The sequence below is a fragment of the Heterodontus francisci genome, chromosome 3, assembly GCF_036365525.1.
Source record: "Heterodontus francisci isolate sHetFra1 chromosome 3, sHetFra1.hap1, whole genome shotgun sequence".
NCBI classification, from domain to species: Eukaryota; Metazoa; Chordata; class Chondrichthyes; order Heterodontiformes; family Heterodontidae; genus Heterodontus; species Heterodontus francisci.
The window spans coordinates 169,372,251-169,444,339 of record NC_090373.1 but is presented as its reverse complement, the minus strand read 5'-3'; the positions used below and the strand labels follow the sequence as shown (position 1 = coordinate 169,444,339).

Genomic DNA, 72,089 nt, shown 5'->3' with positions numbered 1-72,089 from the left:
GACCATTAACTTTCAAAAAGAGGAAGACGAACTCACAGTTATTACTGAAAGAATTTCACGCCACAAATTTCACATTTTAAACAAAAAAACTTTACAAGAATTAAGCAAAGCAAAACACTACTAACTTACTACAATTTGGAAGCACTTATATTTCCAACTTAACATTTTACCGAAACATGAAAATGCATACTTGAAAGTCCAAATCTCAACAGAACATTCCTGTTTGACTGTTATTTCCACCCCAAGAGAGACCGAGAGAGAGAGAGAGAGACACACACACACACAGAGCGAGAGAGAGCGATCGAGCAAGAGACAGACTGACAGAGAGAGAGAGCGAGAGAAAGACCGACCGAGAGAACGAACAAGAGAAAGACCGACCGAGAGAGACAGACCGAAAGAGAGAGAGAGAGCGACAGACCTCGACCGGGAATGAGAGAGAGAGACTGACTGAGACAGAGACAGACTGAGCGAGAGAGGCAGAGAGAGACCAACCGAGAGACACCGAAAGAGAGAGAGACCGACCGAGAGAGAGAGACCGACCGAGAGTGAGAAAGACCGACTGAGAGAGAGACTGACCGAGAGGGAGGGAGAGAGAGAGCGAGAGACCCCGACCGAGACACAGAGAGAGACCGACCGAGAGAGAGACTGACCGACTGGACTTTACACTGAAATCTCTGGGATGGGACTTGAATCCATAATGTTATGTCTCAGCGGTAAGAGTGCGACTACTGAGCCACAACTAACACTATATGGCCCATTTCTCAAATACAAACTAAATATGACAAGGAGTCCCATGAATTTATCTATAGCTATAAATAGGGTTCAGGGATTGAAACCGATGCTTCAGTCAGTGGTGGAATATTTTATGGAAGAACGTGATAAATAATTTCTCTCAAAAATGGATCTATTACTAGCAGGCCATTAAAAAGGCAATGCAAAGTGTTGAGAAACAGATCTGGTGGACAGATAGTGACAACAGAATCAGGGTGGTGGGGGCAGGTTGGGGTACCTGGAGCACAGCACATATTTGAGGTAGGGAAATAAAAGAAAATGAATTTAACACAAAATACTGTTTTTTTACCAACCGCCCCACCTGCTTACCAGAACAGATGAATGTTGGAGATATGGGGGCTGGATGAGATATCTATGTATGTTCTGTGGGGATGGCAAGCTATAAAGTGTCAAATGGAATGGAATGTCTTGCATATTCAAAGTGATCCCAACAGATTTCAGTTTGATTGCTGAGCAATGCAAACTGTCCAGAGGCTAGAAAAATAAGATGCCAGTGTTATTTTAATGTTGCTGTTTCTTGTCAAATGAGGCATATCAAGACACTAAGCAAAGCAGGCACCATTCATGCCTAAGGGGCTGTCGCAGACAAGAAAATGATATACCAAAGAGAAGGAAGAATAGACATCTGCCATGCAACATCAAAGAATTTGGCAGCACATGTGCAGGCAAAGGTTAAGAAGGACAGAACTCCACATTCCATAACACCATTGTTTGCATACCTAAGTAATATATTTAAATTAATTACAGTGATTAATTTGGCTAATACTTTTTTAAAATCCCTTTTACCTGAAGCCTCTGTATCTAATTTAAAAGGAATAAGCATAAGATGCCGCATCAGTTTGTCCTATCTATAGATAGCAGGCCAGGGTCAGCATACCAGTAAGCTTTTAATTTAATCTAAGTTAATCAAATATAAAATAAGACTTGATCGATTCATTAGTATAAAAACTGAAAACTCAGGCGGATTTTATAATTTACCATATATGGAGAGAGAGAGACCAGCAGGGAGGGTATTGGTTCAAATTAAGAGCTGGGTAATTGAAATTTTTTCAATCATGGGAGTTAACAGTGAGTGTTATAATAAGAATATAAACACAGAGCAGGACTAGACATATTAACTACAATTGATTGTTTAAACATATACTTTTAATTTAATTTAATTTAATTTAAACATAACATCAACCATACAAATATTTAACATCCAAATTAATTAATTAAATTGAATAGAGATGGCTGGGCAGGCGATGTGTTGCAGCTGCAGTATGTGGCAGCTGGTGGACGCCGGTGCAATCCATGGTGACCACATCTGCAGCAGATGTTGGCTGCTCGATGACCTTCGGCTCAGAGTTGAGCGGGAGTCCAAGCTGCGGACACTGCGACACATCAGGGAGGGGGAGAGTTACCTGGACACTGTGTTTCAGGAGACAGTCACACCCCTTTGATTAATTACATCAAATTTGGCCCAGAGTCAGGGGCAGGAGGATGTGACTGCGAGTGAGGCAGGTATGGGGATACAGAATTTAGCTTTGGAGGAGCCTCAGTTAGTGCCCTTATCCAATAGGTACATGTTCTTGCTCCCAGTGTGGACGAGGGCACAGACTGCAGGGAGGATGAGCGAACTGACCACAGCACTGTGGTTCAGAGTGCCATTCAAGTGCGGGGGGAAAAGAGAAATGTAGCAGTAATAGGGGATGGCATAGCTGGGGAATAGATACTGTTCTCTGCAGAAAAGATAGAGAGTCCCAAAGACTGTGTTGCCTACCTGGTGCCAAGGTTAAGGACATCTCTTATCGGCTAGAGAGGAACTTGGAGTGGGAGGGGAAGGATCCAGTTGTCGTGGTCCACGTAGGTACTGACGACATAGGTAGGACTAGGAAAGAGGTTCTGCTGAGGGACTATGAGCAGCTCGAGGCCAAATTAAAAAGCAGAACCTCAAAGGTAATAATCTCCGGAATACTACCTGAGCCACATGCAAATTGGCATAGGGTAAATAAGATTAGAGAGGTAAATGCGTGACTCAAAGATTGGTGTGGGAGAAATGGGTTCCAATTCATGGGACACTGGCACCAGTACTGGGGAAGGAGAGAGATGGTCCGTTGGGATGGGCTGCATTTGAACCATGCTGGGACCAGTGTCCTGGCGAATCGTATAACTAGGGTTGTAGATAGGACTTTAAACTAATTAGTGGGGGGAGGGTTCAATTGAAGGGAAGTTTAAAAAATCAAAAAGAAATGAGAGAGCAGAGGTTCAGCGTAGTGAAGTGGCGAACGGTAATCAAAGTGTGATAGGATGGGGCAGAAAATATAAGCAGAAGAATGCAGCATAAATTAGAACCAGAATGAATAATAATGGTAAAAAGTCAAAGCTTTAGGCTCTTTATCTGAATGCACACAGCATTTGTAACAAGATAGATGAGTTGACGGCACAAATAGAAATAAATGAATATGACTTGATAGCTATTACAGAGATGTGGTTGCAGGGTGATCAAGACTGGGAACTCAATATTCAAGGGTATTCGACGTTCCGGAAAAATAGGCAAAAAGGAAAAGGAGGTGGGGTAGCTTTGTTAATAAGGGAAGGTATCAGTGCGGTGGTGAGTAGTGATATAGGTGTAATAGATTGTGATGTGGAATCAGTTTGGGTGGAAATAAGGAATAGCAAAGGGAAGAAGGCATGAGTGAGAGTCGCCTATAGGCCCCCGATGAGTTGCCTCACTGTAGGACAAAGTATAAATCAGGAAACAATAGATGCATGTAAGAAGGGTGCTACAATTCCCATGGGTGATTTTAATCTGCATATTGACTGGACAAATCAGATTGGCAGAGGTAACATGGAAGACGAATTTATAGAGTGCATCAGGGATTGTTACTTAGAGCAATACATTGCAGAACTACCCGGCAACTGGCTATTTTAGATCTAGTAATGTGTAATGAGGTAGGATTAATAAGAGATATCGTAGTTAAGGATCCTCTAGGGGGTAGCGATCACAACATGGTAGAATTTCAAATTCAATTTGAGGGTGAGCAACTCGGGTTTCAAACAAGTGTCCTCAACTTAAACAAGGGTAATTACAGAGGTATGAAGAAAGAGTTGTCTAAAGCGGGCTGGGAAAATAGGCTAAGGGGAAGGTCAGTGGATGAGCAATGGGAGACATTTAAGCAGATATTTCATAATGTCAGCAAAAATTTATCCCAGTCAAAAAGAAGGACTCGATGAGAAGGATGAACCACCCGCGGTTAACAAAGGCGATGGAGAGTATCCAATCAAAAATTAAGGCATACAAAGCGGCGAAAACTAGTGGTAGGCCAGAGGATTGGGAATTTTTCAGGAACCAGCAGCGGATGACTAAAAAGCTAAATAAAGAGGGAGAAAGTTGATTATGAAAGTAAATTGGCAAGAAATATAAAAACAAACAGCATGAATTTCTACAGGTATATAAAAAGAAAGAGAGTAGCTAAAGTGAGCGTGAGACTCTTGGAGGATGCGACTGGAGATTTGATAACAGGGAACAGGGAAATAGCAGATAATTTAAACCAATATTTTGCATCGGTCTTCACAGTGGAGGACTATAAGCATCCCACAGATATCAGATAAGCAAGGAGCTAATATGAGGAAAGATCTTGTAACAGTCTCTATCACGAGGGGGAAAGTATTTGACAAACTAATGGGACTAAAGGCAGACAAGGCGCCAGGACCTAATGGCCTCCATTTAAAGGTTTTAAAGAAAGTGGCTGCAGAGATAGTGAAGGCATTGGTCGAAATATTCCAGAACTCACTGGATTCTGGGAGGGTCCCAGCGTATTGGAAAACCGTTAATGTGATTCCTCTGTTCAAAAAGGGAGGGAGACAAAAAGCAGGAAACTATAGGCCAGTCAGCCTAACTTTGGCCATTGGGAAAATGCCAGAGTCCATTATTAAGGAAGAAATAGGACATTTAGAAAAGTTTAACGCAATCAAACAGGGTCAACGTATTTGACAAATTTGCTCGCGTTCTTTGAGGATATAACAAGCAGAGTTGATAAAAGGGAACAGGTAGATGTAGTGTATTTGGATTTTCAGAATGCATTCGATAAGGTGCCACATAAACGATTATTGCACAAGACAGGAACTCACAGTATTGAGGGTAATGTATTAGCATGGTTTGAGGATTGGTTAACTCACAGAAGTCAGAGAGTTGGGATTAATGGGTCTTTTTCAGGTTGGAAAGACGTAACTAGTGGAGTGCCACAAGGATCAGTCCTAGAGCCTCAATTATTTACTGTCTATATTAATGACTTGGAGGAGGGGGCAGAGTGTAATATATCCAAATTTGCTGACGATACAAAAATAGGTAGGAAGGCATGTTGTGATGAGGACATAAAGAATCTGCAAGGGGATATAGATAGGTTGAGTGAATGGGCAAAAACTTGGCAGATGGAGTTTAATGTAGGAAAGTGTGAGGTCATGCACTTTGGTAGGAAGAATCAAAAGGCAGGCTATTTAAATGGAGAGAGACTCCAAAAAATTGCAGCACAGAGGGATCTGGGTGTTCTTGTGCATGAAACACAATGTTAGCATGCAGATGCAGCAAGTAATTAAGAAGGCAAATGGAATTTTGGCCTTTATTGCTAGGAGGTTAGAGTTTAAAAATAGGGAAATCTTTTTACAACTGTACAGGGTGTTGGTGAGGCCGCACCTGGAGTACTGTGTACAGTTTTGGTCCCTGTATTTAAGAAAGTATATACTGGCAGTGGAGACAGTTCAAAAGAGATTCACTAGGCTCATTCCTGTGATGAAGGGGTTGACTTATCAAGAATGGCTAAACAGGTTAGACCTTTATTCATTAGCTTTTAAAAGAATGAAGGGTGATCTTATTGAAAAGTACCAGATTCTGAGGGGGCTTGACAGGGTGGATGTTGAGAAGATGTTTCTACTAGTGTGGGAATCTTGAACTAGGGGACATTGTTGCAGAATAAGGGGACGCTCATTTAAAACTGAGTGTGAAGGAATTTCTTCTCTCAGAGGGTAATGAATGTCTGGATTTCTGTACCCCAGAGAGTTGTGGAGGCTAGATTACAAAATATTTAAAGAGGAGGTAGATAGATTTTTGAAATATCAGGGAGTTGAGGGCTATGAGGAGCTGGCACAAAAGAGGAATTGAGATCTGGGGCAGATCAGCCATGATCTTATTGGATGGCGGGCATGATTGAGTGGCCGAATGGCCTACTCCTGCTCCTATTTCTTATGTTCTTATAAGCAGAGACATAATATGCTTCACCTTCATTCTTGTATAGTTCTGACCACAGGAGAATGATGTCCATGCTATCACTCCTTCCATTTAAAAATATTTCCCTTACCACAGTGCCTGAATAGTACACTCATTGCAAAGGCTCCATGAACCAGTACAAAGAGTCATAGAGTCATAGATTTATATAGCACAGAAACAGGCCCTTCGGCCCATCATTTCAGTGCCAGCCATCAAGCACCTATCTATTCTAATCCCATTTTCCAGCACTAGGCCCATAGCTTTGTATGCTATGGTTATGGACAAAGCAGCCTGCTTGATTGGCACCCCATCCACAAACATTCACTCCCTCCACCACCAACACACAGTGGTAGCAGTGTGTACCATCTACAAGATGCACTGCAGCAACACACCAAGGCTACTTAGACAGCACCTTCCAAACCCACGACCTCTACCACCTAGAAGTACAAGGGCAGTAGATGCGTGGGAATGCCAACACCTGCAAGTTCCCATCCAAGCCACACACCATCCTAACCAGATCTATATCGCTGTTCCTTCACTGTCGCTGGGTCAAAATCCTGGAACTCCCTTCCTAACAGCACTCTGGGTGTCCCTACCCCACATGGACTGCAGTGGTTCAAGAAGGCAGCTCACCACTACCTTCTCGTGGGCAATTAGGGATGGGCAAAAAATGCTGGCCGAGCCAGCGACTCCCACATCCCATGAATGAATAAAAAAAAATTGCAAGGCTTATGCAAGTAATGATATTTGAATGAGATATCAATGGTGATTGGTGCCTGTAAAACTGTACTCCAGCAAGGAATCAATGCCTTCAAGAAAGAAGGAAACTGTATTTTGTTTCAAATATATTTTTCATTATGTTGCTTGAGAGCTGTCAGCTGCATGACTTGCTTTTTCTTAATGTTGTAATTTAACTTTTTTATTGCAACCTATTTATCCCCTTCCCTCCCCACCCCTCCTTCCTCTCGAGGTTGTGATTCCTGCTCCAGTACCATTCCATTGGTACTGGCAACCCTCTGGTCCCATGTGCTCCTTCTTTATCGTGAGGCAGTTGGAATTGGCAGGTTATTCTATTGCAAATTGTCCACATACACTATCCCTGGATAGCAATCAGGAACCTTGCTGATTTTTATCCACCCTCTAACCTAAGGCTATTGAGGCCAATAATAGCATCTCAACTGCTGCCCTACTGAGATTAACTAGCTCAGCATAGAACTGTCTTTTCTCTTTACAGATGCTATATGTACCAGTGCTTTCTGTTTTTATTTTACAATTCCATCATTTGCAGTTTTTCTTGTTTAAGTCAGTATTTCCAAATTGTCACATAAACACTCCCAGTAATGCAAACCTTAGCAAATCCAGATGCCACTCCCATACACAACCAACTGGAACAAAGATAGTGAAATACTTTTATCCACTTTGCTATTGAAGAGCTCTCAGCTTTGTTGTTTCAACAAAAACTTTTTTTTACAACGCATATTAGGACAGTGAGAAATGATTGAGTACAGAAACAGAGGAACAAGATTAAACTCATTATGAGCAACTCAAACTGTGGCTAAATAGGTTCATCATGTTAGAATTCATTTTACCCTTTTGAGGAGCTTTCATTAAATCAGTATTATTTGATTCCCTGATGAATAGTGGCCACAGAAGTTTTTGACATAGGTTTGTCGTCTTCTTCTTAGGCAGTCCCTCGGAAATGAGGATGACTTTCTTCCACTGTAGGGTTGTAAATCCTTAGGTGACTGAATAGTCCAATTCTGTATCTGCACACTCTTCCACAGGTGGGGCAGGTGGTGTTTGATGAGTGAATCGGATGATTGAATTTTTGAACGCTCCGTTCTCTGTTTGCATTTGGTCGCTGCCTGGGCATGTCAACGTTGTTCGAACTGGCTGGCACTTTCATGGATCCTTCTTCTCCATTTAGGGTGGTCTCGGGCAAGAGATTCCCACGAATCAGTGGAGATGTCACATTTTTTCAGGGAAACTTTAAGGACAATTTTGCAGTGTTTCCTTTGGTGCCCTCCTTGTAGCCTCTTGCCGTGATGGAGCTGGCAGTGGAAAGTTTGTTTTGGGACTCTTGTGTCAGGCATGTGGAGATGTGGCCAGCCCAGCGTAACTAACTAGCCATGACCAGTGTCTTGATACTCTGGATGTTGGCTGGAGAGATGACACTAATATTGGAGCACCTGTCCTGCCTCCGAATTTGCAGGATCTTGTGGAGGCACCACTGGTAAAATCTCTCCAGGGCTTTGAGGTGTCTGATGTACAGATAGGATCATACAGCGCACAAGAAGGCCATTTGGCCCATTGTGCCTGTTCCAGCTCTTTGAAAGAGCTATTCAATTAGTCCCACTCCCCTGCTCTTTTCCCATTGGTCTGCAAAAAAGTCCTGTTCAAGTATGTATCCAATTTTGTTTTGAAAGTTATTATAGAATCTGCTTCCACCATTCCTTCAGGCAGTGCATTCCAGAACATAACAATATAGTGCATAAAAAGAATTCTTTATCGCCCTGGATCTTTTGACAGTTATCTTTGTTGATTGACCCTACTGCCAGTGGAAACAGTTCCTCCCTATCAACTCTATCAAAACCCTTTACGATCTTGAACACCTCTATTAAATCTCCTTTTAACCTGTGCTTTAATGAAAACAATTTCACCTTCTCTAGTCTCTCCACATAACTGAAATTCCACAAATTTCCTCTGCACCCTCTGCAAAGCCTTCACATACTTCATAAATTGCAGTGCCCAAAATTGGACACAATACTCAAGTTGAGGCATTGAGTTGTCTGCTCTGACTAGCTGGTTTGCTGTGGTTTTCATCATTTTCTTTATTGTTTTGTTTTAGATTTGCCACATTTGCTTTTATTTGTATTTTGTAAGTTGTTGCTCTGTTGAACTAAACACCTCAGAGCTCTTTAATACCTCTCTAGAAGAGACTAACATTGCATTGCGAGCCTGGCAGGAGCCAATGCCTAAAAATTGAAGGACGAAGTAGATTTGATGGTACCTGATGTTTACTGACTGGATGTGGTCTGGAGATTATAGCCTCTTTGTTAAAACCTCAGTTGTCTTAGGCAATGGGTGGCACTGTGGCGCAGTGGTTAGCACCGAGCCTCACAGCTCTAGGGACCCGGGTTCGATTCTGGGTACTGCCTGTGCGGAGTTTGCAAGTTCTCCCTGTGACTGCGTGGGTTTTCCCCGGGTGCTCCGGTTTCCTCCCACAAGCCAAAAGACTTGCAGGTTGATAGGTAAATTGGCCATTATAAATTGTCACTAGTATAGGTAGGTGGTAGGGAAATATAGGGATAGGTGGGGATGTTTGTTGGGAATATGGGATTAGTGTAGGATTAGAAGAAAATGGGTGGTTGATGTTCGGCACAGACTCGGTGGGCCGAAGGGCCTGTTTCAGTGCTGTATATCTAATCTAATCAAAAAAAAATCATAATAAGTGCTTATCTGGACAATCCCACCGCAATTGGACACCATCCTGCCTGACTCTTCCAGTCTTGCAGATGGTAGGTAAATTGGCCATTATAAATTGCCCCTAGTGTAGGTAGCTGGTAGGGAATATGGGATTACTGTAGGATTAGTATAAATGGGTGGTTGTTGGTCGGCACAGACTCAGTGGGCCGAAGGGCCTGTTTCAGTGCTGTATCTCTAAATAAAAATAAATGCTTACTGTAATTTGCAGCAGCTCTGCCTCATATGGCACAACTTACTGGGGGTGAAATTTAGGTTTTTCAGTCCGGAAAGGGCATACCTTGTTGCTATACAAGACAGCTAAGGGAATGGAGAAGTTAGTTCTAGAATATTACTTTAAATTAAATAGTGAGAGTAGGATTTATATGAAGTAATTCATTTAGTGATCAACAGCACAACTTGTATTTATGCAGTGCCTTTAACATAGTTTAAAAAAGGCCCAAAGAACTTCACAGGAGCATTATCAAACAACATTTGACACTGGACCACATAGGGAAATATTAAGGCAGCTGACCAGAAGCTTGATCAAAAAGATAAGATTGCTTTAAAGGAGGAATGATGCCAAATACCAGCACTTTGCACTGTCGCCAGAACGCTTACTCCCTACTAAAGCCTTAACGGGAAGCACCGATGCTGGCATCGATGAAGCTTGGAAGTCACTAAGTTCAATCATCGATGAAGCAGCAGAAGCATCATTTGGTAAAGTCAGAACCCACAATAAGGGCTGGCTTGAGACCTACTCAGCTGAAATGATATCTGTCATTGATGCACAACATAAACCCAACAGCTAAGATACTGCATGACTTGAAAAAAGCCAAGACGGCAGTGCAAAGGACAGGGAGATACTGCGCAAACAAACACTGGATCAGCTTATGTCAAGAAATCCAAACTGCATCTGACAAAGGAAATCTACGAGCTATGTACAAACGAATCAAGGAGGTGATTGGCCCTGCCATCACCAAAGTTACTCCCCTGAAATCAGCAGATGGTGAAGTCCTCACTGACGGAAGTAAACTGATGTCCTGCTGGGCTGAACACTACTGTGAGCTGTACTCCTGCGAGCTGGACATCTCCCCGTCTGCATTTGACGCTCTCCCACAACTTCCTGTCATGGATGAGCATCACAAAAATGTGCTTTATGTCAAATGATGATTTTTAATCCACTGGCTGGAAACCCAAATTGAATTTTAAAAAACAGAGACTGAAGGTGACTTGAGTTAGCAGCTAAAGATGGCTACTCCAATTTGCAACATTGTACCTTCCACATTCCAATCCATTGAGATGGAGACATCATGTCTGCAAAGACCCATCAAGGACAATGACCTGGAGAATATGAGTGGATCACATATCCTGTCCGCATTAGCAAGGCATCAAGGCAATCACCTAAGATATTCAAATGGTAGAGATGAGCCTTAATCAAGTGGACAATGGGACCCTAGCCAAGAGCAGAGTTCCCAGACATACAAACATACGAATTAGGAGCAGAAGTAGGTCATTCGGCCCCTTGAGCCTGCTCCGCCATTCAATAAGATCCTAGCTGATCTGTTTGTGCCTCGAATTTCACACTCCCATCTACCCCCAATACCCCTTGATTTCCTTGCCTAACAAAAATCTATCTACCTCCACCTTAAAAATATTCAATGTTCCCGCCTCCACCACCTTCTGAGGCAGAGAATTCCAAATTCACACAACCTTCTGAGAGAAAAAATTTCTCCTCATCTCTGTCCTAAAAGGGTGACCCCTAATTTTAAAACAGTGACCCCTAGTTCTGGACTCACCCACAAGAGGAAACATACTTTCCACATCCACCTTGTCAACGCCATTGAGGATTTTATAAACTTCAACCAAGTCTCCCCTCACTCTTCTAAACTCCAGTGAAAAAAAGCCCAGTCTGTCCAACCTTTACTCAAAAGACAACCCGCGCATTCCAGGTATCAATCTAGTAAACCTCCTCTGAACCGCCTCCAATGTATTTACATCCTTCCTTAAATAAGGAGACTAAAACTGAACACAGTATTGGAGGTGTGGTCTCACCAATGCCCTGTATAACTCAGAATCACAGAATAACAGAATAATACAGTGCAGAAGAGGCCCTTCGGCCCATCGAGTCTGCACCGATGCATTAAAACACCTGGCCTGTCTACCTAATCCCATTTGCCAGCACTTGGCCCATAGCCTTGAATGTTATGACGTGCCAAGTGCTCATCCAGGTACTTTTTAAAGGATGTGAGGCAACCTGCCTCTACCACCCTCCCAGGCAGGGCATTCCAGACCGTCACCACCCTCTGGGTAAGAAAGTTCTTCCTCAAATCTCCCTTAAACCTCCCACCCCTCACCTTAAACTTGTGACCCCTCGTAACTGACCCTTCAACTAAGGGGAACAGCTGCTCCCTATCCACCCTGTCCATGCCCCTCATAATCTTGTACACCGCGATCAGGTCACCCCTCAGTCTTCTCTGCTCCAGCGAAAACAACCCAAGCCTATCCAACCTCTCTTCATAGCTTAAATGTTCCATCCCAGGCAACATCCTGGTGAATCGCCTCTGCACCCCCTCCAATGCAATCACATCCTTCCTATAATGTGGCGACCAGAATTGCACACAGTTCTGCACAACTCCAACATGACCTCCCTGCTTTTGTAATCTATGCCTCGATTGATAAAGGCAAGTGTCCCATATGCCTTTTTCACCACCCTATTAACCTGCCCTTCTGCCTTCAGAGATCTATGGACAAACAAGGTCCCTTTGTTCCTCGGAACTTCCCAGTGTCAGGCCATTCATTGAATACTTCCGTGTCACATTACTCCTTCCAAAGTGTATCACCTCCCACTTTTCAGTGTTAAATTCCATCTGCCACTTTTCTGCCCATTTGACCATCCCGTCTATATCTTCCTGTAACCTAAGACACTCCCCCTCACTGTTAACCGCTCGGCCAATCTTTGTGTCATCCGCGAACTTACTGATCCTTACCCCCCACATAGTCATCTATGTCGTTTATATAAATGACAAACAATAGGGGACCCAGCACAGATCCCTGTGGTACGCGACTGGACACAGGCTTCCAGTCACTAAAACAGCCGTCTGTCATCACTCTCGTCTCCTCCAGCTAAGCCAATTTTGAATCCACTTTATCAAGTTACCTTGTATCCCATGTGCATTTGCTTTCATGATAAGTCTCCCATGTGGGACCTTGTCAAAGGCTTTGCTGAAATCCATGTAAACTACATCAACTGCACTACCCTCATCTATACACCTGGTCACATGCTCAAAAAATTCAATCAAATTTGTTAGGCATGACCTCCCTCTGACAAAGCCATGCTGACTATTCCTAACCAAATTTTGCCTCTCCAAGTGGAGACAGATTCTCTCCTTCATAATTTTCTCCAATAGTTTCCAGACCACTGACGTGAGACTCACTGGTCTGTAGTTCCCTGGCTTATCTCTACAACCTTTCTTAAATAGTGGGACCACATTAGCTGTTCTCCAGTCCTCTGGCACCTCCCCCGTGACCAGAGAGGAATTAAAAATTAGGGTCAGAGCCCCTGCAATCTCCACCCTCGCCTCCCACAGCATCCTGGGACACAAATCGTCTGGACCTGGAGATCTGTCCACTTTTCAGCCTTCCAAAACCTCCAATACCTTGTCACTCCCTATGACAATTTGCTCAAGAACCTCACAGTCTCTCTCTCTAATTTCCATATTTACATCCTCATTCTCTTGTGTGAATCATTCATTTTTCACCCTACCAATGTCCTCTGGCTCCACCCACAAATTTGCCCCTTGGTCCCTAATGGGTCCTACTCTTTCCATGGTTATCCTCTTCCCATTGATATACTTATAGAATATCTTGGGATTTTCCCTACTTTTATCAGCCAGAGCTTTCTCATATCCCCTCTTTGCTCTCCTAATTGCTTTCTTAAGCTCCATCCTACACTTTCTGTACTCCACTAATGCTTCCATTGATTTTCTCTCCTTGTATTTGCTAAAAGCCTCTCTTTTCCTTCTCATCATACCTTGAATGTTTCTGGTCATCCATGGTTCTCTGGGCTTGTTGCTCCTACCTATTACCCTAGAGGGAACATGTTGGGCCTGTACCCTCCCCATTTCCTTTTTGAATGCCCCCCACTGCTCTTCTGTAGATTTCCCGACAAGTCACTCTTTCCAGTCTACCTTGGCCAGATCCTGCCTTATTTTACTAAAATTCGCTCTCCCCCAATCCAAAACCTTTTTTTGCAACTTGTCTATTTCTTTCTCCATAACAAGCTTAAATTGTACCATGTTGTGGTCGCTATCACCAAAATGGTCCCCCACCAACACATCAACCACCTGTCCGGCTTTATTCCCCAGAATTAGGTCCAGCACTGCACCCTCCCTTGTTGGATCCTCTACATATTAAGCTAAAAAGTTCTCCTGTATACATTTTAAGAACTCCACTCCATCTAACCCCGTAACACGATGATTATCCCAATTAATGTTGGGAAAGTTGAAATCACCTAATATAATTACCCTATTATTTTTAAACACCTCTGCAAATTGCGCACATATTTGCTCCTCAATTTCTGGCTGACTATCTGGGGGTCTATAATAAACACCTAGCAATTTGGCTGTCCCTTTTTTTATTCCTAAACTCTACCCATCAAGCTTCATTTGATGCCCCCTCCAAGATATCATCTCTCCTTACTGCAGTAACTGACTCCTTAACTAATATTGCAATGCCCCCTCCTCTTTTACTCCCTCCTCTGTCTCGCCTGAAGATTCTGTATCCCGGGATATTGAGCTGCCAATCCTGCCCCTCCCTCAACCATGTCTCCGTGATGGTTACTATATCACAATTCCACGTGTCAATCATTGCCCTTAACTCATCCGTTTTACCTGCAATACTCCTGGCATTAAAGTACAGGCCTTCCATCCTGGTCTTACTCCCTTGAAACTTACTTCCGCTGTATTCCCTCTGACTTGTTTGCTTTCCTGTGTTTAGCTGTGTCCCTATTCTGCTAGGAGTCTGCGTCCCCTCCCCCTGCCAAATTAGTTTAAACTCCTCCCAACAGCACTAGCAGACCCACCAGCAAGGATGTTAGTCCCCCTCTGGTTCAGATGTAGACCATCCCGCTTGTACAGGTCCCACCTTCCCCAGAAACGGTCCCAGTGGTCCAGGAATCTAAAACCCTCCCTCCTGCACCAACTCTTAAGCCACTCATTAATCTGTGCTATTCTCCTATTTCTATTCCAAGTGGGCCCACATCAGAGACGCCATCTATGAGTCAGCTTTGACCACCTACGGCAAAAGTGCGAAGAGAAATGCAGACTGGTTTCAATCTCATAATGAAGAGCTGGAACCTGTCATAGCCGCTAAGCGCATTGCACTTTTGAACTACAAGAAAGCCCCCAGCGATTTAACATCCGCAGCACTTAAAGCAGCCAGAAGTACTGCACAAAGAACAGCTAGGCGTTGCGCAAACGACTACTGGCAACACCTATGCAGTCATATTCAGCTGGCCTCAGACACCGGAAACATCAGAGGAATGTATGATGGCATGAAGAGAGCTCTTGGGCCAACTATCAAGAAGATCACCCCCCTCAAATCTAAATCGGGGGACATAATCACTGACCAACGCAAACAGATGGACCGCTGGGTTGAGCACTACCTAGAACTGTACTCCAGGGAGAATGCTGTCACTGAGACTGCCCTCAATGCAGCCCAGCCTCTACCAGTCATGGATGAGCTGGACATACAGCCAACCAAATCGGAACTCAGTGATGCCATTGATTCCCTAGCCAGCGGAAAAGCCCCTGGGAAGGACAGCATTACCCCTGAAATAATCAAGAGTGCCAAGCCTGCTATACTCTCAGCACTACATGAACTGCTATGCCTGTGCTGGGACGAGGGAGCAGTACCCCAGGACATGCGCGATGCCAACATCATCACCCTCTATAAAAACAAAGGTGACCGCGGTGACTGCAACAACTACCGTGGAATCTCCCTGCTCAGCATAGTGGGGAAAGTCTTTGCTCGAGTCGCTCTGAACAGGCTCCAGAAGCTGGCCGAGCGCGTCTACCCTGAGGCACAGTGTGGCTTTCGTGCAGAGAGATCGACTATTGACATGCTGTTCTCCCTTCGTCAGATACAGGAGAAATGCCGTGAACAGCGGATGCCCCTCTACATTGCTTTCATTGATCTCACCAAAGCCTTTGACCTCGTCAGCAGACGTGGTCTCTTCAGACTACTAGAAAAGATCGGATGTCCACCAAAGCTACTAAGTATCATCACCTCATTCCATGACAATATGAAAGGCACAATTCAACATGGTGGCTCCTCATCAGAGCCCTTTCCTATCCTGAGTGGTGTGAAACAGGGCTGTGTTCTCGCACCCACACTTTTTGGGATTTTCTTCCCCCTGCTGCTTTCACATGCGTTCAAATCCTCTGAAGAAGGAATTTTCCTCCACACAAGATCAGGGGGCAGGTTGTTCAACCTTGCCCGTCTAAGAGCGAAGTCCAAAGTACGGAAAGTCCTCATCAGAGAACTCCTCTTTGCTGACGATGCTGCTTTAACATCTCACACTGAAGAATGCCTGCAGAGTCTCATCGACAGGTTTGCGTCTGCCTGCAATGAATTTGGCCTAACCATCAGCCTCAAGAAAACGAACATCATGGGGCAGGATGTCAGAAATGCTCCATCCATCAATATTGGCGACCACGCTCTGGAAGTGGTTCAAGAGTTCACCTACCTAGGCTCAACTATCACCAGTAACCTGTCTCTAGATGCAGAAATCAACAAGTGCATGGGTAAGGCTTCCACTGCTATGTTCAGACTGGCCAAGAGAGTGTGGGAAAATGGCGCACTGACACGGAACACAAAAGTCCGAGTGTATCAGGCCTGTGTCCTCAGTACCTTGCTCTACGGCAGCGAGGCCTGGACAACGTATGCCAGCCAAGAGCGACGTCTCAATTCATTCCATCTTCGCTGCCTTCGGAGAATACTTGGCATCAGGTGGCAGGACTATATCTCCAACACAGAAGTCCTTGAAGCGGCCAACATCCCCAGCTTATACAAACTACTGAGTCAGCGGCGCTTGAGATGGCTTGGCCATGTGAGCCGCATGGAAGATGGCAGGATCCCCAAGGACACATTGTACAGCGAGCTCGCCACTGGTATCAGACCCACCGGCCGTCCATGTCTCCGTTATAAAGACGTCTGCAAACGCGACATGAAATCGTGTGACATTGATCACAAGTCGTGGGAGTCAGTTGCCAGCATTCGCCAGAGCTGGCGGGCAGCCATAAAGACAGGGCTAAATTGTGGCGAGTCGAAGAGACTTAGTAGTTGGCAGGAAAAAAGACAGAGGCGCAAGGGGAGAGCCAACTGTCCAACAGCCCCAACAAACAAATTTCTCTGCAGCACCTGTGGAAGAGCCTGTTACTCCAGAATTGGCCTTTATAGCCACTCCAGGCGCTGCTTCACAAACCACTGACCACCTCCAGGCGCGTATCCATTGTCTCTCGAGATAAGGAGGCCCAAAGAATACTCGCTAGCACGTGGCACTGAGAGTAATCCAGAGATTACAACCCGAGAGGTCCTGCTTTTTAGTCTACTGCCTAACTCCCTGAATTCTTGATGCAAGACCTCATCCCTCTTTCTACCTATGTCATTGGTACCAACATGTAGCATGACCTCTGCCTTATCACCCTCCCCCTTCAGGATGCCCTGCAGCCGTTCAGTGACATCCCGGACCCTGGCACCAGGGAGGCAACATACCATCCTGGAGTCATGTTGACGGCCACAGTAGCGCCTATCTGTTCCCCTGATTATAGAATCCCCTATTACTATTGCTCTTCCTCTCTTTCCCCCTTCCTGTGCAGACAGGCTGCTTGCGGTGCCAGAAGCTTGGCTCTGTCCGCACTCCCTGGAGGAACCAGCCTCATCAGCCTCCAAAATGGAATCCCGATTTGCAAGCGGGACCCCAGGGGACTCCTGAACTACCTGCCTGTTTCTCTTGGACTGCCTGATGGTCAACCATTCCCTTCCTTCCTCAAGTCCCTTCAGCTGCGGTGTGACCACCTCTCGATACGTGCTATCCACAATGCTCTCAGACTCGCGGATACTCCACAGTGTTTCCAGCCGCCGTTCCAGCTCTGAAACCCAAGCTTCCAGGAGCTGCAGCTGGACACACTTCCTGCACACATGCTGGTCCCGGGAACTGGAAATGTTCCCGGATTCCCACATGCAGCAAGAGGAGCAAACCACGGCTTCAAGCTCTCCTGCCATAACTAAACCCTTTAAATTTAAAACTATAGAAGATTATAATTAAAAAAACAATTAAGTCTTGCTAAAACAATGACTTACAATTCAATCCACTATGAAAAATACCCACCAGGACTTATTCACCAGTCAGCTGTGTTCTTTGGAAGCTCTCGGCTCCCCTCACTCTGAGGACAGGTAGGAAATGAAAGGAGCTCCTCGCTCCCTCCTCACCGAACTTCTTCAGTCACCAAATGTCCACTGTAGCACTCTAATACAACCCAAGTCAGCACTCCAGTGCAAAAAAAAAAGCATAATATCCTTACTTTTATTTTCAATTCCTCTCATAATAAAGGATAGTATTCCTTTAGCCTTCTTTATTACTTGCTGTACCTGCATACTAACTTTTTGTGACTCAAGCACTAGAACACCTAGATCCCTCTGCACCTCGGAATTCTGCAGTCGTTTCCAGTTTAAGAAATACTCTGCTTTTTTATTCTTCCTGCCAAAGTGAACAACTTCACATTTTCCCACATTATACTCCATCTGCCAGATTTTTGCCCACTCACTCGAACTATTTATAATCGGTCTGCAAACTCCTTATGTCCTCTTCACAACATACTTTCCTACCTATCTTGATGTCATCTTCAAACTTACCTACCATGCCATTGCTCCCCTCATCTAAGTCATTGATATAAATTGTAAAACGTTGAGGCCTCAGCACAGACTCCTGGGGGACTCCACTCGTCACATCCTGCCAATCGGAATAGGACCCATTTATGCATACTCTGTTTTCTGCCAGCCAGCCAATCTTCTATCCATGCTAATATATTAACCCCTACACCATGAGCTTCTACTTTGTGCAATGTGGTCATGCAACTTACCTTTTATGTGGCACCTTGTCAAAATGCCTTCTGGAAATCCAAGTACAGTACGTCAATGGGCTCCCTTTATCCACAGCACATGTCAACCCTTCAAAGAACTCCAACAAATTGGTTCATCAAGCTATATAATCAAGCCTTAAACCCAATCACTTGAACAATGGGACCCTAGCTGTGAAGGGGGGATTCCCAGACATGAACTGATTAAGTTGTAAGGGGAATATACCAGTAATGACCATGTTTGAATCACTGGGTGACGGTCATGTGACAGGCCCATCCTTCATGTGCTTAGGCTTCTGTTTTCTCTGCAGTAGAGAGATAAGCAACTGAGATGCTGTCGAGAGTAGACCCAAGTGGGGCCCCTACTTCTTCTCTCTCCAACCCACCATGCAAGCTTCGAACACTGTTTGCTGTCTGTGACCACCGAGGGATGCCCTTGCTGCACACAGAGACTCCTTGAAGGAAATCAACTCCACATTATTGTCTCCAGGAGAATGGTCAAATCAGCTGTCCACATCTTTAAATCGGAAGCCTCAGGACCAGCAAGGATAAGTTGCATGACTACCAAATTCAGCTTGAAGCCAGCAATTCACCAAACTCCATCGACTGTATCCCCCTTTTATTTCTCTGGACTCTAATTTGACCAATCTGCCCTTCCCCACTTTGTAATGTACTTGTGTGTGTTTGTGAACTTCAAGTGTGTGTGTAAGTTGGAGCATTTTTTTTTTACTTAGATCGCTTTAAGTAGTTAACCTCTTTGCTAAACTCAAGAAAACCTGTTTGATTGGTTCTTTTTTGATCACAGCATGTAAACAGTTAAACACTCACCGAATTGGCAAGTATATCCTCTTCAAAGGTAGCAAAACCATGGCTTATAAGGGAAATTAGAGATAGCATCAGATCCACGGAAGAGGCATATAAATTCACCAGAAAACACAACAGACCTGAAGATTGGGAGCGGTTTAGAATTCAGCAAAGGAGGACCAAGGGATTGATTAAAAAGGGGAAAATAGAGTATGAGAGTAAGCTTGTGGGGAACATAAAAACTGATTGTAAAAGTTTCTATAGGTATGTGAAGAGAAAAAGATTGGTGAAGACAAATGTAGATCCCTTACAGTCAGAAACAGGGGAATTTATTATGGGGAATAAAGAAATGGCTGACCAACTAAATGCATACTTTGGTTCTGTCTTCACAAAGGAGGACACAAATAACATACCAGAAATGTTGGGGAACACAGGGTTTAGTGAGAGAGAGGAACTGAAAGAAATCAGTATTAGTAGAGAAATGGTATTGGGGAAATTGATGGGATTGAAGGCTGATAAATCCCCGGGGCCTGATAATCTACATCCTAGAGTACTTAAGGAAGTGACCCAAGAAAAAGTGGTCATCTTTCAAGATTCTATAGACTCTGGAACAGTTCCTACAGATTGGAGGGTAGCTAATGTAACCCCACTATTTAAAAAAGGGAGGTAGAGAGAAAGCAGGGAATTATAGACCAGTCAGCCTGACGTCGGTAGTGGGGAAAATTCTAGAGTCCATTATTAAAGATTTTCTAGCAGAGTACTTGGAGAACAGTGGTAGAATCGGACAGAGTCAGCATGGATTTACGAAAGGGAAATCATGCTTGACAAATCTACTAGGATTCTTTGAGGATATAACTAGTAGAGTTGATGAGGGGAAGCCAGTGGATGTGGTTTATTTGGACTTTCAGAAGGCTTTCGACAAAGTCCCACATAAGAGATTAGCATGTAAAATTAAAGCACATGGGATTGGGGGTAGTGTATTGCGTTGGATAGAAAATTGGTTGGCAGACGGGAAACAAAGAGTAGGACTAAACAAGTCTTTTTCCGAATGGCAGGCAGTGACTAGTGGGGTACCGGAGGGATCGCGCTAGGACCCCAGCTATTCACAATATATATTAATAATTTAGATGAGGGAACTAAATGTAATATCTCCAAATTTGCAGATGACACAAAACTGGGTGGGAGGGTGAGTTGTGAGGAGGATGCAGAGAGGCTTCAGGGTGATTTGGACAAGTTGAGTGAGTGGGCAAATGCATGACAGATGCAGTATAATGTGGATAAATGTGAGGTTATCCACTTTGGTAGCAAAAACAGGAAGGCAGGTTATTATCTGAATGGCTATATACTGAGAGAGGGGAATATGCAACGAGATCTGGGTGTTCTCGTACACCAGTCGCTGAAGGTAAGCATGCAGGTCCAACAGGCGGTAAAGAAGGCAAATGGTATGTTGGTCTTCATAGCGACAGGATTCGAGTACAGGAGCAGGGATGTCTTGCTGCAATTATACAGGGCCTTGGTGAGGCCACACCTGGAATATTGAGTGCAGTTTTGGTGTCCTTATCTGAGGAAGGATGTTCTTGCTGTAGAGGGAGTACAGCGAAGGTTTACCAGACTGATTCCTGGGATGGCAGGACTGACGTATAAGGAGAGATTGAGTCGGTTAGGATTATATTTGCTGGAGTTCAGAAGAGTGAGGGGGGATCTCATAGAAACCTATAAAATTCTAACAGGACTTGACAGGGTAGATGCAGGAAGGATGTTCCTGATGTTGGGGGAGTCCAGAACCAGGGGTCATAGTCTAAGGATACTGGGTAAACCTTTCAGGACTGAGATGAGGAGAAATTTCTTCACCCAGAGAGTGGTGAACCTGTGGAATTCGCTATCTCAGAAAGCAGTTGAGGCCAAAACATTGTATGTTTTCAAGAAGGAGTTCAATATAGCTCATGGGTCTAAAGGGATCAAAGGGTATGGGGCGAAAGCAGGAACAGGTTACTGAGTTGAATGATCAGCCATGATCATAATGAATGGCGGAGCAGGCTCGAAGGGCCGAATGGCCTACTCCCACTCCTATTTTCTATGTTTCAAAAAAGAAGTAAATCTGTTGTGGTCAAACAAGGAGAGGGAAAAGAGGGGAACCATTCAACTTCCTCACCTGATCGTAACAGAAATTTGGGGGCTCTGCAACCGGGATAAAACACACAGACCAATGAGAAATTGGAAGTGGGAAAACAAATTAATCCCTAGCAATAATTTTAAAACTTCAATACAGATTTTCTTGTGGTTTTCTGTGCTAGAGTACTAAACATGTCCACATTCGAGGTCAGTATCTTCCTAGAATAGATGAAATAACTTGGGACAGCTTAAAAGCCCGATCCGTTGAAGTATTAAGGAGTATAGCTAGGCATTTAGAGAAAAATATCCATCCAAAAGCTGGAACCTAAAACTTGTGGCCAACCATTTTGAAATTGAACTTAAGGAACCGGATACCGCATAAAATCTGAAATAGACAGGCTAGCATTAGCCAAGATACAACTGGAACAGCGGAGACTAGAGCTAGAATTCCAAGGAATAGAAAAGGAAAGGGAGAGACAGGAACAGAAGGAGGAGAGAGGATTCCAGGAAAAGGAGAGACAAGAACGGAAGGAAGAGAGAAAATTTCAGGAAATTGAGAGAAATAGTTTTCCAGAAGGAGAGGGAGGAAAGAGACTTAAGGCAGCTCGAACTGAATGGGGAAGACCCACTGTACCCAGTGAAGGCACCACTAGCGAGGGAACTACCCCTAGCTCAGGACCGAATGCTGAGCTCTTAAAGTTCTCCCAATTGATACCAATATTTGGTGAGGGGGGTCTGGAGACATTTTTCCGTCTCATTTGAAAAGCTTGTAAAACAGTTGAAATGGCCAGCGGAGGGATAGACCCTGCTAATGCAAAGCAAATTAACAGGAAAAGCTCATGAAGTTTATTCCCTACTCTCCGATGAGAGTTTGTCAAACTATGAGATGACCAAACATGCTATCCTGAGCGCATATGAGCTGGTACTGGTACTGCCAAAAAATCTGAACTCTCTAAAAGCGGCCTGAACAAACTTACATTGAGTTCAACACGGTTAAGCAACTTGCTTTCGACCAATGGATAAAAGTGCTTAAGATAGAGTCCACCTATGAAAACCTCAGAGAGGGAATCCTTTCCATAAGAAACCACGTGGAGGAACAAAAGGTTCCAAGAACCAGGCAGGCAACAACTCTGGCTGATGATTATGAGCTTGTCCACAAACCCTTGCCCCAAAGGAAACCCATCCCTAGTCACCTCCAAAAACCTGAAAAGGATAGAAGGTGGGAGAGTAATAGGAGGATGAACAGCCATGGGTGAGAAGAGAAAGTTGGAAAGACAGGGAGCCCTCCTCAGGCCAAAAAGGAAGGTGCTGAGAACAGGAGTGATGCCGGAAAGTCTGTATGTTTCCATTGCAACGAGGCAGGTCACCTTCGAGCTGACTGCTGGAAGTTACAGGGAAAATCCATAGAATTAGTTGGGGTATACCAGACCAATGCAGGAACAGGGGCCCTGTCAGAAAACACAGCAGACCAGGCTGTGGCTCTAACTGTGGCAGTAAGTCCCTGTAAATGTATTGCTGCAAGTATGAGAGGACTTAACAAAATCCCTGAGCATTACCAGCATTTTGTATCTGAAGGAAAAGCAACCCTATACCAATCAAATGAGGCAAGTAAGCCTATAGTCATACTTAGGGATTCAGGAGCCACCCAATCCCTTCTGCTTGGAATAGTCATGACCTTTCCCCCAGAGGGCGCATTCAATGACGAAGTATCAGTGAACAGTATTAGGGGAAGGTACATACCCATACCTTTATATCGATTGCACCTGGAGTGCGACCTTATTTCAGGACCGGTAACCATGGGGTTTGTCCCTAGTTTATCTGTGGACGGGGTTGACCTGCTCCTTGGTAATGACCTGACGAGGGCAGAGGTGGTAGCTTTCCCAGTGGTCTTAGAGAGGCCAAATGAGGTCAGGGAGACAGAGCAGTTGCAGGAAAAGGTTCCTGGCATTTTCCCTGACTGTGTGACTCAGTCCATGGCCAAACAAGCTCCGTCAGCAGAGGCTGAACCAGCACTACAGACAGATGTCCCTGCTATCTGGTTATCTGAAACCATCTTCGGAAAGTTAGATGAGCCAAAGGAAATGTTAAGCAGCTCTTCCTTGGTAGAGGCTCAGCAAGCTGAGCTGATGTTAACAAAATGTACGTGTGAAAGTTGGAGTATTTTTTATTATTTCACTTAGATCAGTTTAAGAATAAAGCCAATTTCTTTCTTTGTTAAACTCAAGAAACCTGTCCGATTGGTTCTTTTATGATCACAGCATGCAAACAGCTAAACACTCACTGAATTGGTAATTATATCTTTTCAAAAAAGAAGTAAACCTGTTCATAGAATCATAGAAAGTTTAAGGCACAGACAGAGGCCACTTGGCCCATCCTGTCTGTGCCGGCCGAAAAACGATCCACCTATTCTAATCCCAGCTTCCAGCATTTGGTCCGTAGCCCTGCACCTTATGGCACTTGAGGTGCAGATCCAGACTCCTTTTGAATGAGTTGAGGGTCTCTGCCTCAACTACTCTTTCAAGCAGTGAGTTCCAGACCCCCACCACCCTCTGGGTGAAAACGTTTTTCTTCATTTCCCCTCTAATTTTTCTACCAATCACTTTAAATCTATGTTCCCTATTCACTGACCTCTCTGCTAAGGTGAATAAACCCTTCACCTCCACTCTATCCAGGCCCCTCAAAATTTTGTACATTTCAATCAGATCTCCCCACAGCCTTCTCTGTTCCAAGGAGAACAACCCCAGCCTATCCAATCATTCCCCATAGCTGCATTTTTCCAGTCCTGGCAACATCCTCGTAAATCTGCTCTGTACCCTCTCAAATGCAATTACATCCTTTCTGTAATGAGGTGACCAGAACTGCAAACAGTACTCAAGTTGTGGCCTAACCAGTGAGTTATACAGTTCCAGCATAACCTCCCTGCTCTTGTATTCTATATCTCGGCTAATAAAGGAAAGGAGTCCGTATGCCTTCTTAACCACATTATCAATATGTCCTGGAACCTTTAGGGACCTGTGGACATTCACTCCAAGATCTCTTACTTCCTCTACATTTCTCTGTATTTTCCCAATAATTGTGTATTCCTTTGCCTTGTTTGACCTCCCCAAATGCATCATCTCACACTTCTCCAAGTTGAATTTCATTTGCCACTTTTCTTCCCATCTGACCAGACCATCAATATCTTCCTGCAGCCTACAGCTATCCTCCTCGCTATCTTTCACACGGCCAATCTTTGTGTCGTCAGCAAACCTCTTGATCATGCCCTCTACATTTACATCCAAATCGTTAATATATACCATAAAAAGCAGCAGACCCAGTACTGAACCCTGTGGAACGTCACTGGAAACAGCCCTCCAGTCGCTAAAACAACCGTCAACAATTACCCTTTGTTTCCTGCCATTGAGCCAATTTTGTATCCACCTTGCTGCATTTCCCTGGATCCCATGTTGCGGTCAAACAGCAATAGGGAAAAGAGAGGAACCATACGACCCCTCTTCATCTGATTGTAACAATGAGTTAGATGAAGAGCCCTCATTACTAGAGTTCAAGAAGGCCAAAGACCGCCTAACAAACAGAAGGGCACCCAGCAAGGATGGAATCCCAGCTGAAGTGCTCAAGTACAGTAAGTCTCATCTATTGCCACACCTTTATAACCTTCTCCTTCTCTGTTAGAAAGCAGTCTCCGTTCCACAGGAGATGTGTGACACCAAAATCATCCCATGATACAAAAGCAAAGGCAACAGAGGAGACTGCAACAACTACAGGGGCATCTCACTCCTTAGCATCATGGGGAAGGCCTTTGCAAGAGTCATACTTAAAAGACTTCATTTACTTACAAACCAAGTGTACTTGGAAGCATATTGCATTTTCTGTATCAGCAGATCTGCTGTGGACATGATCTCTATATGCCAGCTACAAGAAAAGTGTAGGGAACAGAGTATACCCCTTTATCTTACTTTCATAGATCTCACTAAGGCATTCGACACTGTCAGTAGAACAGGGCTCTACAAGCGTTTTTGAAAAATTGGCTGTCCACCGAAGCTCCTCAGTCTCATCCACTCCTTCCATGACAACATGCACTGCACTGTACAGTTTGATGGCTCCACTTCCGACAGTTTCAAAGTGAAGAATGGAGTGAAACAGGGTTGTGTCCTTGGCCCCCCCACTCTATTTGACATCTTCTCCTCCATGCTCCTGACTTTCGCCTTCCCTAAAAATATAGAAGGAGTCTACTTGCACACTAGGTCAGACGGCAAGCCCTACAATCTATCAAGTCTGGCAGCATCTGTGGAGAGAGAAGCAGAGTTAATGTTTCAGGTCAGTGACCCTTCTCCAGTTGATGCTGCCAGACCTGCTGAGTATTTCCAGCATTTCTTGTTTATATTTCAGATTTCCAGCATCCACAGTATTTTGCTTTTACTACAATATATCAAAGCTGAAAGTGAAGACAAAAACACATTGTGTCCTGATCAGAGCTCCCAAGCGTATTGACACCACTCAGATGGAGGCCGCTTCAGTGGATTGGACATGTCAGAAGGATAGAAGATGGTTGCATACCCAAAGACCTTCTGTATGGCGAGGTAGCCAGGACCAGATGACCAGTGGGGCGCCCAAAGCTCCACTTCAAAGATGCTTGCAAGCGTGACATGAAGGCCCTAAATGTCAACTATTGCACCTGGGAGTTACTAGCTGGTGAAGGAAGGAAGGAAATGGCGACACATCCTGTGGACTGGTGTGCACTACCACGGTGACCAGTTGCTACAGCAGATTGGCAACAGGCACCAATGTCAAAAATAACAACTCACAGCGTCACTTGGCAGCTTCACGTGCAGCACTTGTGGCAGAACCTGCCTCTCAAGGATTGGCCTTCACAGCCTTCAGCAAAGGTGCACCAAGAGAAGACACCTCACCTAAATGGATTGTTTGCTGCGTGTCCATCATCTTTCATAGATGGAAGGATACCAACCAACCTGACCAGAAGCTTTGTCAAAGAGATAAGATTGCTTTAAAGGAGGAATGTGAGGTAGAGAGTTGAAGAGGTTTAGGGAGGAAATTCCAGAGCTTAGGGCCTTGGTGAATGTGGTAGATTTCAGGAAGAGTAGGGGAAACAGAAAAGTTGGCATGTTATAAGAAACAATTGGATATTGAAATGGGGAGACTAGGATTTTTCTGGGCGGATGAGTTAAGATGGGCCAAATGACCCATTTCTTGCTATTGCTTACTGGAGTACTAACTGCACGTTTTAGGTTTCTGCTGAAATATGCAGCAGCTAACTAAGTGAAGACATCAGGTTGTTTAAAAGCCACCTGTGCTCGAGGCCACCTGTAATTTGGGCTCAGAAAACAGCAGAGCCCTTGGTGACTTGGGGAAAAAATGGTTACAGAAAAGCCACATATCAAGGTTTATGGAGGTCGGGAGGTCGACCCTATGTTTGAGGTTTGGGCATTGTTTTCAGTTTTAGTTGTGGTATGAACTATTTGAAGACAGTTGGTGCTGTCCTGCCAAGGAGAAAAGAAATCAGCCGGCTCACCTCCTTCTCTATCTTTCTGAAGAAATCCTACCAAGATCCAGTGTGGGAAAAAATCCTTGGGGCTATATAGCTCCTGAGGAGCTGGAAAAAGATCCTGAGCTTCAAATAATTGTTTAGTAGTACAGAACGTGAGTATTGCTGAAAATTGAGACATGCGGTCGAAGCTTTTCGTCTTGCACTCATCAGGACAATCGCAAGGATAACCAATGTAAGGGCAAACAACAACTTATACTGCATGAGAAGAGAGTGCTGATTGGTTTGCAAGTGAACTCTGATTGGTAGAGGCATTGCCATGGCGAATGCACCACTTTACGGTGACTGACAATTAACTGCCATGCTTTGTTTAAAATTTAAACCAGGTTGACTCAGGTATTGCCCTGAGGAATGAACCAGCGAATGGCTGTCATTTATTTTGTTCAGCTGAAACAGGCGCAATGCTTGTACATATTCTTTCTGTCTGCAAAGAACAGGGCCCTGTATATTAATATAAGTAACTTCCAGTACACGCAAATGCACCACACTGCGAGCCCTACTGACAATCTTAAATTGGGTGTCAGCATAATTCTTAGCACACTGAGGATTATTTAGCAAATGTTGTCCAATCGCGGAATCACATCTAATGTTGGATACTGTGTTTTGAGTTTTGCAAGCATGGGCTGGTTGGGTACAGCCTGTACCTTGCCATTGCGAACAGCAGAAGGGACATAAAAACAAGAAATGCTGCAACCACTCAGCATGTCTGGCAGCACCTGTGAAAAGAGAAGCAGAGTTAACGTTTCGGGTCAGTGACCCTTCTTCGGAACTGACAAATATTAGAAAAGTCACAGGTTATAAGCAAGTGAGGTGGGGGTGGGGCAAGAGATAACAAAGGAGGTCTAGATTGGACCAGGCCACATAGCTGACCAAAAGGTCACGGAGCAAAGGCAAACAATATGTTAATGGTGTATTGAAAGACAAAGCATTAGTACAGATTAGGTGTTAATATACTGAATATTGAACAGCAGCAAGTGCTAACCTTACATTGCCCTTACATTGGTTATTCTTGCGATTGTCCTGATGAGTGCAAGACGAAAAGCTTCGACCGCATGTCTCAATTTTCAGCAATACTCACGTTCTGTACTACTAAACAATTATTTGAAGCAGAAGGGACATGTTGTTTGAGCAACAGGTAAAGCTAGCAAATATGCAGTAGCAACACGTGAGGTGTTCGCCACTAACAGGATGCTGCCGTCAAGCCAAAAAGACGTCATTCCTATCACACAAATGAGTAATGTGATGTATGAATTTCAATGCCAGTGTGATGCTCGGTATATAGTCCATACGTCCCAGAGACTGACTTCCCATATCCTTTGAATCCTTAGAGTCCAAAAATCTATCGCTCTCAGCCTTGAATATACTCAACGACTGCACATCCACAACCCTCTGCGATAGAGAATTCCGAAGATTCGCAACCCTCTCAGACCAACCCTTGTGTTGCAATATGGTTAAAATAATGCTGGTGAGCCCATTGTATGGTTTCATGCTGCATGTCTGAGACAGATCTGGGGTGCTCTGCTGCATTTTCAGAGGATTTTGTCGAACAGGTAGCAAGTGAAGTAAACTAGTGTTTGGTAAGTTGTTTTGTAATACCCCATTACCACATTAGGCTCAATGCCAACACCAATTTCCATACAATTCAGGGATTCAGATTTAAAGGAAACTCAAGCTGAACTGGGTTTAAACCCCCTCCAGACATTAATTTAACAGGACAGTAAGATTACAGCCTGTTGACCAGGATGATTGATTGGTTCGTAGTACATTTTACAAGCAAACTAACATAAATTCACTCAATTTAAAAAATAATGAATAATTTTCCAACTGTGAAGTAAATAAGTGTTCTAAAAATAGAGTGCACCATTTGTAATTCAAAATTGTAATTTTTTTCAGGGAACGTGACCCCTGTCCATTCTAAGGATGCTCTCCTTCCATCTTCTATAAACTCAACTTAACCAAAATTATGCCACTGTATCCTACTTCACCTATAATGTTGCTGACCTACATTATCTCCTAGTCTTTCAATGGATCAAAATTAAAATTCTCATGTTTGATTTTAAATCCTTCTGAGGCCACACCTCTCCTTATTTCTCTAGCCTCTTCCAGTGCTACAACCCCCTCTTTAAGGCCCTAATAAGACCCAGGTCTTTGACCAAGTGTTTGGCCAACCCCACTCTCAATCTCTCCCTCTTGGTTTGGTGCCTGTTTTCTTAATATATTTTTCTAAGCTAAAGATGCTATTTAAATGCAAGCTGGTGTTCTTATTCTTGTGCTATGAATTCCAGTCACTTAGTGATGGTGATCTATAGCTATGTTATTTGAGGAGTTGCAAACTGGTTCCACTCCCTTATGGCAGTGTTGTAAACACAGAAGCAGGAAATTATGACATCATTTTGATGGACTACAGTTTGACTCACTAACACTTGTAGAGGTGTGTAAATCTCAGAAATCCTTGTAAAATGTATAATTAACTCCATTTTGCCTGTCATGGGAGCTAATGGTGATATAAAATTCAGGAAAACAAAGCAACTTGAAAGTGCTTTGGCTAGCACTGCACTAACTGTTACATTTTATCAACAACTTGCATTTATAGTGCACTTTTAATGTAGTAAATGCGCCAGTTCTTTCATAGGAGCATAATCAATCAAAATTTGACACTGTGCAATTTAAGGAGATGTAAGCTTGGTCAAAGAATTAGGTTTTAAGGAATGTCATAAAGGAGGAGCGACAGGCGCAGAGGTTTGGGGTGGGAATGCCTGAGCCTAGGGCCTATGCAGCTGAAAGCATGGTTGCTAATGATGGGACGAAAGAAATTGCGGATGCACAAGAAGCCAGACACTGAGGAATGCAGAGTTCTCAGAGGGTTGTAGGGCTGGAGGAGGTTACAGATAGGCAGGGCAAGGATATGGCAGGATTTCAACACAGTGTTGAGAATTGCAAAATCAAAGTGTTGTTGCATTGGGAGCCAAAGTAGGCCAGCAAACACAGGGACGAGGGGTGAATGGGATTTGGTGGGAGTTGCATTACAGGCAGCAGAGTCTTGGATGTGCTTAAGATTACAGAGGGTAGAAGATGGGAGGCAGGTTAGGAGAGCATTGGAATACAAACGCAAAATATCGCTGATGTCAGAAATCTGAAATAAAAACAGAAAATGCTGGAAATGCTCAGCAGGTCTGGCAGCATCTGTAGCGAGAGAAGCAGAGGTAATATTTCCTTTCATCGTAGCTGGAAAAAGTTAGAGATGTAATGGGTTTTAAGCAAGTACAGAGGTAGGGAAAGTGGGGAGGGAAGGAAAGAATGAAAGGGAAGATCTGTGATAGGGTGGAAGGTAGTGGTAATGGGACAAGTAAAGAAACAAAAGATGGGTCCAGAGGAGGTGTAAATGGCAGTAACAGAATCATTACCAACAGCTGCTATCTGAAAATATGGGAGCAGTGGTTACGATTTGAAATTGTTGAAGTCAGGAATATTCAAGTCTGGAAGTAACAGAAGCATGGATAAGAATGGGCATTGGACGGAGATGGGTGATATTATGGAAGTAGGCGGTCTTGATAATGGAGAATATATGGCGTCAGAAGCTCAGATCAGGGTTAAACAGGATGCTGTAGCTGAAGACAGATTAGTCCAGCATCAGACAATGATCAGGAAAAGGGATGGAATTCATGGCTAGGGGGATGGATTTTGTGGCAGTCGCTGGAGACTATGGTTTCAATCTTTCCAATTGGAGGAAAGTTCTGGTCAACCAAAATTGGATTTCATAGTGAATTCCATTGATTATCTTTCTCACATTGTCCCTGTCCCGAGCCCTTGCTATCGATGTTGTATGATATCTACATTCTCCGGAAGTAGTCTGCTACTTCAAGTGGAAAATGTCAATTCAAATCAAATACAAAGTGCTTCCTTATATAAGCTATCTTATCATTCAAGTGTTTAGACTCGATTTTCGAAAAGAACCGATAAAGGTATTACAGATGTATATCCTTCTAATGTTGAAGATATTTATAATGGGGAAGATCATTCAGCCAATCTTACTTCATCCATCCAGAAGTGTCTATTTCAGTCACAACTGTTTCTTAACTTTGGTTCAACACCCCCACCCCACCCCCCTACACACTATCTGGGTCTTTATTCCATACATTCCTTCAATCATAAGGTCAGAAGTGGGGATGTTCGCTGATGATTGCACAATGTTCAGCACCATTCACAACTCCTCAGATACTGAAGCAGTCCGTGTAGAAATGCAGCAAGACCTGGACAATATACAGGCTTGGGCTGATAAGTGGCAAGTAACATTCGCGCCACACAAGTGCCAGGCAATGACCATCTCCAACAAAAAAGAATCTAACCATCTCCCCTTGACATTCAACGGCATTACCATCACTGAATCCCCCACTATCAACATCCTAGGGGCTACCATTGACCGAAAACTGAACTGGAGTAGCCATATAAATACCGTGGCTACAAGAGCAGGTCAGAGGCTAGGAATCCTGAGGCGAGTAACTCACCTTCTGACTCCCCAAAGCCTGTCCACCATCTACAAGGCACAAGTCAGGAGTGTGATGGAATACTCTCCACTTGCCTGGATGGGTGCAGCTCCAACAACACTCAAGAAGCTCAACACCATCCATGACAAAGCAGCCCGCTTGATTGGCACCCCATCTACAAACATTCACTCCCTCCACCACCGACGCACAGTGGCAGCAGTGTGTACCATCTACAAGATGCACTGCAGCAATGCACCAAGGCTCCTTAGACAGCACCTTCCAAACCCATGACCTCTACCACCTAGAAGGACAAGGGCAGCAAATACATGGGAACACCACCACCTACAAGTTCCCCTCCAAGTCACACACCATCCTGACTTGGAACTATATCGCCGTTCCTTCACTGTCGCTGGGTCAAAATCCTGGAACTCCCTTCCTAACAGCACTGTGGGTGTACCTACCCCACATGGACTGTAGCGGTTCAAGAAGGCAGCTCACCACCGCTTTCACAAGGGCAATTAGGGATGGGCAATAAATGCTGGCCTGGCCAGCGACGCCCACATCCTGTGAATGAATAAAAAAAAACAAAGAAACATTGATCACCTGGAAGGATGCAAGGTGCCTAATTTGTTTTTCTATCCACAGATGCTGCCTGACCTGCTGAGTATTCCCAGCATTTTCTACTTTTATTTCAGATTTCTGGCATTCCCTAGCATTTTGCTTTTGTATGATTAAAAACGAGTTATGGCACTAAATGGAAAAAGTGGGCAGTGCCTGTGCAGCTGGCCTGTATCCATAGGTTATTATTTGTTGCTCTGCATATGTAGGCTAATTCCACAATGAAGTCCTTTGATTAGCTTTTTTTCAAAGTCTGTTCCCACCCACAACCTACAAATTCCGTAACCTCCCCGATCATGTTTATTATTTATAACCAAGGAGCTGTTTTACTGAAAGAAGCAATTTGGTGCACTTACTTTAGCTGTGTGATTTCTGTATTTCTGGAACATTATGCTTCACTTGCAATCTGGTACTTCAGGAAGGAAACAAAAACAGAAAATCAATTGAAAGACACTACTCTATGTAGCCACCTTCATCAATAAAATGTTTCAACTGGATTTTGAAAAAGAGCCAATAAACTTTTAAAAATTGAATAAATGCCTTCAATTAAAGAATGTGACTATCTCTCCCCAAGAAAATATATCCGCTTGTATAGTTACAGTTAAGCTTTTGCTGCTTAATACTAAGCTAATTGTTTTAGGTTCTTTTATAGTTTGGTCATTTGGAGAATACACATTGAAGCAGTGCAAGACAGTGGTATTTTAGGAGTGCCAGGGATAAGAAGCAAAACCAGTTTTTCCAGTGAAAAGATGGGGAGAGGTGTGTCCAAATCTGTGCTCATTTCGCCATGCTGTGATCGCTCCTTGCTGTAAACAATAGCAAAGCCATTGGGAATTGACAGAAGTTTTCTTTGGGAGAGAAAAAAAACCATGGCATCACCGGAGACCAGCAACGTTGACCCTCCATCTGACTGTATAATTCCTGCAGGGACCAAATTACTAACCAGCATCCCAGATCTCTTAATGATTCCTGAACTTGTGAGTACAACAAAAATGCTTCAGTTAGAAAAAATGCAGGAAATACCTTTGCTTTGGCTTGCTAATATGTAGTAGAATGTTTTGTGATAGATGATTTTTACACCAATGCACAGTTTCAATAGTATTTGCTTTCTGTTTAAAACAACAGCAATGACTTGTATTTTTTGAAGTGACTTTAACATTAAAATCACAAGGTACAGGTGTGTCATAAAGCAAAATTTGACACCGAGCCGCATAAGGAGATATTGGGGCAGATGATAACATGCTTTCTCAAAGATATGGGTTTTAAGGAGTGTCTTAAAGGAGGAAAGAGAGGTGGAGAGGTTTAGGGAGGGGATTCCTGAGCTTAGAGCCTTGGCAGCTGAAGGCTCAGCCACCAATGGAGGAGTAATTAACATCAGGATGCTGAAAAGGCCAGAGTTAGCAAATCACAATTATCTTGGATTTATGGGGCTAGAGGAGATTAGAGAGAGGGGCGAAGCCATGGAGGAATTTGTAAACAAGGTTGAGAATTTTAAAATCACGGCTTTGGCTTGACTGTGAACCAACGTAGGTCAGCGAGCACAGCAATGAAGGGTGAATGGGACTTGGTGCGAGTTACAACATGGGCAGCAGAGTTTGGGATGACTTCAGGTTTGCAGAGGGTAGAATGTGGGAGGCCAGCAGGAGTGTATTGGTATAGTCAAGTCTAAAGGCAACAAAGGCACGAATGAGGGTTTCAGCAGGGAATAAACTGAGGCCGGGACGCAGTCTGGTGATTTTATGGATGTGGAAATAAGTCGTCTTGGTGGTGGTATGGATACGTGGTCAGGAGCTCATCTCAGGGTCAGATATGACACCAAGGTTGCAAAAAGTCTCAATTTTGTTTGAAAAGGAGAAAAAACCCTCAGTTTTAATCACCTGACTCAATCCAAGTCATTGTACAAATTGAAAGCAAGAAGCCAGGCATATCATATTGAATTTAGAGCAGGGCAGATTACTTGTGCTGACTAATTAATTTCAATCATTGCCCATCTTATGCAACTGCACAAAAACCAATAGCTGCCATAGGCACCGATACATGGGCTCCAGGTGTTGCTGGATTATTTAGAGCAGATTTAAGAGTGTCCTTGTTTTCTTCAGTCAGACAGAATGAGAAGTTTAATCTACTGCAGTAACTGCTATCACAGAGGTCATGACAGATAGTAGCAGGATATTATTATGTTTTATGAAATGCATTGGATCTAAAAGTAGACCATTAATTATGGACAAAACACACTGGATACTGATTTTTTTATTATTTTGGTGTATTTTGAATCAGCTAACTGTTTAAGTGTTAGTAGCTGTACACATTATCATAGAATGTTACAGCACAGAAAGAGACCATTTGGCCCATCAAGTGCATACTGCTTTTTCCTCCACTCAGTGCTTGATATCTGTAGGCTTTCAATATTCCCCTTTCTCATGCAATTCATTTCCTTTAAGATAATTTATGTATTCAGTTTTAACATTGAAAGGAAAGGTATGCTTAGAGTCCTGTGGCTTGTTGAGAGAAATGACTGCGCGATACTTTAATAACAACTATGTGCATTTATTTAGCACCTTTAATGTCGTAAATGTCCCAAAGCACTTCCTAGGAGCATAATCAGACAAAGGGCTGGATTTTACAGCCCCTCCCAATCTCGGGGTCATGGCGGGGTTGGGGAGGGGGCCGGAAAATGCCTCTGGCAGAGGGCCGCTACGGGCCTTGATGCCGGGTAGGCCTGGCCCAATATTGCTGGCTGCGGCAAGGCCTCGTGGCGGCCCCCCCACCCCCCACCGGCCACTCGGTGATGGGACCAAAATTTAAATATTTAAATTTAGTTAAATTGTTGAATTAAATATTTACCAGCTCCTGCTGTCTGTCCTGGTGCCATATTGGTGGTGGCGGCCGGCACTCCCATGTCTTCGGATTTCCATTCCGAGATCTGATGTGGGACACTGGCGGGGAGGAGGGAGCAGGTAAAGTATTTTAGTGTGGAGTGGGGAGGAGTGGGGTCAATCTAGTCTGCTTGGTTGAGGGGATGGTGGGAAGGGGATGAAGTTAAAAGTTTGTGACCTTTGGGGAGGGAAGGTCAGGCACACAAGGTAAGTATTTTTTTTGGGGGGGGAGAGGGCAAGGAATGAGTGTCTGGTTATTGGCGGTGGGGGGGGGTCAGGTGAGAGAGTGGCTTGAAATATGCATTTAACTTTTTAAAATAAATTTTACAGGACTATCGCTTCAAAACTTCAAAATGTAATGATGGGGCTCAAAGCCCTTTAAAAATGGCGTTGATGCTTGCAAAGTGGCGCCTGACGCCATTGCCGGGGACGGATCGACCAACCCCTCCACATCATCGGGGGTGGGGGGGGCAGTTCCGGCCCCGCCATTTAAATGAGCCGCTGCGTTTAATATCTCAGTGTCTCCATGATGAGCAGTCCGTGCGGACCGCCATAGTTTACGTCCGATGCCATTTTCGGTTGCGGCAATGTAACATGCAGGCCAAAAACTGACACCAAGGAAAAGAAGGAGATATTAGGAAGATGACGAAATGCTTGATCAAAGAGGTAGGATCTGAGGAGGGTCTTAAAGGAGCAGAGCGAGGTAGGCAGCCAAACGTTTAGGGCCTAGACAGCTGAAGGCACTGTTGCCAATAGTGGAGCGAAGGAAATCGGGGTTGCTTAAGAGGCCAGAGTGAAATGAAAGCAGAGATCTTGGAGGGTTGTGAGGCCTGAGGCGTTTACAGAGATAGGAAGTGAGCGAGGTCATGGAGGGATTTAAACACAAGGATGAGAATTTTATGATCCAGTTGTTGGTAGACTGGGAGCCAATGGGGGTCAGTGAGCACAGGGTTGATATGTGAACAGGACTTGGTATGAGTTAGGATAGGGAAGCATAGGTTCAACTCTGAATTTGAGAGATTTGGCATTGATCGATTAAACCGAGGCCTGGTCTGCCCTCTCAGGTGGGTGTAAATGATTCCATGACACTAAGCAAAGAAGAGAAGTGACCTTGGCATGAACAATAATTATCCCTCAACCAACATTACTAAACCAAATTATTTCGTTGTTATCCCATTTCTATTTGCGGGTCTTTGTCTTGTGTAAATTGGCTGCTGCGTTAACGTTCCCCTGGAAAGAATCCATAAATATAGTTCCAGAAGTGTTTATCTAGACATTTGGAAGCCCACTACCCCACCAATAAAGTGCTTCTAATCTGAAAATATTTAGTGGGATCTTAATGTGAGAATTCATGGTATAGTTCAGGAAAGGATGGACAAGCCAAATATCAATGCAAATACACATCCAGATGTAATAGGATCATCCTAGTCATCGAGAAGAAATTGGCAACTGTGATATCCTGAGGAGAACCTCGAGGAGACCCACAAATAGAAATGGGATAACGCCCATTGCTGTCCAGGATGAGGGGGGAGGGGGGGAGAGAGAGACCTAGAATCAACCACTGTTTCCCTATGAACGCCAAGTGATAGAGCTGGTTTGTCATAATGTACAGTACACGCAATGGCTGCAGCAATGGGAGAAGGAGCCCAGCTCCTCCTTTTGTGGGTTCAAGAACCATCCAATGCAGCAAATAGGACAATACTGTTTGCAACTGAGTTGTATGTCTTTAGACGTGGTGACAGAATTAATACTGAGGAGGATGGGTTGCAGAAGCTGTTTATAATTCATTAGGGAAACTGCTGATGTTGGATGTATAAATATAAAATAAAAATCTTCTATTCTTCCTACAGGTTTCTGGTGGGTTAGTCTGGATCCTTGTGGCTTCTATTGCAGTTTTTGATAAAGATAGCCAAGGCTGGGTGATATTTGTTTCCATCCTCCTCTTTGTGTTAACTCTGATGTTGCTGATCTGCTACTTCTCTGGATGGCCCCGAAATTCAACGGCATGGTGTTTCTTGGTAAACATGCAATTTTTCATTATATTAGGACTTTATACAGAGCAGAGTTACTTAGTTATTTATAGACAAATCACAAAAGCAAATATAAAGATTGATCTTGAAATTGTTGGGTCAATCTGAGACAACAACAACCTAGAAGGACAAGGACAGCAGGTGTATGGGAACACCACCACCTCCAAGTCACACATCATCCTGACTTGGAAATATAGCACCATTCCTTCACAGTCGCTGGGTCAAAACCCTAGAACTCCCTAAGAGCCCTGTAGGTGTACCTTCACAACACAAACTACAATAGTTTAAAAAGGCTCACCACCACCTTCTCAAGGGCAACTAGGAATGGACAATAGATGCTGGCCTTGCCAGAGACACCCATATCCTGAGAATACATTTTTTTAAAAAAGTTTGCTGGGAATCTACCAGAATGGCCTCAAGCTATACCTAAAGGCAAGATTTCCTACATATCTTGTAAGAGATGTGGGCCCAGGGCGGGGACTCCCTAGGTGGGGGTAAAGGGATGGAAATTCTTATGATTTGACCCTCAAATCAGGACCTAGCCTTGCGTCAGGTACGCCTGGTCTCAGGGGAAGCCAGATTGTTCTTCTGGGACAGTCCAGCATCCTCTACTCAAGCTGACTAATCTCCCTAGCATTTCCGGCATCTTCAATTGGGAGGTGCCATAGATGTCTCCCCCAGTCATAAAATGTGAAATGGCCCTCTGAAATGGCTTAGTGAGTATCAAACTGCTACAGAGAATACCACACGGACTGTAGCGTTTCAAGAAGAAGGCCTACTACCTCCTTCTCAAGGCAGTTAGGGATTGGCAATAAATGTTGGTCTTGCCTAGATCCAAGGATGAATTAAAAGAAGGTTGCCAGGACACAACAGAGATTCCTTGATTCTTAGGCTGGGTCTAGCATAAATGGTGGGGGTTTGCTCCTTGAACAGGGGGGGTGTTTTGATCCCTGCGGTGGAGTCTTTGATTCCTTAGGTGATAGTCTGAACCCTGTGGTAGGGGTTTGATCCATATGGTGGGGTCTCTGATCCCTGTGGTGCGGGTTTGATCCCCATGCTACTGCTTTTTCCATGCTTCTACATCTCTTTTATGAAGCATGGTGGCCACCTTCTCTCTGGACTTTAGAACTTCAGCTGCTTTAATTGTTCCTCACCGTGATTACCCGTACTCCTATGGATAATCTGATTGCTCTCCTCTTTTTCCTCTTTACATTCTTTTCATATTAAAATTCAGCACAGCTCCAGGAGATTTGGGCCTAGGTTCACTGCCTAATGTCTGGGCCGTATAGCAGTTACAAAGAATGAAAATAAGGAGGGGTGGCTTTCTGATGAAATTCCAAAAGATTGCCTGTCATTATTTTCTTCCATTCCACCCCTCAAAAAATTTGGCAAACTGCCCTACACCTGTCCTACTAGTGGGTGTTGTTTCACTCTCCCCATTGTTTTCCTACCTGCCCCACCTGTGGCAGATTCAGAATTGGACTATTCAGTCACCTAAGGACCCACAACCCTGGAGTTGAAGAAAGTCATCCTCGTTCCCGAGGGACTGCCTAAAAAGAAGTGTTCCTACTGTTCTGTTCCTATTCAACCCCCAGGTAACGACACAACTACAATGTCGGCATTATCAGGACAAGAGGTGGGGAAGCACAGTGTCATTTATAGACTGAAATGGACTCCAAATTCCTAACCCTGTTGATACCTTGGACAGGAAAGTTTACTGTTACAGCCAGGTGAGGAGGGGGTCTAGGCTCCCTTTTCACCCTTCCTCTCGTTTGATCACAATAGGGTTTATTCCTTTTTAACAACAGTGATTGTGTTTACCACCTCAGTGAGTGTTACTTTGTTCCTCTAACGTGATTGCAAAAGAACCCATCGGACAGGTTTTCTTGAGTTTAAACACGTTGTATTATACTTAACACTCTAACCCAATTTAAAATACTAAAAATGTGCTACATATTCACACAAATATTCATACTCTGTCACAAAAGGTTTCATTTTTGTACTAAAATCTTGCACTTCTATGACTCAAAAAAATGTGAAAAGGATTTTGAGTCATAGTGTTATACAGCACAGAAACAGGCCCTTCGGCCCATCGTGTCCGTGCCGTCCATCAAGCACCTGTCTATTCTAATCCCATATTCCTGCATTTAGCCCGTAACCTTCTATGCTATGGTGTTTCAAGTGCTCATCTAAATACTTCTTAAATGTTGTGAGGGTTCCTGCCTCTACCGCCTCTTCAAGGCAGTGCATTCCAGATTCCAACCATCCTCTGGGTGAAAGCATTTTTCCTCGAATCCCCTCTAAACCTCCTGCCCCTTACCTTAAATCTATGCCTCCTGGTTATTGACTCCTCCGCTAAGGGAAAAAGTTTCTTCCTATCTACCCTATCAATGCCCCTCATAATTTTGTATACCTCAATCATGTCCCCCCTCTGCCTTCTCTGCTCTAAGGAAAACAACTCGAGACTATCCAGGCTCCCTTCATAGCTGGAATGCTTCAGATCAAGCAACATCCTGATGAATCTCCTCTGCACCCTCTCCAGTGCAATCACATCCTTCCTATAGTGTGGTGCCCAGAACTGTACACAGTACTCCAGCTGTGGTCTAACCAGCATCTTATACAGCTCCAAGATAACCTCCCTGCTCTTATATTCTATGCCTCGGCTAATAAAGGCAAGTATCCCATATGCCTTCCTAACCACCTTATCTACCTGTGCTGCTTCATTAAAAGGGTTGAGAGAAATATATATAAGATACAGAAAATCATGCATTTCTCACATTCATTCCCATTCATTCATAAATCCTAAAGCTTTTCTGGGTGCCAGTGCTGCTTTAATTTCCCCTTTTTGGCATCCCTGTAACCATGTGGTTTTTGGGGAACAAAAACAAGAAATGCTGGAATCACTCAGCAGGTCTGGCAGCATCTGTGGAAAGAGAAGCAGAGTTAACGTTTCGGGTCAGTGACCCTTCTTCGGAACTGACAAATATTAGAACCATGTGGTTTTTGGGGAAGTTTTTCTTCAGTTTGCCCATTGCCGTGACTGCCTAGGGTCTTTGTCCCTGGTGGGGTCCTTTTTTTTTCCAGGAGAGTCAGTAGTGGACGGGTCTATCCTGAACTCTCTTTCAGTGCTTTGCTGAGTCATTCAAAGCTTTTTGACTTCAGGGGATGAGTGGTTCCCTTGTCCTCTGACTATGGGGGAGGATTCTTTGTTAAGCTCCCCTTTGTTCTATGGGACACTCCTGCCTGCAGGTATTTGTGCAGACTCTACTGCACTCCCCTATGGCACTTCAGCTAGGTGAAGCATCAACCTCGTGGTTTCTCTGCCCCTCCTAGAGGTCTCTCTCTGTCTCAGCAGGTTCCTGTAAATGCTGTTAGCAACTCTGGTGGGGTGCTTCTAGAGTCTGCATTTACATCGGAGAATGTGGGGTCTAACTTTTCAAATTTTTCAGGGTTGGCTGACCTCACAATAGGGGTTTTCATCCGGGATTCCTGCTGGACTTCCTTTAACCTGCCCTCTTGGTCACTTTTTCCTCTTCCCTGTCTGACCTTTTGCCAGCCTTGTGCCTGCCTGTCCCCATTTGTTCTCGGAGGGGTTCCCTTACAGTTCACCAGCCCTCTGCTGGAGGGTCCTCCTAACACCGGTACAGGACTCAGGGGTGCAGGTTTCACTGTAGTTTGGGGTTTCCCCTCAACCTAGCACATGTGGCAACTCCTGCAGTACTCCACCACATCCTTGTGGAGTTTTGGCCAGTCAAAGTGCTGTCTTATGCGGGATTTGGTCTTTCGTATACCGGCATGTACAGCCACTGTGGTCTTGTGGGCCCTTCTTAATACTGCTCTCTGGTACCTCTGTGACACCACTAACTGGTGAACTAGTGTCCACTCCTTGCCCTCAGGTCTGTGAGGAGAACTCCATTTCCTCATCAGTACCTCATTCTTTAAATAGTAGCAATCAGGGACTCCCTTTGCTTCACTTTCAGACTGGGCAGCCTGTGCTAACTCTAATAATACTCTAATAATAATTCCGAAGAAGGGTCACTGACCCGAAACGTTAACTCTGCTTCTCTTTTCACAGATGCTGCCAGACCTGCTGAGTGGTTCCAGCATTTCTTGTTTTTATTTCTAATAATACTGGGTTGGCTCGCTGAACCTCAGCTAGGGAAGATTTATTTAACTCATTCCCTGGGTCTTCTAACTTTCCAAAGAAAGTCTCAGACAGACAGACCTGGTCATCTGCCTGCAGTGCTAATTTAGTCTCCCCTGGGGAGCTGGTTTGAACATGGCCTGATCCACTACACATTCAGGGAAACTGCAGGGGTCCATCTCCCACCACTGCCCTGTCTCTGACCTCCTGCAGTCTTTCTTTCACTACTGGTGAGGGTACCACCTTCAACCCAGCCAGATCATTACCTAGGAGCAGGTCAACCCCGTCCTCAGGCAAACTAGGGACAATCCCTACGGTCACCGATCCCGAAACTAGGTCGCACTCCAGGTGCACCCGGTGTGCAGGTGCAGGCATACACTGCCCTCCAATACCATTCACCACCATTTTAGTGTTCATTGCACTCTCTGGGGGAAAGGTCAGGCCTTTTCCCAGTAAAAGGGATCTAGTGGCCCTTGTCTCCCTGAGAATTACTATGGGCTTGCTTGCCCCACTCGAGGGGTATGGGGTTACTTTCCCTTCAGACACAAAGCCCTGAAAACCTTCAAGAATCCTATTAAATTTTCCTGCACTTGCTGCAGTAAACTTCCTGGGTCTCACTCTTACTGCAGTTAAAGCCATAGCTTGTTCTGTGTTTTGCCTCAGGCCCTCGGCTTCACTGAGCGGGTGTACCCTGATTAACTCTACCGGTTTTCCCTTTAGTTTCCAGCAGCCAACTTTTAAATGCCCCGATTTATTACAATGGAAGCACACAAGTCTCTGGGTCTCACTCTTGCTAACAGCACTTTTCTTTTTGTCTGGCGCCCTGTGTCTCATGCTTTCCTTTCTCTTCCAGGACTGCCTAGATATCACCTTCCCACCCTTTGTCCTTTTCAGATTTGTCAGGGTGATTAGGAAAAGTTCTCCCCAGGAAACCGGCTTATAAATTAAAGCAAACCCATTAGCTAGAATGGCCGCTTGCTGGACTCTCTGAACCCGCTGCTCCTCTACATGGGTCTTTATTGAGAGTGGGAGAGAGTTTTTAAATTCCTCCAACAGAACTACTTCCCTGAGATTTTCATCAGTGAGTTGTACTTTAAGAGCCCTCAGCCACTGATCAAAAGGCAGCTGCTTACTTCATTCAAACTCCAGATAAGTTTGATTCGCTTGCTTTTTGAAGGTTCTAAACTTTTGGCGATAGGCTTCGGGTACTAATTCATATGCCCCGAGGATAGCATTTTTGGTCAGTTCATAATTTGATGAACTCTCATCTTTTCCAGTTAGCTTGCTTTGCAGTAAGAGAGACCAGGTCTCACTTGGCCATTTTAGCTGCCTTGCCAGTTTCTCAAAAGACACAAAAAAACCTCCACATCTTCCTCATTGAACTTTGGGATTAGATGAGCTAGTTTTAACAATTCTGTACCCAGTCCTGAATTGTGCTGCTCCATATTGGCCATGCTTTAACTGGGGTTACTCTGTCACCTCCTAGCTAACTAAAGCCACTTCAACTCTCTTTCATCGCATTCTTTCTGGAAGCTTCTTTCTCGCTCTCTCTCCTGCCTCTCTGTTTCTTTCTCCTGTCTTTCTTTTTATTTACCTTCCTTCTAGAAGGCTCTTTCTTTCTCCAACTCCTCTCTCTCTCTCTCTCTCTCTCTCTTCCCCTGTCTTCTAATTCAAGTTTCCTTTGTTCCAATTGTATCTTTGCTAGCAGTACCCTGTCTGGGTCTACTTCTAACACTGCTTCTGCTTCTTCAGATTCAAGGGAAAAACGGTTGACCACGAGCCTTAGGAGCTCAGACCTCCTAGCCTTGCCATGTACAGTGATCACACATTGCTCAGCCATTTTTGTCAGCTCCTCCATTGACAGTGCATTTAACTTATCCTAAGTTACTTTACCCTGGCTTGGAGAGCTACTAGCTTCAGGTGCAGACATGTTAGTATTCAAACACACAGAACCACAAGAAAACCTGTATTAATCTTGCTCTTCTTTGATTGGGAACAATTTGGCTTCCCACTTCTAATTTCTCCAGTTTATCTGTGGGTGAATTCCGGACGCTGGCACCCAAATTTCTGTTACAAGCAGGTGAGAATGGTGTCTAGGTGTCCCTTTCAGCTTTCATCTGGTCTTACTGTAACAGGGTTTAATTTTAAACACACCTTTGTGAATCCTTATTCACTGCTTCCCAATTATAAGGTAAAGAAATGAGCACAAACAGGCTTTCTTAGGTTTAAAGAAGAAAAGTGAAATTTATTAAACTTAATCTAAAAACTCTAATTTGGTTAATGCCTACGGATACATGCCATGCCCCATGCTAGCATGCATATGCGATACGCACATGCGGATAGAGACAGAAAAGAGCAGAAGAAAAATAAAGTGGAAAGGTTTGAGGCAATCTCTGAGGAGAGTTTTTTGTCAATGTGCTTCGAGCTCACTGTAGTTCTTGCTTGTAGGTAGATCTTGTTTTCGTTGGGGCCCAGTATTCTTCTTAAACCTTGTTCACTGGAGGAGACTTTTCTGTCTTGGGGTTCATGTGTCTTCAATGGATTCCGAAGCAGGTGAGAAAGAGATGGGAGCCAATAGGAGAGATATGTTCTCAGTCCGGGAGCAAAGCAGCCTTGTGAGTTCAAATTCTCTGTGGCGAGTTCAAAAAGCCTGCAACAGCCAGTTAGTCATGTGACCAGCTGGCTTAATCAGTCCTGGCCCTCATGGATTGTCTTGTCCGAGCAGACCAGGGGCACAGATAGGCGCTTCTGTGGACGTGAAAGAGATTCCAGGATGGTACGTTGCCTCCCTGGTGCCAGGGTCTGAACGGGCAGGGGGCATTCTGAAGGGGGAGGGTGAACAGCCAGAGGTTGTGGTACACATCGGTACCAATGACATAGGCAGGAAGAGTGATGAGGTCCTGCAGGGGGAGTTTAGGGAGTTAGGTAGTAAGTTTAAAAAAACAGGACCTCTAGGGTTGTAATCTCTGGATTACTCCCTGTGCCACGTGCCAGCGAGGCTAGAAATAGGAAGATAGTGCAGCTAAACACGTGGCTGAGCAGCTGGTGTAGAAGGGAGGGTTTCAGATATCTGGACCATTGGGATCTCTTCAGGGACAGATGGGACCTGTACAAGAAGGACGGGTTGCATCTAAACTGGAGGGGCACTAATATCCTGGCTGCAAGGTTTGCTAGCGTCACTCGGGAGGGTTTAAACTAGTGTGGCAGGGGGGTGGGAACCAGAGCAGTAGGACAGCTAGTGAAATAAATGAGGAGGACATAGTAAATAAGGCCAGTAGAACCAAGAGGAAGAGCAGGCAGGGAGATGTTGCTGAGCACAGCGGGACTGGTGGTCTGATGTGCATTTGTTTCAATGCGAGAAGTATAACAGGTAAGGCAGATGAACTTAGAGCTTGGATTAGTACTTGGAAATATGATGTTGTTGCTATTACAGAGACTTGGTTGAGGGAAGGGCAGGATTGACAGCTAAATGTTCCAGGCTTTAGAAGCTTCAGGCGGGATAGAGGGGGATGTAAAAGGGGTGGGGGTGTTGCATTACTGGTTAAGGAGAATATCACAGCTGTACTGCGGGAGGACACCTCAGAGGGGTCATGCAGCGAGGCAATATGGGTGGAGCTCAGGAATAGGAAGGGTGCAGTCACGATGTTGGGGGTTTACTACAGGCCTCCCAACAGCCAGCGGGAGGTAGAGGAGCAGATATGTAGACAGATTTTGGAAAGATGTAAAGGTAACAGGGTTGTAGTGGTGGGTGATTTTAACTTCCCCTATATTGACTGGGACTCACTTAGTGCTAGGGGCATGGATGGGACAGAATTTGTGAGGAGCATCCAGGAGGGCTTCTTGAAACATTATGTAGATAGTCCAACTAGGGATGGGGCCATTCTGGACCTGGTATTGGGGAATGAGCCCGGCCAGGTGGTCGAAGTTTCAGTGGGGGAGCATTTCGGGAGCAGTGACCATAATTCCATAAGTTTTAAGGTACTTGTGGATAAGGATAAGAGTCATCCTCGGGTGAAGGTGCTAAATTGGGGGAAGGCTAATTATACCTATATTAGGCAGGAACTGAAGAATTTAGATTGGGGGCGGCTGTTTGAGGGTAAATCAACATCTGATATGTGGGAGTCTTTCAAGTGTCAGCTGATTAGAATCCAGGACCAGCATGTTCCTGTGAGGAAGAAAGACAAGTTTGGCAAGTTTCGGGAAGCTTGGGTAACGTGGGATATTGTGAGCCTAGTCAAAAAGAAAAAGGAAGCATTTGTAAGGGCTGGAAGGCTAGGAACAGACGAAGCACTTGAGGAATATAAAGACAGTAGGAAGGAACTTAAGCAAGGAGTTAGGAGGGCTAAAAGGGGTCATGAAAAGTCATTGGCAAACAGGATTAAGGAAAATCCCAAGGCTTTTTATACGTATATAAAGAGCAAGAGGGTAACCAGGGAAAGGGTTGGCCCACTCAAGGACAGAGATGGGAATCTATGTGTGGAGCCAGAGGAAATGGGCGAGGTGCTAAATGAGTACTTTGCATCAGTATTCACCAAAGAGAAGGACTTGGTGGATGATGAGCTTAGGGAAGGGAGTGCAGATAGTCCCAGTCATCTCATTATCAAAAAGGAGGAGGTGTTGGGTGTCTTGCAAAGCATTAAGGTAGATAAGTCCCCAGGGCCTGATGGGATCTGCCCTAGAATACTGAGGGAGGCAAGGGAGGAAATTGCTGGGGCCTTGACAGAAATCTTTGCATCCTCATTGGCTACAGGTGAGGTCCCAGAGGACTGGAGAACAGCCAATGTTGTTCCTTTGTTTAAGAAGGGTGGCAAGGATAATCCAGGAAATTATAGGCCGGTGAACCTTACGTCAGTGGTAGGGAAACTATTAGAGAGGATTATTCGGGATAGGATTTACTCCCATTTGGAAACAAACAAACTTATTAGCGAGAGACAGCATGGTTTTGTGAAGGGGAGGTCGTGTCTTACTAATTTGATTGAGTTTTTTGAGGAAGTGACGAAGATGATTGATGAAGGGCAGTGGATGTTATCTATATGGACTTTAGTAAAGCCTTTGACAAGGTCCCGCATGGCAGACTGGTACAAAAGGTGAAGTCACACGGGATCAGAGGTGAGCTGGCAAGATGGATACAGAACTGGCTCTGAAGACAGAGGGTAGCAGTGGATGGGTGTTTTTCTGAATGGAGGGATGTGACTAGTGGTGTTCCGCAGGGATCAGTGCTGGGACCTTTGCTGCTTGTAGTATATATAAATGATTTGGAGGAAAATGTAGCTGGTCTGATTATTAAGTTTGCGGACGACACAAAGGTTGGTGGAGTTGCGGATAATGATGAGGATTGTCAGAGGATACAGCAGGATATAGATCGGTTGGAGACTTGGGCGGAGAAATGGCAGATGGAGTTTAATCTGGACAAATGTGAGGTAATGCATTTTGAAGGTCTAATGCAGGTGGGAGGTATACAGTAAATGGCAGAACCCTTAGGAGTATTGACAGGCAGAGCGACCTGGGCGTACAGGTCTACAAGTCACTGAAAGTGGCAATGCAGGTGGATAAGGTAGTCAAGAAGGCATACGGCATGCTTGCCTTCATCAGTCGGGGCGTAGAGTATAAAAATTGGCAAGTCATGTTGCAGCTGTACAGAACCTTAGTTAGGCCACACTTAGAATATTGCGTACAATTCTGGTCGCCACATTACCAGAAGGGCATGGAGGCTTTGGAGAGGGTACAGAGGAGGTTTACCAGGATGTTGCCTGGTCTGGAGGGCATTAGCTATGAGGAGAGGTTGAAAAAACTCAGATTGTTTTCACTGGAACGACGGAGGTGGAGGGGCGACATGATAGAGGTTTACAAAGTTATGGGCGGCATGGACAGAGTGGATAGTCAGAAGCTTTTTCCCAGGGTGGAAGAGTCAGTTACTAGGGGACATAGGTTTAATGTGCGAGGGGCAAAGTTTAGAGGGGATGTGCGAGGCAAGTTTTTTACACAGAGGGTGGTGAGTGCCTGGAACTTGCTGCCAGGGGAGGTGGTGGAAGCAGATACGATAGCGACGTTTAAGAGGCATCTTGACAAATACATGAATAGGAAGGGAATAGAGGGATATGGGCCCCAAAAGTGCAGAGGATGTTAGTTTAGGCAGGCATCAAGATCGGCGCAGGCTTGGAGGGCCGAATGGCCTGATCCTGTGCTGTACTGTTCTTTGTTCTTTGTTCTTGTTGTTGTCTCCTCTCCACACAATACCTAGTGATCAAGGGTCCATTGTGAGTTAAATTGGAGCAGGGAATAGCCCCTTTGTCCTTTCACGTACTGTCTGTCAATATACAAAAATGTCTTTCCAGCCAGTCTGGCAGCACTTGTCACAGGCCTTCTCTTTTTCCCAGCAACAATTTAAAATTTAATGTCCATGTGGTGAAATTAATGTGCCTCATTCCTGGCAAGTGGGGGGGCTGCATGACAAAATTAATACGTCTCATTTGGCATATTGGGTTTTTCCTGACATTATTTGCTAGATTCTAGTGAGTACTTTAACATTTCTGCATATTTTTGGGAACTTCCTCTATTTTGATGATTGAGAGAGGATAGATGCAGAAAGAGCCTGGCATCTAGATACTATCAAAACCTCACCAATGGACACCCAGACTACAGAGTATAATGTTCATACCTGGATTTCTCTCACAAGCAGTGTGTGAAATGGCTGTGAGACCCATCAGATGCAGTATGGGAGTTATGCCATCAGCTGAACTCAGATTTGCAAACTATACTGGAACATATCCTTATTAGGTGTTCTGATGAAGGGTCACTGACCTGAAATGTTAACTCTGCTTCTCTCTCCAAAGGTGCTGCCAGACCTGCTGAGTATTTCCAGCGTTTCTTGTTTTTATATCCTTATCAGTGGTTGTTAAAGTGACCACTGCTCTGAATTTTTATACTACCTGTTGCATGGTGACTCCATTAATGTTGAAATATTGGCAGTAAATCAGTGTATTAAATAGGTCCCGGAGGCCTTGTTCAGGTTTCATTCCAGCTTTTTAATCCTTCCTCACAGACCCACCAAAGCAGAAAGATAGAGCACTTAATGTTAATGAAATAGCAGGATGCCTCTAAATCCAGGGCGCTGTTGATGATGCCCATGTGGCAATAAAAACCCTAAGGAAGACCATCTGTCTACTGAATGAAGAGGTATGTAGTGCATTTTTGTTATCTGCAGTTGATCTCGAATGGCAGAGTGGGGTCATCAGCCATGGTTGCAGGGAGTATCTCTAGTCTCCAGCAACCTCTGGACACATTGCTTTGGCTAAATAATCGTATTAAGCTGTACACTAAAGTTTAATTTTCCAACTCCCTTAAAATCGGTAGAAAGTGATATCATTGTCCAAAGGTACAGATTGTGTGTGTTATGATTATTCAGCCAAAGCAATGTGTCCATAGATTCCTGAAGTCTAGAGATACCCCCTGCAACCATGGCTGATGACCCTACCCTGCCATTCAAGGTCAACTGTAGGTAACAGGTACAAAAATGTGCTACATACATCTTAATTCAATAGACAGATGGTCTTCTGGATGTAACTGAGAAGTGATAGAAGACTTCACAATAATGGAGACAAATCACTTCATTTAACTGATTCACACAGTTAGCAATCTGTTCCTGGTGGCTGGCTTCTTACTTTCCTATCTCTCACTGCCTTTCCTTGCAGTATATCTCATGAGGAGTTCAAGAGCTTCCTCCTGCACAACTACTAGTTGGATAGTTGTCATTCTTCCCCTGGGCTTTTTGCCATTCAGTTATGCAATCATCAGCGAATATCCCCTCTTCTGACCTTATGATGGAAGGAAGGCCATTGATAAAGCAGCTGAAGATAGTTGGACTGAGGACACTACCCTGAGGAATTCCTGCAGTTACATCCTGGGGCTGAGATAATTGGCCTCCATTAACCATAACCATCGCCCTTTGTGTGAGGTATGATTCCAACCAGTGGAGGGTTTTCCCCTGATCCCCATAGACTTCATGTTTGCTGGGTTCCTTGATGCCTCACTTGGTCAAATGCTGCCTTAATGACAAGGGCAGACACTCTCATCTCACTTCTGGAATTCAGCTCTTTTATCCATATTTGGAGCAAAACTGGAATGCTGGAGACAGTGGTCTTGGCGGAACCCAAACTAAGCATCGGTGACCTGATTGTTGGTGTCTAAATGCTGCTTGATAGCTCTGTCGACGACACCTTCCATCACTTTGCTGGTGATTGAGAGCAGGCTGATGTGGCAGTAACTAGCTAGATCTGATTTATTCTCTTTTTGTGGACAAGACATACCTGGGCAATTTTTCACTTTGTCGGGTAGAAGCCAATGTTGTAGTTGTACTGGAGCAGCTTGGCTAGAGGCGTAGCTAGTTCTGGAGCACAAGTCTTCAGCATTACAGCTGGGATGTTGTTGGGGTGCATAGCCTTTGCTGTTTCCAGTGAGTTCAGCTATTGCTTGATATCATGTGGAATTAATCAAATTGGCTGAAGGTTAGAATCTGTGATGCTGGGGACTGCAGGAGGAGGCCGAGCAGGTCAAAGGCTGGAACTATATCGTAGTTCCTTCACAGTTGCTGCATCAAAATTTTGGAACTCCCTTCCTAACAGCACTGTGGGTGTACCTACACCACATGGACTGCAGCAGTTCAAGGCTATGGCTCACCACCACTTTCTCAAGGGCAATTTGGTATGGCCTTGCTGGTGATGCCTACATTTTTCTTTGAATTAATCAACGAAAAATCCACTCGGTAGTACTGGTCGAAGACGTTTATGAATGCCTCAGCCTTGATTTTTGCACTTACATGCTGCGTTTAGCCATCATTGAGGAGGAGAATGTTCATGGAGCCTTCTCTTCCCATTACTGGTTAATTTTCTACCACCATTCATGACTGGATGTGGCAGGACTGCAGAACTTTAATCTGATCTGTTAGTTGTGGGATTGCTTAGCTCTGTCTATAGCATGCTGCTTCTGTTCTTTAGCAGTGTTGTAGCTTCACCAGGTTGGGACCTCATTTTCAGGCATGCCTGGTGCTGCTTCTGACATTCTGTTCGACACTCCTCAATGAATCAGGGTTGGTAACTTGGCTTGATGGTGATAAGAGTGAAGGATATGCTGGGAGGTGAATCACTTTCTGCAGAATACCCGACTTCTGACCTGCTCTTTTTGCTCCAATATTTATGTGGGGTTGGTCCAGTTCAATTTCTGGTCAATGATAACCCCCAGGATATTGATGGTGGGGTATTCAACAATGGCAGCGCCATTGAATGTCAAAGGGAGGTGGCTAGACTCTCTCTTGTTGGAGCTGATCATTACCTGGATCAAATGTTACTTGCCCCTTGTCAGTCCAAGCCTAAATTTTATTCAGGTCTTGGTGCACGGGGGCACAGACTGCTTCATTATCTGCAGGCCGTGAGGTTACAGATTGTGGTGGAATACAATTCTACTGCTGCTGATGGCCCACAATGCCTCAGCTCAGTTTTGAGCTGCGAGATCTGTTCTGAATCTATCCCATTTAGCACAATGGTGGTGCCACACAACACGATGGAGGGTATCCTCAATGTGAAGATAGGACTTCATATTAACAGAAATCTCGTGCGGTGGTCACTCCTACTAATACTGCCATCAACAGATGCATCTGCGAAGTGGGTTGGTGAGGACAAGGTCAAGTATGTTTTCCCTCGTATTGGTTTTCTCACTACCTGCCACAAGCCTTGTCTGGCAGATATGTCCTTCAGAACTCAGACAGTTCAGTCAGTAGCGGTGCTACTAAGCCACTCTTTGTAATGGACATTGAAGTCCTCCACCCAGAGTACATTCTATGCCTTTGCTCTCCCAATTTTGGCACAAGTCCTCAAATATGAGTGAGCAGGACCTGTTACCTCTAAATTTGACTATTCCAATATCCTCCTGGCTGGCCTACCACCTTGCAGCCTCTGTAAACTGAGCTTGTCCAAAACTGCTGCTTGTATCCTGACTCACACCAAGTACTGTTCACACATCATTGCTGTGCTCGCTGACCTATATTAGCTCCCCGTCCGGCAACTCTTTAATTTTAAATTTCTCATCCTTGCGTTCAAAGCCCTCCATGGCCTTGCCTCTCCCTATTTCCTCCAGCTGTATAACCCTTTGAGATCCCTGTACTCCTCCAACTCTGGCTTTTATGCATTTCCGATTTTCAGCACTCCACCATTGGCCACCATGTCGTTCAGCCCTCCACCACTCTACCTCTTCTTCTTTAAGATGTTGCTTAAAAAGTACCTCTTTGACCAAGTTAGTGATCATCTTATATTTTCTTTGATGGCTTGCTGCCAAATCTTGTCTGATAACGTTCTTATGAAGTGCTTTGGGATGTTTTACTACGTTAAAGGTACTATATAAATGCAAGTTTTTGTTGTTGATTATGAGAAACCTTTTCCTTTATAATACAGATTGTTACGGCGAGGTGAGGAAGTGGGGGGGGGGGGGGGGGGGGTCTCGGGCTGCCCTCTTGCCTCTTGCTCTTATTTGACCACAACAGGGTTTATTCCTTTTAAACAGCGGTTGTGCTTAAGACCTCTGTGAGTGTTTTCCCTTTTTCCTTTACTGTGATTACGAAAGAACCAATCAGACGGGTTTTCTTGAGTTTAAACAAGAAAGAGGTAAGTTTATTATACTTAACACTCTAACCCCAATTTAAAAATACGTACACATTCACGCACACATTCACATGAGAATCACACACACACAAGTAGATTACAGGAGGGAAAATGGATTAGGTGGTTGGATTAAAGTCCAGAATAAATGGAACTTAAATACAGCCTGAAAGTGGGTGATCCAGTAGTCCTTATCTGAAGCTGTATTCTTGAAGTTCTTGGTTTGTCAAAGTGCACTTCAGCTGGCTTACTTTGCTTTGAGTTTTCCTGAGGCAGAATTGGTAGTTGATTCTTTTCCCCTGGCTGCTGGCTGTTGGCTGTAGCGGTCTGTAGGCTTGGAGGGTCCCCCAGTCGCAGATGGTTCTTTTCTTAATGTTTTCTGGGTAGAGAGAAAGAAGAGAGAAAGGGGGAGCAGCAGCCTTTTTTGATGCTGTACACTCTGTTGCTGCCTGTCTGCTTGTCTGTGTAACAAAACTTCTAGTTTCTTCAGAGATGAACAGGCAGTCACATGGTTCTTCTCAATCCTCCTTGCTTCTAATGAGGTTTTTCTGGAATCTTCTAATGAAATTCAAGGTTCTACATGCCCCAGGGTGCACACTTGGAGGGGACTGTCTGTTTCAAAGTCAGTGGGTGGGGATGGCCTTGACTGTCGTGCTGACAAAGCCCTTATAGGTATTTCAATCACTTAGAGAAAGCCTTTGTCCTGGCTGGGCTTCTTGTTCGACTTTTTGCCTCTAGTCCAATCTCCTGGTATTTCAGATGTAAATGTCAGTGGCCATCTTGGCTGCTAGTTTTTTAAAAGTTACTTGTAGGGTTTTTTCCCAGTAGAAGTCTAAGGTAAATTTCCAACCGATTAAATTAATATTTCCCAATTGGCATATAGGGTTTTCCTGACAAGATTGAAAAAGGCGCCTGATTGACACAACTTTGAATGTCACCCAGATTTCTGCAGCCATTCCGTGATTACAATGCTTTCAGGTGTTGGCTAGGCAGCAATCTCTTCTCATTTGAGTCGAAAACTTCCAGATACTAGTAGAGGTTATGTTTAGATTTTAATGAGCTTTTTAAAGATGCAATCTTTCCTTGGTTTGTTTCAACAGGATGCAGTCTACCATGGTACCTCGGCTCTTTTTTATTTCAGTGCTGCAGTCCTACAGGCTAATTCTACAGTACGCCTGGAAGGTAGCAATGGAAAAGAATACAACACTGATGTTGCTGCTACAGTAAGCACACACTCTATTAACTAAAACGGTGCAAGCCTAACGGTTCCTCTTTTCTCAGCTTATGCCTCAAATCTAAATTTTGTATAAATAAAAATATCGGCCTATATTTTCTGACAGAGAGCCAACCATTTCCTGCTGCTGTTTTTCTTTAACCTTGGTTACCTGTCTCAACTGCCCGAAATTTACAAGCAGCTGTTAGTCTACAACAATTAGTTTCTACTTGATCTCAGAATATGCTTATTTGAACTCTAGCCCATAGGGCCATACTACATTAAACTTAGATTCAGCATAGTGGCTAAACATCACAACTCTGCTCCAGAACTCAGCATTCACACGAGCAATTACATCAACTAATAATCAAAGAGTTTTTGACTAACAATGACCTGGTGATATCTTTACAAGCAAAATTTATGGGATAACTTATAGAAGTGGCGCATTTTTTTTGTAGTACGTCACTTTCCACTTTGTCCATCCCAGTGGAACAGGGATATAGTACTGTAATGATTAGAAATTCAGATGTCTAGATTACTAATCCAGTGAAACGTGTTCAAATCCCGCATTGAGAATTTGAATTGAGTTTTTAAAAATCTGGAAATAAATAGCGAGAATTAGGAAAATATGGCCATGACCAGAAACTGAACTGGAGTAGCCATATAAATACCGTGGCTACAACTCACCTCCTGTCTCGCCAAAGCCTGTCCACCATCTACAAGGCACAAGTCAGGAGTGTGATGGAATACTCTCCACTTGCCTGGATGGGTGCAGCTCCAACAACACTCAAGAAGGTCGATACCATCCAGGACAAAGCAGCCCGCTTGATTGGCACCCCATCCACAAACATTCACTCCCTCCACCACTGACACACAGTGGCAGCAGTGTGTACCATCTACAAGATGCACTGCAGCAACGCACCAAGGCTCCTTAGACAGCACCTTCCAGACTCATGACGTCTACCAACTAGAAGGATAAGGGCAGCAAATGCATGGAAACACCACCGCCTGCAAGTTCCCCTCCAAGTCACACACCATTCTGACTTGGAACTATATCGCTGTTCCTTCACTGTCGCTGGGTCAAAATCCTGGAACTCCCTTCCTAACAGCACTGTGGGTGTACCTACCTCACATGGACTGCAGTGGTTCAAGAAGGCAGCTCACCACCACTTTCTCAAGGGCAATTAGGGATGGGCAATAAATGCTGGCCTAGCCAGTGACGCCCACATCCCATGAATGAATTAAAAGAAAATGTCATATTGTTCCAAATACCCAAATGGTTCACTAAAGCCCTTTGGTGGAAGGAAACCTAACAAAATCACTGAATATTCTTCTTTTGGTGAGATGTTAAACTGAGATCCCATCTGCCTTTTCCTGTAGGTCAGTTTAATTCAAGATCCCGTGACGCTTTTCAAAGAAGAGTGTCTCTTGTCATCTACTTAATCAATTTGTTATCTTGAACTAAACAGACACATAAAATAATAATAATAATGATAGTTTTGAAGATAGTGTAGTATGTTGAGAGAAGTGATGCAGGAATAAATGGCACTGATCCCAGTTATTTACCAGGTTTTGATGAAAGGCTCACGCCTGAAATGTTAGCTGCTTTCAACAGGTGCTGCCTGACCTATTGAATGTCTCCAGCATTTTCTGATTTTGTTCTCCCCATCGCCTTTATGCTAATGTGAACATCAGTAATCCAGACCGGGAGGGGGGAGGGCACAAAGCAGAGGTCAGCAGCATGGGTAGGCAGACAACGCTTCTTGTTTTCTGCCACAGACTAGCTATTTATTAACTTGTAGGATGATCACATGAGGACATTTAACAGCTATATGCACCAACAGAAAAAGGTAATGGAGAATTACAGCTTTAACAATACTGTACACACATTGTTAAAATAACTACAATTTAAAAATTAATCCAGAGGCTGTAAAAGGAACTTGCATATATGTAGCACATAATTAAGACCCTCAGAAATGTCCCAGAAGTGCTTCACATCAATAGGTGAGAAACTTGGAGGAGCAACAGGGCCTCAGGGGAGGGGGAAGCCATCAAGGGGATGATGGGGAAGGGGGGTTGGGCGGGGGCATGGGTAGTGATCAGTGATCAGGAGGTTTGCAATCAGCAGGTTAAGAGTAAAGTTCTTACCCAATATGTCAGGTAGCACACTTCCTGCTGCCATTTCAGAGTCTTAGGAGGACATGTAATGCTTGAAAAATAGACACTCTGCGGCCCAATTGATGCTAAGTGAGTTACCGGTACTTTGAAACGGGCTTACTCTTATTATGTAGGTAAAATGTAGAATCCGTTTTGCACACAGCAAGGCCCCATAAACAACAATGAGATGATCAATTAACCTATTTTTGTTGGTCTTGGTCAAGGAAGGAATCCCACAATATTTTTGCAATAGTAGGAGAAAGGGGAAAATGTTGCAGAAGGGGACGGTTTTTAGGTTTGACTAACCAGTCACTATGGCTTTGGGTCAGGGGGTTGGGGGCAGGGGAGGGGTGGTGCAGTTAAGTCCCATAGCAGGCACTCCCTTTATCAAATCCCCTCATAAAGCAATTGGCGATGAGCAAGATATAGCACTGGACTCGGATACTTCGTGCATCAAGGTTACTGGCACTCTGCAAGTCCATTCCAGCATGCTGAAGACAGGTATTTGTCAGGTAGCTGATAGAGAATTACCTGGAGACTGTGAATGAGGAAACAAGTGCATAGATCCAAGATTTTGTGCCTATCCTGATTGGATTGCAGTGAAGCAAGCAGCTACTGCTGAAGCTCTGTACCTCCAACTGGTGGAACCACCATTCAATTGGTGTGGTATATATCCATATTGTAATTAGGGATGATAGTGGCAATGCAGTCACACATTTCATACTGTTCATCATCCTTCTTGTAAGAAGTTCCTAGTACTGTCTGCCAGCTATTGAAGGCCCAGTTGTATATTAATCTATTAGGGACTGTCCTTCTTGGAAAATGAAGGTAAATGGGGTCTCTATAGGTCAAGCTGACATTTTCCTGATGGGAGTTCAAAACTGAGTCAAGCGTCTGTGGCAGACTTGGTAATCAGATACTTGCATCTGGTAAGTGTGCAGTACTCCAGGACACTGCTACTGATTGACCAGCCATCCTAGCTCACGGATGGCACCTGATTGCTTAACCCTGTCTGAGTTCTGATGAAAGGTCACTGACCTGAAACGTTAACTCTGCTTCTCTCTCCACAGATACTGCCAGACCTGCTGAGTAATTCCAGCATTTTTTGTTTTTGTTTCAGATTTCCAGCATCTGCAGTATTTTGCCTTTATTTATTATTATGCTTAGCCCTGTCACTGGGGACTGGGATTTCTCCTACTTGGCTCCAGTTAATGTCGCATAGCTGTGGCTGGATAGGTCGCGAGATATCAGGCCAGAGGATGGTGGGAGCTGCATATGCTTGACATTGTCAATCTGTGCCTAAACTCTCTGGGTTTTGATAATTGGGGCGGTGGGGGGGGGGGGGGGGGGGGTGGGTGGTGGTTGGTGGTGGTGGTGGGGGTGTCCCTATGGGCAGACAACTTGCATTTCATGCTCACCAGCCATACACTCTACTTGTATTATTTTCTCAGTCCTTTGGTTTGAAGATGAAACATGGTGATGGGATTCTTCACATGTTAGACAATCAGCTGACCAAATGAAAAACACTGCCATGGGATCTTTAGATCAGATAGATAGGAAGTCAGTTTACCATCTCTGAAGGACAGCAACTCTCATAAAGTAGCAGCATTTCCTCAATACTGCAGTGGGGGATCAGCCTAGATTATGTGCTCACGTTCTGGGGTAGGGTTTGAACCTACTGGCTCAGGAGCAAGTGTTACCAACTAGGCTAAACTGACATAGTTACAAGGCATACATGTTACTTGCCCCTTATCAGCCCAAAACAGCTTCCTTCTTTGCTGAGATTGATTGAGACATTGATCGAGAAAGTACTTCTGTCCACGTTTCAGAAATCCCTTTCCTTCCCTTAGCACTATGTTTCATCCAGTCTACATTAGGGTAATTACAGTCTCCTAATATTACTATACTCTTGTTAAATGCCTTTGAAAACTACTGACAAATTTGCTCATCTATCTCCTTCTCACTGTTTGGAGCTCTATAAAACCCCCCAACAATGTAACTACTCTCCCTCCATTCTTCAGCTCAAGCCAAATGGCTTCCATCCTAGACCATCTAGTTAATTCTTTCCATTTAGAACTGTAACATCATCCTTAATCAATACTTTCACGTCCCCTCTTCTTTTACCTTCTCTGTCATTCCTGAAGTCTTGGTAACCAGGAACATTAAGAACCTATTCCTGGACTTGTTTGCATCATGCCTCTGTTAATGCAACCATGAAATTTGTGCCTGTAGCTCACTAACCTTATTAGTTACACTACAGACATTGACTTACATATAATTTAATACCTCCTTTGCCAATTGTGCTATTTTCCACAATTTTGTCCCTGCAACGTTTGGGATATTTCTAATTTTACTGCTGTTTATATCTCTCTGTCCTCAGATCTCATTTCTGCTCCTCTCTACTATTTCCTGATTCCCTCCCCCTGCCAAATTGATTTAAAGCCTCCCCAACAGTGCTAATTAACCTCTTAGCAAGAACAGCTTCGTTCCAGGTGCAAACTGTCCATTTCAGGTGCCCTTTCACCAGAAAAGGTCCCAATGCTCCAAGAATCTGAAATCCTCCCTCCTGCATCACTTATCTAACCATGCATCCACTTGCACTATCTCCCCGGTTCTCTACTCATTAGCATGTAGCACTGGGAGGTCCTTTTTAAAAAATCTTTTTCCTAGCTCTGGAAATGCTTTCTGAAGGACCTTAACACTTTTTCTACCTATGTCAGTCATTCCAAAATAGACCATGACTTTTGGCCGTTTTCCTTCTCCTTGCAGAATTTCCTGCAGCTGCTGGGCGATATGCTTTACCCTGGCACCATTCGGCAACATACCATTTGGGAATCATGTTTGCCGTTACAGAAATGCCTGTTTATGACTCTAACTATTGAACCCCCTGTGACTATTGCATTTCTACTCTTTCTTTTTCCTCTGTGTGCAGTCAAATCTCTTGTGGTGTTGGTGGGGTGGGTGGTGGGGGGGTGGTGTTGAGGAAGGCTGGGGGTGGGGTGTGGATTCTTACTGCATTCCTGCAATGACCCTTCTCAGTATTCAAAATTGAAAACTGGTTAGTGAGTGCCACTCGCTTGGGTGATTCCTGCACTACCTGTGTCTTCCTGTTACCCTGTCTGGTGGTCACCCATTCCCTCACCTCCTGCACCTATTGCAGCTGTGGGGTGGTCCCATCCTGGAACGTACATTCGAGGAAACTCTCAGACTTCCAGATGCATTGCAGTGATTCCAGACATTCCTGAAGCTCTGAAACTTGGAGCTTGAGCTAGAACAACTGGTGGCACTTCCAGCATATGTAGTTATCCAGGACGCATAAAGTGTCCTGGAGTTCTCACATATGATGTCCATGCAGTGGATCCCAGCTGGCCTGACATGGTAGTCAATCTACTAATCTCTAAATCACCGAGACCCTAATCACTAAAACACTTGATGCTTGCATTGTTCCATGTCTGTCATCGGAATTGCTAAATCCTATTAAGATTTTTCGAGTTCCCTTAAGTAGTAATAGGAACAATTTGCAGGGCAATGGGGAAAGAGTGGAGCAGGGCGAATGGGATAGCTCTTTCAAAGAGCTGGCTCAGATATGATGGGCTGAATGGCCTCCTCCTGTGCTGTAAAGTCCTATGACTCTAGTAGCCGGATCAAATTTTTTCCTTTCTCCTTCTCCCCTATCTGACCTGTCACACTTAGAATCATTTGTCTCCTTCTATTTTTTTCTCCCACTCGCACTTGTAGTAGAGAATGTAACATTAAAGGGGGATATTTGAAAAGAAAAAATAGATGAACATGGGCAAAGGATAGGGAAGTTGGATTAGAGTAGACAGCTGCAACTGAAGAGCTGGCACCAGCACAGGTGAGCTGGGCTTCCTGGCTGTAATTTCTATAGTTCTAGTAAATCCCAAGGGACGAGGACTAACAATGTGAAATTCCAATCTTTGATCTCACCGAAAGAATACAAAGGCAATAATTTCATTAAAGTTTACATGCTAAGCCATTGTCGCTTTGTACAGATACTTGAATTATGATTAAAATTGAAAATATATAACAATACCTATTTCCTTTCACTCTGCAGATATTCACATATGTGGCCACTGTGCTCTATGTAGTTCATGCAGTGTTTTCGTTCAAAAGGTGGAAAACAGTGTAACCCTTCGAGGTGTGTGGAACGTAATGTTGAGTTTGTGGATAACATCTCTCAATTTACAACACAGTCAAGCAATTTTATATTGTAAATGGGGTGGTAATTCTGTTTTGATAAAATGTTTTAATTTCCCTTCTATTTTCATTACGTCCCCTCCTTGTCCTTGTCCCAACCACTCTTCCCAGACCATTCCTGTTCTTTATGACAGACTATTCAAGTGTATAAAGATTTAGGGCAGTTACGCATGAGAAAAGTTGTCATGCCCCAAATCCAGCTCAGCACAGATCAACACAAGTACATACTAAAAATGTAAAAATATACATTTTTAAATTTACTTTCAAGGCCTGGGCTATTAATACAGCTAGTGTGGCTTCCTCTATCATGTATCAGGGTGAGATATAAAGGCCTGGCAGTCCATATATCTGTCACTGAAAATAGAAATGGAGACAGGCCATGGGCAGGTACAGTTACCTTAGCCCTTCCTCCCCTCAATGCAAATACACAAAGAAAGCAGGGATAGAGCTCCAGTTTTCCAAATTTTACTGCCAAACCCTGACAGATTTCACACTGCCCAAACCTTGCTTTCATCCAGTGTTCAGCAAGCCCTTGATCCATCGTCTTTGCCTGTCCCAAGCTTTGACCATGTCAGCCCTGCTAATGAAATGTATTGAAATGTGACTGTGTGTAAGTGGCATGAAATGTAACCTGTCTCATTCTATAACCCAAGTGAGCATGTAAACTTTACTGAATTCAGTAAAATGTGAAAATAGGATTACCAGGTTAAAGCAAACAGTCTGAATAAAATTTTGTTACTGAATTTACAGACTCACATTGTGGGAGCCGTATCACTACAAGGACTGAAGAAAACCCACTACAACCTTCTCAGGGTATCTGGGGATTGGCAATAGATATGCTTTGGGAGCAATGCCGAGATCCTAAAACAAATTAAAAGAAATATGTAGACCAATATGATGTAACTGCAAAGCTGAACATTAAAATCTTAATGGTAATCACACGTTGCAGAAGCTAATTGGCTAATTTTATTGAACAGTAAGTATTGGTCATCTTTTAAGGGAATTAGATTAATACTTTAAAATAAAAGATGTAACAGGATATGACAAAAGAGATGAGGTGACTGCGCTTAACATCATGGCAGCATTTGACCAAGTGTGGCTCAGGAAGGCCTAGTAAACTGAAGTCAATGGGGATCAGGGGAAATCTCTTCAGTGGCTGAAGTCATTCCTAGCATAAAAGAAGATCATTGTGGTGGTTGGAGACCAATTATCTCAGCCTCAGGACATAATTTCTTTCTTTGATTTCTCTTCCTTTTTGGTTACAGCACAGAAGGAGGCCATAAGGTCGGTTGTGTCCGTGCTGACTCTCTGCAAAAGCAAATCAGCTGGTCCCACTCCCCAGCCTTTATCCCGTAGCTCTGCAAATTTTTTCTCTTCAGGTGCCTGTCCAATTCCCTTTTGAAAGTCATGATTGAATCTGCCTGCACCACACCCTCAAGGAGTGCATTCCAGATCCTAACTACTTGCTGTGTAAAAACATTGTTCCTCAAGCCACTGTTGGTTCTGGTTCTCAACCCTTCTGCCAATGGGATCAGTTTCTCTCTATTTACTCTGACTAGACCCCGGCATGATTTTGAACACCTCTGTCAAATCTCCTCTCGACCTTCTATTCTCTAAGGAGAACAGTGCAGCTTCTCCAATCTATCCTTGCTGGATAGGAATGGTCATACATGGAAACATGTAAATCTTTTCCGCACCCTCTCTAAAGCCTTCGCGTCATTCCTAAAGTGTGATGCCCAGACTGGATGCAATATTCCAGTTGCGGATGAAGCAGTGTTTTATAAAGGTTCATCATAATTTCCTTGCTTTGCACTCTATGGCCTCAGAGACAGCTTCGGAGGCGGGGTGGTGGGGACTGGTCCCATAGAATTGCAACAGGAATTGAGGGAGGAGGGTCTGTTGCTTTCCTGTCGCAACATAATTAAGGTGGGGGTGGGAAAGGCTGACACGGCCTTCCTGTCCAAAGGCCAATTAAGGCCCTTAAGTGGCCTATGATGAACCACTTAAGGGCCTTTTCCCACTGCTGCTGGAATTACACCAGCAGGGAGGTCACCCAGTGAAAAGAGCCATCCCCTCTGAGGGCTTGGAGTGGATGCCTCCTCCATGGGTAATCTGTGGCCCATGGAGGGCCACCAGCAGAAAACAACCTACCTCCAGTAACATCACCCCTCCCCAACATCCCCCCCCCCCTCCCCCGCCCAATCATCACCCAGCCTCCATGCCCTCCTCATCGCCGGGGCCTGCCTCTCCGGTGCTCCAGCACTGGGTCTGCTCACAGGCCTCTTGTAGTACCAACAGTGGCCACCGCTCCTGGTGGCGCTGCTGATACTACTGAGCTGCTGGCCCTCTGATTTGTCGACAGTTCTGGAAGGCTGGATCTCCGTCTTTAAAGGGATGGGGATCCCAGTGCCAGGCACTTAAGTGCCTGAGTGCTGTTGAATTGCACTGGAGGGGTCTCTGAAAGGCTGAGACAGGTTTCCCACCATCTTTTCGGCCTGGCGCCGACTAAATTCAGCCCGTATGCCTCTATTTATGAAGCCCAAGATCCTGTACTCTTTTTTTACTACCTTCTCAACCTGCCCTGCCACCTTCAAGATTTGTACACATATATCCCCCGGTCTTTCTGTTCCTGCACCCCCTTTAGAATTGCATCTTTTCTTTTATATTGTATCTCCTCATTCTTCCTACCAAAATGTATCACTTCACAATTCTCTGCATTAATTTACATCTATCATGCATCCACCCATTCCACCAGCCTTTGTCCTCTTGAAGTCTATCACTATCCTCCTTACAGTTCACAAAACTTTCAAGTTTTGTGTCATCTGCAAATTTGAAATTGTGCCTTGCGCATCCAAGTCTAGGTCATTAATATAGATCAAGAAAAGCAGTGGTCCTAGTACTGATCCCAGGGAAAGTCCACTGTATGCCTTCCTTCAGTCCGAAAAACAATTATTCACCACTTCTCTTGGTTTCACGTCACACAGCCAACTTTGTATCCATGCTGCCATTGTCCCTTTTATTCCATGGGAGTTGCAACTTTGCTGACAAGCCTATTATGTGGCACTTTATCAAAAGCCTTTTGGAGGTCCATATACACCACATCAACTGCATTACTCACGCCAACTCTCCTGTTATCTCACCCAAAAACTCAATCCAGTTAGTTGAACATGTTTTAACTAATCCTTGCTGGCTTTCCTTAATTAACCCACACTTGTCCAAGTGACTGTTAATTTTGTTCTGCATTATCGTTCCTAAAAGCTTTCACAAGAACACAATACAAGAACACAGGAATTAGGAGCTGGAGTAGGCCATTTGGCCCCTCGAGCCTACTCTGCCATTGAATAAGATCATGGCTGATCAGATTGTGGCCTCAACTCCATTTTCCTGTCTGCCCCCCATTACCCTTTACACACTTGTTGATCAAAAATCTATCTAACTCAGCCTTGAATATATTCAATGACCCAGCTTCCACTGCTCTCTGGGGAAGAGAATTCCACAGATTAATGAACCTCTAAGAGAAAAGATTTCTCCTCATCACAGTCTTAAATAGGTAACTGCTAATTTTTAAATGGTGTCCCCAAGTTCTAGACTCCCCCACAAGGGGAAATATCATCTTAGCATCCACCCTGTCAAGTCCCCTCAGGATCTTATATGTTTCTAGAAGATTACCTCTCACTTTTCTAAACTCCAATTTGCGGCACAGTGGCGCAGTGATTAGCACCGCAGCCTCACAGCTCCAGTGACCCGGGTTCAATTCTGGATACTGCCTGTGTGGAGTTTGCAAGTTCTCCCTGTGTCTGCGTGGGTTTCCTCCGGGTGCTCCGGTTTCCTCCCACATGCCAAAGACTTGCGGGTTGATAGGTAAATTGGCCATTATAAATTGTCCCTAGTATAGGTAGGTGGTAGGGAAATATAAGGACAGGTGGGGATGTGTGGGGATGTGGTAGGAATATGGAATTAGTGTAGGATTAGTATATAAATGGGTGGTTGATGGTCGGCACAGACTCGGTGGGCCGAAGGGCCTGTTTCAGTGCTGTATCTCTAAACTAAACTAAGATACAGGCCCAACCTATTCAACCTTTCATCATAAGATAACCCCTTCATCCTAGGAATCAGTCAAATGGACATTCTCTGAACTGCTTCTAATGCAATTATATCCTTTCTTAAGTAAGGAGGCCAAAATTGTACACAGTACTCCAGATGCGGTCTAAGGCCCTGAAACAGCTATTGCAACACTTCCCTACTTATATACTTGATTCCCCTTGCAATAAACACCAACATTCCATTTGCCTTCCTAATCACTTGCTGTACCTGCATACTAACTTCTTGTGATTTGTGTACCAGGTCACCTAGATCCCTCTGTACTAGAGAGTTCTGCAATCTCTCTCCATTCAAATAATATACTGCTTTTCTATTCTTCCTGCCAAAGTGAACAAGTTCACATTTTCCCACATTATACTCCATTTGCCAATTTTTTGCCCACTCACTTCACTTATCTATAGCCCTTTGTAGACTCTTTTATCCTCTTGATAGCTTACTTTCCTACCTATCTTTGTGTCATCAGCAAATTTAGCTACCGCACATTTGGTCCCTTCATCCAAGTCATTGATATAGATTGTAAGTAGTTGAAACCCCAGCACTGATCCCTGTGGCACTTCAGTCGTAACAGCTTGCCAGCCCAAAAATAACCCTGCTTCTTGTTAGCTAACCAATCCTTTATCCATGCTAATATATCACCCCCAACACCATGAGCTCTTATTTTGTGTAGTACCCTTTGATGTGGCACCTTATCGAATGCCTTTTGGAAATCCAAGTACACCACATCTACAGGTTCCTCTTTATCCACCTTGCTTGTTACTTCTTCAAAGAACTCTAATAAATTAGTCAAACACAATTTCCCTTTCATAAAACCATTTTGACTCTGGCTGATTGTATTATGATTTTCTAAATGTTCTATTAATAACGGCTTCTAGCATTTTCCCTCTGACAGATGTTATGCTAACTGGCCTATATAGTTTCTTGCTTTCTGTCACCCTCCTTTCTTGAATAGAGGTGTAGCATTTGCAATTTTTCAAACTGCTGGGACCTTTCCAGAATATGGGAATTTTGGTAGATCACAGCCAATGCATCTACTATCTCTGCAGCCATTTCTTTTATGACCCTAGGCTTGTGCTAGTGAGCCATCAAGTCCAGAGGACTTGTCAGTTTTCATTCTAATAGTTTCCCAGTACCTCTTCCCATGTGATTTTGATTAGTTTAATTTCCTTCCTCCCTTTTACGTCTTGATTTTCAAGTATTCGTGGGATTTTTATGTGTCTTCTACAGTGAAGACAGACACAAAATACCTGTTCAACACTTCCATCATTTCTTTGTTTCCCATTATTAATTCCCCATCTCACTCTCTAGAGGACCAATGCTCACTTGCCGTCACAATTTTCTCCTTTACTTCCCTCAATATCCTTAGATGCATCCCATCCGGTCCTGGTGACTTATCACCTATAAGTACAGCTAGCCTTAGGCTGGGAAGGGGTGGTGTAGTGATAATGTCACTGGACCAGGACTCCAGAGGCCTAGGCCAATGCTCTGGGGACATGGGTTTGTATCCCACCACGACAGATGGTGAAATTTAAATTCAATTAATAAATCTGGAATTAAAAGCTAGTCAAATGGTGACCATGAAACCATTGACAATTGTTGTAAAAACCTATCTGGTTCACTAATGCCTATTAGGGAACGAAATCTGCTGTCCTTACCTGGTCTGGCCTACATGTGACTCCAAACCCACAGCAATGTGGCCGGCTCTGAAATTGCCTAACAAACCACTCTGTTGTATCAAAAACATCAACAAAGCCTAAGAAAAGGAATGAAAGTGGACCCAGGCCTTGGAAATGACAATGGCAAATCCAACCCTGCAAAGTCCTCCTTACTAACAGCTGGGGGCATGTGCCAAAATTTGAAGAGCTGTCCCACAGACGAGTCAAGCAACAGCCTGACATAGGCATACTCACGGAATCATACCTTACAGACAATGTCCCAGACACCACCATTACCATCCCTGGGTATGTCCTGTACCACTGACAGGACAGACCCACCTGAAGTGACAGCACAGTGCTATACAGTTGGGAGGGAGTTGCCCTGGGAGTCCTCAACATTGCGTCCAGACCCAATGAAGTCTTATGGGCAAGGAAACCTCCTGCTGATCACCACCTACTACCACCTGCCACCACCACCGCTCCCCCCACCACCCCCCGCCCCCCCCCCCCTCGGCTGATGAATCAGTGCTTCTCCATGTTGAACACGAATTGGAAGAAGCACTGAGGGTAGCAAGGGCACACAATGTACTCTGGGTGGGGGATTTCAATGTCCATCACCAAGAGTGGCTCAGTAGCACCATTACTGGCCGAGTCCTACCTTTCCCTCTCATGGCAATGTATTTTGACTATACCCGAACGATCTCCTTTTTAAAGGCAGCCCATTGTTCTGTTACATTTTTGCCTGCTAATTGATTCTAATTTACCTGGGCCAGACCTGTTCTCATCCCACTGAAAGTGGCCCTCCTCCAATTAATTATTTTTACTCTTGATTGCTCCTTGTTCTTTTTCATAGCTAATCTAAACTTTATGATACAATGATCTCTGTTCCCTAAAAGTTCCTCCACTGACACTTGATCCACTAGACCCAACTAATTCCCCAGAACTAGATTCAGCAATGCCTCCTTCCTCGTTGGGCCAGAAACATACTGATCAAGAAAATTTTCCTGAACACACTTCAAAAACTTTTCCCCTTCTCTGACCTTTATTGTATTACTATCCCAGTTTATATAAAGATAATTAAAGTCCTCCATTATCACTACTCTATAGTTTTTGCTCTGATCTGTACTCTCCCTGCAAATGTGCTCTCCTATATCTTTATCGCTAGTTGGTGGTACCTCTATTGTTTCTTAGCTCTAACCAAACAGATTCTGCCCTTGACACCTCTAGGACATATGCTCTCTCCAGCATTGCAATATTCTCCTTAATCAATACTGCCACCCCTGCTCCTTTCCTTTTCTATCTTTCTTGAATACCAGGGCAGTCTTCTAGATCTATCTTCAGCTGCTTTATTAGTGACCTTCCCTCCATCATAAGTTCAGAAGTGGGGATGTTCGTTGATGTCTGCACAGCATTTAGCTCCATTTGCAATTCCTCAGATAATGAAGCAATCCATGCTCACATGCAGGAAAACCTGGACAACATTTAGGCTTGTGCTAGTAAGTGGCAAGTAACATTCATGCCACACATGTGCCAGGCAATGATCATCTCCAAGAAGAGAGTCCAACCACCTCCCCTTGACATTATCATTTGTCAAATTCTTCACCATCAATATCCTGTAGGTTACCATTAACCAGAAATGTAAGGCACATAAATGCCGTGGCTACAAGAGCAGGTCAGAGGGTGGGTATTTTACATCGAGTGGCTCACCTTCCAACTCACCAAAGTGTTTCCATCACCTACAAAGCCACAAGTTAAGAATGTGATACTTGGCTGGATGGGTAGAGCTGCAACAACACTCAAGAAGCTCAACCCCATCCAGTACAAAACAGCCTGCTTGAGAGGCACCCCATCCATCAGCTTATGCATCCACTTCCTACATTACTGGTGTACTGTGGCTGCAATGTGTAGTTTCAACAAGATAATCTGCAGCAAGTGGCGAAGGTTTTTTTTTGGCAGCAAAACCAAATCTGCACACCTTAAAGGACAAGGGCAGCCGGCACATGGGAACACCATCACCTCCCAGTACATGTTGGCATTTATGTTCCACTCGAGCCTCCTTCTGTCTTTTTACACCTAACTCTATCAACATAATGCTCTATGTCCTTCTCCCTCATATAATTATCTAACCTCCCTTTGAATGCATTTCTATTTACTGAGCTATTATTCTCGAATCCTCAAATCTAGTTTCAATATAGGAACATAGGAGTAGGAGTAGGCCATTCAGCCCATCAAGCCTGCCCCACCATGCAATACAATCATGGCTGATCATCCACTTCAATGCTTTTTTCTCACACTATCCTCATATCCCTTTATGTCATTGGTATTTAGAAATCTGTCAATCGCTGCTGTAAACATACTCAATGACTGATGTTCCACAGCCCTCTGGGGTAGAGAATTCCAAAGATTCACAACCCTCTGAGTAAAGAAATTTCTCCTCATCTCTGTCCTAAGTGGCTTCCCCCTTATTTTGAAATTGTGTCCCCTGGTTCTAGACTCCCCAACCAGGGGAATCATCTTACCTGCATCTACCCTGTCGATTCCTTTAAGTATTTTGTAGGTTTCAATGAGATCACCTCTCATTCTTCAAAACTCTAGAAAATGCAGGCCCAATTTCCCCAATCTCTCTTCATAGGACAGTTCCGCCAACCCTGGAACAAGCCTGGTGAACCTTCGTTGCTCTCCCTCTATGGCAATAATATCCTTCCTAAGGTAAGGGGACCAAAACTGCACACCGTACTCCAGGTGCAGTCTGACCAAGGTTCTATACAATTGAAGCAAGACTTCACTACTCCAGTGCTCAAATCCTCTTGCAATGAAGGCCAACATACTATTTACATTCTTAATTGCTTATTGCACCTGCACGTTAGCTTTCAGTGATTTATTGACAAGGACACACAGGTCTCTTTGTACATCTGCACTTTCTACTCTCTTACCATTTAAGAAATACTCTGTACATCTATTCCTGCTGCCAAAGTGGATGAACTCACATTTTTTCTGCATTATATTTCATCTGCCATGTTCTTGCCCAGCCACTAAATCTGTCTAAATCCCCTTGAAGCCACTTTGCATCTTCCTCACAACACACTTTCCTACCTAGTTTTATGTCATCTGTGAACTTGGAAATATTACATTTGGATCCCACATCCAAATCATTGACATATATTGTGAACAGCTGGGTCCCAAGCACTGATCCGTGCGGTACCCACCAGTCATAGCCTGCCAACATGAGAATGACCCATTTATTCCTATTCTCTGCTTTTTGCCTGTTCACCATATCTTCCAATTTTTGTCTTTGTGTTTTTGCTTTGCCAGCAGCTTGGCTACTGAACTGGTTAAAGTGTAGGCCATCCTGTGTCAAATTCTGGTACTCTGGTGATTTACTTAGTCTGTTAACAATTACCAGATTGCAATGAATGTTCCATAATTTAACATAAGAAGTTAATCGCTGCTGTCATGTGAAAAATCTGTGCCACCAAGCACTGAAAAGTATTTTTGAGCAAGGTTTTTGTAATTAAGAACTGCCTGTATCTCCACTGTTACTTGATCTGCCGGCTTTCCCTTAGTGAATCCTTTCTCTAGTCTTTAAGCACAGCCTCTACCTTCTGGTTTGCATATCCTGCATTAGCTATCAGTTAACTCTAGCAGACCCGTGCCTGTTCTTTGACTCAGTAGCCCTGACAGAGTTTCAGAGGAAAATACCAAGGACACGTTGATAACACAAATTGTTTTCTCTGCCATTTTCTTCCCTCCCCTCCTCTCCTCTACTGATGGTGTTGATTACCTGCTGAACTATGTTTCCATGGGGACAGATGACAGTCCAGTGTCATGCACAAATGGCCATTATTCATATGCAAGCCTCAATGGTGAGAGCAGGCAGGATACTCAGCTAAAGGGCACAATATAGTCACACCTGATCCTGTCTTCGCTTGACAGAGTGGCACTTCTAGTAGTGTTGCTGCATAGCGATCAGGAATGAAAATGCTGAATAATTTTCTCCTCCCTAACCAAAGTGCCAAGGCCAATTGTCGCACACTGATTGCCACCACAGATGAGATCGGCTAACTTAGCACGAATAAGAAACTGAACCTGAGATCTCTAGTCTGTATGTCTCAGCTCTGCATCAGATAAACTCGATGAGCCACAATGGACTGTGTCACCGTACGGTAGAGTCTTGCAGGTATACAGTACAGTAAGCAACTGTTACGACCAGGTGAGAAAGGAATCTGGGGTTCACTCTCAGCCTTCACCTGGTCTTAAAACAGGGTTTAATTTTAAACACACCGATTTTTTTAGCTTCCCCTTAGTGAATCCTTGTTCACTAACTTCCAATTATAAGGCAAATAAACTAGCCAAATGGGGTTTCTTAGATTTAAAGGAAAAAGGTTGAACTCTATTAAACAATTAAACTTTAATTCAGTTAACGCCTATGGATACGCGACGCGCACACACTAGCATGCATACGTGATACACACATGCAGATAGAGACAGAAAAGAGCAGAAGAAATAATGTGGAAAAGTTTGAGACAATATCTGAAGATGGTTTTGGTTACTATTCTTCGAGCTCGCTGTAAAGTCCTTGATTGTAGGTAGCTCTTGCTTTTCATTGGGGCCCAGTATTCTTCTTAAATCTTGTTCGATGTAGGAGACTTTTCTCTCTTGAAGTTTATGTGTTCTCAATGGGTCCAGAGGCTTGTGAAAAAGAGATGGGAGCAGACAGGAGCAAGAGCAAACTCCATGAGCAAGCAGTCTTTTCTGAGTTCAAAAATTGTCTGTGCACAATTCAAAAACTCCCAAGTTGGCCAGCAGGTTAGTCACTTGACCAACTGGTTTAACCACTTCTGTGTTTGTGGATTCTCTTGTCCTAGCAGACCCTGGAATGTCTCTTCTTGCACACTATACCCAGTAATCAAAGTCCATTTTAGGTTCAGTGGATAAGGGAAGTAAACTCTCTTGTGTCCATTGGTATGCAAATGTCCTCCATCCAAGTGTCTGGCAGCCCTTGTAACAGGCCTTCTCTTCTTCCCAGCAACAATTTGAAATTTAATGCCCATGTGGTGAAATTAATATGCTTCATTCTTGGCAGCTTGGGGCCCAGCATGACAGAAACTATTTTAGATCCATTGTTTCTCTTCAACTCTTTGCTAGATGCCCTGCTCTCTCCCATAGCTCTGTGTATTCAACTACATAAAATGTTTGTCTACACATCCATTAAAAGGTGCAAATGTGTCTGTCTCAACTACCCCCTACAGCAAAGCATTCTGTTGCTCTGCTTAAAGAAATTACTCCCAGACTGTGGGATTTTCCCCACGTTAGTGAGTTCTAAATCTCAACTGAACATCAAATGGAGGCCAGGCGATCTCTTATGGTGCTTGGAAGAAAAATACAAAGGTTGTCATCTCAAAAGCTGAGGGGTCTTGACAGGTGAAAACTGTTCCCATTGGTGGAAGGATTGAGAACAAGAGGGCACAGATTTAAGATAATTGTCAAAAGAAGCAATGGCGACATGAGGAAAAACTTTTTCACGCAGTGAGTGGTTAGGATCTGGAATGCATTGCCTGAGAGTGTGGTGGAGGTAGGTTCAATCGAGGCATTCAAAAGGGAATTGGATTGTTATCTGAAAAGGAAGAATGTGCAGGGGTACAGGGAGAAGGCAGGGGAATGACACTAGCTAAACTGCTCTTTTGGAGAGCCAGCGCAGACATGAAGGGCCAAATGGCCTCTTTCTGTACTGTGCCCCAATTCTGTGATTCTGTAAATCTGTTAAGCGACTTTTTATGACCATTTTCAGAGCTTCACTAGTGGAAGCTATGGGTGAATACCTAACCTCTCAGTGTGCCTTAGATAAAAAACATAAGAAGAGGACAGGAAATGCGTTGATCAATGATGTAATTTAAGAAACAGTTGGATGCTCCAATGGGTGAATATTAGGATCTCTCGAATGGCCCTTTTTATCAGCACTATCTTGTGACCTTCTATTACTCTTCCTAATAATTTTGGTGACTAATTTGAATGAATACAATTTAACTTTTGTTATCCTGCAGGGAAAATGCAGCAAAGCTGAATCTCTGGAGTGGGCACTTGAATGAGTAGCATAGCACTACTCACTCTGTTTTTTTTTCTTTCATGGGATGTGGGCGTCACTGGCAAGGCCAGCATTTGTTGCCCATCCCTACTTGCCCTTGAGAAGCTGGTGGTGAGCTATCTTCTTGAATCGCTGCAGTCCACCTGATGTGGGTACACGCAAAGTGCTATTTGGGAGGGAGTTCCATGTTTTTGATCCAGTGACAGTGAAGGAACAGCGATATATTTCCAAGTCAGGATGGTGTGTGACTTGGAGTGGAACTTGCAGATGCTGGTGTTCCCATGCATCTGCTGTCCTTGTCCTTCTAATTGGTAGAGTTTGCGCATTTGGAAGGTGCTGTTGAAGGAGCCTTGGCGAGTTGCTGCAGTGCATCTTGTAGATGGTACACACTGCTGCCACTGTGCACCAGCATTGAAGGGAGTAAATGTTGAAGGTTGTGGATGGGGTGCCGATCAAGCGACTGCTTTGTCCTGGATGGCGTCAAGCTTCTTGAGTGTTGCTACAGCTGCACTCATCCAGGCAAGTTGAGAGTATTCCAACACAATTCTGACTTTGTCTTGTAGGTAATGGAAAGGCTTTAGGGAATTAGGAGATGAGTTACTCGCCTCAGAATTCCCAGCCTCTGACCTGCTCTGGTAGCCACAGTATTTATGTGGCTGGTCCAGTTCAGTTTCTGGTCAATCATGGCCCCCCCATGATGTTGATAGTGGGGGATTCAGCGATGGTAATGCCATTGAATGTCAAGGGGAG

At 44.2% G+C, this 72,089-nt stretch overlaps 1 protein-coding gene across 1 annotated transcript; it reads left to right on the top strand.

The window, feature by feature from the left end:
* Window positions 1-32,979: 32,979 nt before the first annotated feature.
* Window positions 32,980-60,403, top strand: LOC137364051 (myelin and lymphocyte protein-like). The gene is made up of 5 exons (XM_068027518.1): window positions 32,980-33,197; window positions 36,947-37,114; window positions 53,017-53,139; window positions 59,362-59,445; window positions 60,255-60,403. Exons 1-4 carry the CDS (start codon window positions 33,090-33,092, stop codon window positions 59,434-59,436), a joined length of 474 nt encoding a protein of 157 aa, XP_067883619.1. The 5' UTR covers window positions 32,980-33,089; the 3' UTR covers window positions 59,437-59,445; window positions 60,255-60,403.
* Window positions 60,404-72,089: the final 11,686 nt, after the last annotated feature.

Coding starts and splice junctions, on each gene's coding strand:
- LOC137364051 (XM_068027518.1), top strand. CDS start 33,090: ATGGCATCACCGGAGACCAGCAACGTTGACCCTCCATCTGACTGTATA. Junction 37,115..53,016: donor CAACGGCATGGTGTTTCTTG/GTAAACATGCAA, acceptor TTGTTTCAACAG/GATGCAGTCTACCATGGTAC. Junction 53,140..59,361: donor ACACTGATGTTGCTGCTACA/GTAAGCACACAC, acceptor TTCACTCTGCAG/ATATTCACATATGTGGCCAC.